The sequence below is a fragment of the Diuraphis noxia genome, unplaced genomic scaffold (assembly GCF_037042655.1).
Source record: "Diuraphis noxia isolate RWA-SAM2 unplaced genomic scaffold, SU_Dnox_SAM2 contig0002, whole genome shotgun sequence".
NCBI lineage: Eukaryota > Metazoa > Arthropoda > Insecta > Hemiptera > Aphididae > Diuraphis > Diuraphis noxia.
The window spans coordinates 62,938,272-63,004,502 of NW_028301712.1; the positions used below are offsets into that span (position 1 = coordinate 62,938,272).

Genomic DNA, 66,231 nt, shown 5'->3' on the forward strand with positions numbered 1-66,231 from the left:
TTACCATCTTCCCTCAGGCTAGCACCCCCTAAGTCAAAATTAACATCCTAAGAAATTGTTTAAAATGTTAGGTCCCATCAAGTCACAAAAAAACCTGAAGCTTATACACCCCTTGGTCAAATATCTAGTTGCGCCGAAGGTGCGCGCTTGCTCGTTTTCGTATATCAAATGTAAAATAATTGGGAAAAAACAACTTATTTTTTTGGAAAATTGTGTCTCCGTGTAAAATAATGTGAAAATTTCACGGTGAAATAGAATACAAATCGAAATACTCGAAACCCCCGTTAAAATATTTTAATATAGCAATAATAATTCTGGACCTTGCTCCAAAAAGGGCCAAACTCACTATTTACCACTTTTGGAAAATAAATAAAAGGCTTTAATCAGATTGGTCATTTTATATATAGAAATAGTATTTTTGTTCGCGACATTGGTCAATCTATTTCTTATAATTTTAGTGATCAAGATACGCCCTTCAAACACAAGAAAATACATATAAAATTATACATCATGTTAAGCCCTTTGATTTCATTTTCACCAAAAAGTGAGATTGGCCCTTCTTGACCCAAGGTCCAGAATGTTTACACTAATAAATGATTATGTGTTTGAAAAATAAACGCAACTGAATCTTATTTCGAAAATTGGTTGGCCAAAAGCTGTACCTAGGCCGAAAAAGTGGCGAATGTAATTTGACGGCTATTACCTATTATAAATAAATTACGTCGAATCCGTCATCTTAGTGATTTCTGAATTTATTGGTCTCCTTGCCGGAAGCTAAGTGAATTTAGTTCATTGGCAATAATTGTGAGTTACGCACCTTTATTACATATTACACACGAAGAATTTTTAAGACGTACGTAAACAATATAATATTATAAAAACGACCAAACAGAAATTGACACATCCCCGCTCGAAATAAATGGCTACACTGATCTATATATATATATGGCTATACCCTGGGAGACACTATTTGGGCGATTATGAGTACAACAACTATGACGACGAGACCCTGGATCAACGACTAGTGGTATCTTACCTGTATGCAATCGAAGATTCAAAAGACATTTTTGACACCATTCCGATTCCAGCATACGACAAAATAAACACAATGCTGCAAGAAGATGTCAAGAACGATTAACGCACCGATAACAGCCAACTCGTTTGGTTGGCCAACCACGATGCCATGATGACCAGTTTCGAGAGGCGATGCGCCGTCTCCGAAATCTGTAGAGTATATCGATACGTCACGTGTGTGGAGAGGATCCATCACTAAAAATTCGGGTGGTCACCCATCCGAAACTTAATGAAGACGGCCGATGTTCGACCTCAGCACTAGTTAGTGACTGCAGCCAACCACCATGCCATACCAGGCCTCAATTATAATTAGAATCAAGTTCAAAAGAAATTAGCATTTATATTTAATTTTTTATTTTATCATGCAAACATCTAAATCATAAATAAATCTTAAAAATATTATTTATTCAATATTCGATATTTTTACATAAACGTTATAAGAATTAATAAAACTTAAAAATTCCATTATGAAAAATTATATAAACTATTGAGTATATACTAGGAAATATTAATATAAATAATTCGAACGACATATATGAAAACATTATTTTTACAACACGAGAATTGACTCTGAAAATTAGTATGTCGGTAGTTAGTTAAATTTGATTCATGGTTGACATCGCGATCGTCAGTCCTTTCATTTTACTCTCTCGTTCTCTCTCTGTCAATCGACTCCTCAGCATACGTAAATTATATCTATAATATATAAAGTAGAGGGTGAGCTCGTCGAGGGGAATTTGCGGCTTTCACGTACACGTCGTATCATCGTCAAATAATAATATAATATTATATCCGTGCAATGGATGAGGAAGGAAGATTCTCGGGCTATTATAATAGCTGCTGCGTAAAGGGTCATCCGTTTATTTTGATCGTCAAATTATTATTATTATTATTACCATTATTGTTAACGTCATGTGCGCGTGCAGACATTATATTAAATTGCTGGGCCTTACATCATATACCGGTCCCTAGATAGGACGACTACAGCGAGCGATTATTAATTTCGTCGAGCAATAAATATTCGACGGCGATTGTGTTGGATAATAATATGTAAACGCACAAAAAAACGATTTACATAAACAATAAACGCATCATACCGTTTATTATAGTATATAGATTATGAGCATATTATTGTACGTGTGTGTGTGTATATAATACGATGCGATTCTACACATCATATGTTTATATGTGAAGTCTATATTATTATTATATCAAGTGTGTAGACTTTTAAAGTATATTTGAAAAATAGCGTTTTAGTGAATATGATTGAATTCTTTTTAAATTTTGTATTTAAAAATTAATTTTAACACTCGAGAAGTCTTGGACGTATTCTAAGATGTATTTGAAAATAAAATACCTTTCGAAATTCAAAAGAAATATTCACATATCAGCTTATTGCTTTTTTAATAATAAATAATGATCATTATTTTATTTATTTATTATTAAAATTGTATTATTAAACATTTATTTATCATATAGTTCAATATTTAATTAACAATCGAATATTGTTTTATTAATATAAATATAAATTATAATTATTTCAAAATTAAAATAAATAAATAAAATTTTTTTAATTTTTTTAATAAAAAATTAAATATAAAATGTACAGTTTTCTAATGATACTTAAATGTAACATTATAAATGTAAATAAGTGGTAACGAGTTATTAAAAAATGTATTTTCTTACGTTCTTATATTATAGACAATTAAATAAATAATATTAAAAAGAATTTCTAAATAGGTACTTGCCAAGTATTTCTATTTGTTCTTAAATATATAAGTACTTTCTTTTTCGCAGAAGTATTTTAAATGTATTCCTGAATTATTTGTATCTGTATTTAAATACAATTTTTTAAATCATTTTTTAGAAGGCTGATATTGAGTAGATATATTCATTAATTTATAAAATACTTGTTGACACAGTTTTCGCTGTATAACGTTAACAGCTTAACAGTTGTACATTTATTTGATCTTAAATCTCATAAACTAACTTCCTCGTATGTATAGGAGGTACCCTATTATTATCATGTTGTTCATTTTATTTAAAAATATTAGGTATGCAAAAATGTTTCCGTTATAGTAACTTAAATAGTCCAGTGGCGTGCTCAACTGCATTTTCAAATGCCATAGGTGAGCTGCTTTACATTATGATCTCAAAACGCCGGGAGTCATATACTTACATTCTATAATATAATATTATTTAAAGCAAAATGTAGAATAACGAAAAGTCATTAAAGGTTATCCCATACTAAAATTATTCATGAGGTACCTGCTTTTATCGCAAGCCCACCCTTTTGTCGAATACTTGAACTATACACGTAGCAATACAGTATTGTATGCTATACTTAAAAATGTATTCAAATTATGATTTTTGGAATTTTTGAGTAAATTCTATTTTGGAATAAGTACTATATATTTTTTTAGGCCGTATAAACAGTGTTCTATGACCAAACAAATTACTTTTTATTTAATTCATACCTATTTTTACTTTTTATTGAATATAATTATTTTTGGCAGATGATAAATTTGTTGTTTAAACGTTTAGTTTCTGTGATTATTGCATTTTTTGTAGCTGTAGGGAGGTGAAATTTGGAATTATAATAGGGTCAATAGGGATGAGCTAGACAAAAATTATACACTTTCATAAGTCATATAAAACAAACATTCATGCATTTAAAAATTGTTACCCTATATGGCTATATAAACGTATAAAATATTGTAAGTACCTGCATGACCAAAATATACTTTTAGAAGTTATAAAATATTGCTTATTTTTTGTTAAATTTACTTTTTAAACGAGTTAGGGAATCTTTGATGATGTGAATATAAATTAATATAATATTATGATGTGGTATAAACTGAGATGGTGTCTATGGGCTTAATCTCTTTTTCCCTTATATATCCACCCCTGCGAGTTTGTAGTAGCCAGTAGGACCAGTAGGTACATATAGTATTACAGTAAGGATCATTTATATTAAAATAGGCTTAGCAGTTGTCACTGGGTCTCAAAAATTCTATAAAACCATAATTTTAATAATTGCAAAGTATTTAACAGATACAAAATATGAAATGAGCAACAAGCTCTGCGAAAAAAATACATATAATATACGGTCGTTCGAAACAAATGTTTGCGAAATCATTGCCTATGTTATACGTGTATATACATATATGCAGCGTGTGTATAGTGTGTTATTATACTTATATATTATTATAATACTTTAGACACGCGTTGCTTAGTCGTGGATGCTGCACGTGCGTTTCCTGGTGACCGTGTGTACACAAACGCACAATGTGACAATTTATGTCATAAATATTGTGCGCGCATATATAAAGTATATGTAGAAGACGGATGATTAACTCTCTTATTATGCACACCATACATGTATTTTATATAATCTCGTCTCGGAACGCACTTCCGGTGCGTTTATATACGTGTGTGCACGCGAGTGTGTGTGTGTGTGTGTGTGTGTGTGTGTGTGTATGTTTGGACTCAAACTTTGGTTGGACGAATATCAAATTGTCGCGATGAGCGCGTGTTCTCATAACACTATTATAATAATACAAGGTATAAAGTTTTTACACACCACCAATTACACGGCCATTTTCCACCGTGTCCAATATAACAATATAATATAAGTCGTTTTTCATCGTCACCGCCCTCTTCAATTAATCGGCACATTAACGATGAGTGTGCGTGTCTGTGTGTGTGTAAGAGATAAAATAGTCGCCCTCTACGCGTATGTGTGTATATAATATATATATATATCGGCATCGTTGGCCCTGCTCGGCGACGGTCCATTTATCACGTGGACTGTAAGGAATTGACGAAATTTACAAACACGAGAAACTAAAATCCAATATATGTATAAATAAGGATGAGAGAATTATTCAACCGTCGACGGGGCCTGTGCGCTGAATTTTTGACATTGCTCCACGTAATAGCGTCTTGGTAGACTGCGTCTGACACGCGCGCCACGGATCGATGCATCATAATAATATAAAGCTTTATACATCGCAATCATTATTGAATATATAAATAGGTAGCACAATCAACCTTTCAATTACTGACAAAACAATAAATTGTAAGCTTTTGGCAGTCCTGAATCAACGAAAATATATAGGCGAGGTAGTGACTTTTTTTCAAGTAATAAGAACAGTAGTTAGAATATCAACAAAATTTTATTCGTTCTGCCAAAAAGCTTGAAAATATAATACAAAACACTCTATAAGTTGATATAATAACACTTGTCAGTTGGAAAATATTAAAAATACATACGAACTTTTTTTTTTACATAACAGTTTTAAGTTCAAATTTTAACAACATTTTTTAAATTGAAAATCTAATAATTATTTAATTAAAATACCCTACACTGACAAACCGTCTCCGCTTAGATAGTTTTTTCGTATACAATGATATTATTTCATTAAATTCAAATTTAATACAATCCATTACAGTGACCCACTTGTAACCTACCGTACAGCTGCAGAACGACATCCACTTACCAGCTTTTTTTACAACAGATTGATAAATTATTTAGCTATACAATGCTACAATAACTTAACATATCTACATGTGCTACCACATGTCTAATATAAGTTATACATGGGTTCAACAATGTTATATTGTATAATGTATATATTAAATATTTTTATTTTTCAACTTTTATTTCTGAACTACATAAAATGATATAGCAGGTAGTGTTAATTAAAAATGTTATTAACAGATGCGCAGTAGGTACCTATACGTATACCTGCGTGTTAATCAATTCAATTACTCTAGTTCATAACGCCCTATGAATATTTAAGTACAATTTTTTTAATGTAATTTATATGGCATATATATATATATTATCAGGAAAAAGGAAGGCCATTATTCATATAAAAAAAAACTGCACTAATATATTCCCATTATGGAACAGTCGTAACGATGCGGTGATATAAACTTTCCAGTTAGTTAATAATACCACAGTGTGGATACGGTTTCCGATATTTTGAGTCGAATGCATAAATAAAAAAGGGCTCTATTAGAAATAAAAGCTTTTAAAAAACTAAAAAACTGAGTAATAAAAATACCCCGATTTGTGATAATGAAACTATATTGATAGTTGATACGATATTTTATCCCGATTTCCAGAAGTTTATGAACGTTGTGAGTTCCACGTGTAATATTGCAGTCGTTGAAAAATAAATGCACGCAAAGAACATTATTTCACGAATTATCGGTGTGTTTTTTTCACTGCATATTTTATATTATACTTATCGATGGGATTTTCCTGTACATGAGTTTTCCACGAAACGTTTTGTATGGTTGATAACCATTGGTATATGGATCATAAAAATATCAAGCTATACCAATCCGGTGTCAATGATATATCATGTCTGTCACACGACATATGACCTGTAATAGGCACAGATTTCTATATACAGTAGGTATACTATGTATATTAGATAGCGAACTTCCGCCATCAGTTGAAGCCTAATTGTCTGATTGACATTGTGTGGTGTTTCATACAATCATACTATGGTAAATATTAATTATGTTATTTTATTACATATCAATTAGGTATTATATTTTATTATTTCTACATCTTTTGTTTAAAAAAACTAAAATATTATGCATAAATCCTTTCAGATTTATTATTTTATTTTACCATTAAAAACGACTATATTCCTAATATATTTTGTACAATGAATGATATGTTTTGCCAACCGAAAACATGCAGCCGAGCTTCATGGATAGTAATGTAAATTATATTGGAGTTCCTTATCTAGCTTAATATAGATAAATAGATATATGTGGTAATAAGATGATGTTTGATGATATGTGATACCGAAAATTGGAATTGTGATATGTCATTTGGTGAGGCTTTTCAAAACATGGAGGCTGCCCATCAAGGCAAGGGCTCGTCGAAGTCGGACACTACAGTAAAGGTAGATAAAGGTATTATAATAATGCTATGCGTATATGTACATGAAAATATGGTGGTAATAACAATATAGTATAATATCTATACAGCAGGTTGTTATAATTATATAATACCTATTTACTTTTACTGCAGACATTTGTTTAATATTAATTGTTATTTACGCAATTAAGTTTCTAGTAAAACCTGAAGAATGCATAGATACTATTATTGTTTGATATAGAGGTGTTTAATTTTTTTTATACAATAATATAAGACCGGGTGAAATCCGGAAATCAAAAACTTTTATATTTTATTGAAATCCTTTTTATATAAATACCTACACGATATTATAATATATATTATTATTATGATATTCTAATTTTAGCTATAAGACCTCATTATTATAAGTAGGTACTACATGTATAATAATAGAATAATGATGTTTTGTGTTAAGCAATTGGAATTTATATTCATATTTTGAGTCTAGTTGTGTACTTTGTGAAAGTATGTTGTAGGTAGGTACTTATTATATAGTGATTCAATACGTGTAATCTTATGAAAATCAAATAGAACAGGTACCTATCCTATACCTATACACTTTTACAACGGGCATATCATATTAAACTGCTTATATGTATATACATACAAATATATATAAAATGTAAAATTGTCTGTAGCATTTTGTATGAAAAAGAGGGCTGGACTTATATAAACCCACCCTATTTGTGCATAGATATGGGTTGTCAAAATGCATGCGATATTGAGGAAAATTCTTGAAATAGACTCCTGTAGGTAATAAGTTTATAGTATGTTATATGTCCATTATTATTATTATTATCATCAGCATCAATATTTAATGCACGTGTCTACGAATAACGCCGAAAAACAAAACACGATATCACGTTATTACTCGTATGCGACTTAAAAAAAAAATATCTGTATCCGAGAAACGAAAAAGCAAAAATTTATGACGGCGTCAACAGTAACCGCGGTTACCGGTCGTATAATAAGACACGGAATACGACCACGACCGGTGAAATACTAGCTACCACTGAGGCGTGCCCAGTAGCCAAGTAAAAATTAAAATATACAGGTATAGTTTTTAAATAATTAAAAAAAACATGTTTGACGTTTTAATGTGAACCGCTACCTTTTTATCCGTTGATTAATCGTCGAGCCTGTACAGAGACGTTATATCTGTCTTGAAATCTCCAGACATAACGAACCGTTGCATTACAAAATATATTATATTATAATTTTATCTACCCGTCGTCATCCCCACGCGCGTATAAAAATTAAAAGCGCATTATTGTCTGAAAGTATACAAATAAATAAGATAAAATATCGTAAGAAATACACGATTATTAAAGCTCGGGAGACACGATTTCTACAAGAATATTATAGAATATCGTGTAGGTACATAGTATAATATTTATACAGTTTTAACGCGTGTCTACAATCATAAGTTTTATATTACATATACACTTAAATGCTATAGTATTTATAAGGAAATGACAGATTGTAATATATTTTTAATAAAAAAAAAAAAGGAAATGGTAAACTGCGAAAAGACTTTCTGTTTTCTAAAAGTCGATATCTCTGTAAATCGCGACAATTAAAAATTTGATATAATAGTATCTGATACAAAATATATAAGATTATAGAGGTATATACGTCATATAATGAACTGTGGCAATCTATTTTAGTGAGTACTCACTCAGATACTAATTATTATTATCACAAGTAGAGGAACTGGTATCTAGCAGGTAAGTTGCGTTAAAACTTATTGGTAAACTTAACCAATTTTTTCATCAACACATACATAATTAGTTAAACGATATCGGTGCGTTACACAGTGTAACATTTACCTAATGTTAATGTTAATGCGTTTATAAATATTACAATCAACGGTATACCTCATGGTTCATTTTATCGTATCAATATGTGTATACAGTATACAAATATGTATAGTAGGTATATAAAATAAATTCTCGCAGATCGTAAAACTTCAATTTTTTTTGTGCCACAGATTACATAATATACTATATGGGCTCTTATAAAAAGTAAGGTTAATTAATATTAATAGGCCAACAACACTAAAAATGGGTTAAAAAAAACTAGGTTAAGCTATATGATAACTACCTATGATATATAACGTCATATGAAATATATGATGAGAGAAAGACGGAAAGTGGTTCTTCAGCGATGCTAGCCACTATTATTGATGCTGTCACGACGGCTGTAGCCTGTAAGTAAAGAGCACCACGCGGTGTCAATAAAGTGCAAAATATTATATTAATTTTTTATATGATGTGTGTTTCGATTTATTATTAAGTGCATTTACATCGGAAGTGATAATCGGCATGTACAACAATATATTACGTAAACACGTCTTTACAAAAAAAAAAATGTTTAATATCGTACGTCGTAGGTTAGGAATTTTGAGCAAAGTGATAACATTTCTTTCGTGTGGGTGGTAGATATAACTACAATAAATAATATTATGTTAGTTTTGCATATAACGTTCGAGTCACCACTATGTGTGTGTGTTAAACTGTTAATGTACATGTAAATAGCGTTATTGCGATATATAATACGCTGCTTGGACGTGACACCTGTAACACGTCATAACATATCTAATATAAAATGAGACAAAAGTCAAGAAGTTAGAAATAATTACGTACAAATAACAATAAAAATTGTTAGAAAATATGTGAACTGAAATATAATTAAATTATAAATGCGACGAGTGAAATTAATATATTGAGGTATGTTATTTCATACATATAATATCGTTATGATGTGCTATGGACTTAGTGAAAATAAACGTAAAAACGCACGTATAAAAAAATCACGTAAAAAAATGTTTTTTATTATTCATACTCGTAATGATTTGTGTACAGTAAATCATTTTGAAATGTTGATGAATATAATATAACAGGGATGTGCCATAAGAGGCTCGCGAGTTAAACCTTCATTTTCATTCCTGGAAAATCTATTTGCTGTTGATGTTGTGAGCGATGGCTGTCCTGTTTCATCACCAATAACAAAGGATACAGCAGCTATAGGGTTGGAGCTACTAGAGCTGCAAGAAGATGCAAGAAGGACTCGGACGAAATGCCGTTTCTACCATGGAATTTTGGAAAATGTTTCAGGTGAAAAATATCCACGAACAAAAGAGTGTGCTATAACGCTATAAGATTTATTTCAATCTTTGGCACTACTAATGTATGTGAATCGTTGTACTCTACTCTAAAATTCATTAAATCTAAACATCGACCTGAACTAAGTGATGAACATTTAAGTGGACTTGTCGAACTCCACTTACAAATTATCAACCAGATTTCAAAAAACTTATAGAAAAAATGAACACTCGAAAAAGCACTTCTCATAAGTATAAAACAACAATAATATCAATAATAATTTCAATATCCAATAATAATAATGTTTTTTGTAGTATAAAAAATAGATGTTCCTTCATTTTATTTAAAATGAAAAATGTATCTTCATTTTATAAGCATTACTTTACAATGTGGCTCATCTCGAATTAACTTTATACAAATTGCGGCTACCAATGTTAAGGTTAGTGGCCGCCCCTGTAATATATTATTATTATTATTATTAATATGGTGTCTCGGAATCAACCTAAAAAGGACTGCGCATATTGTACATGCAACAATTCGCAATCTGCCGCACTATTATATTTTATTAAAACCATTTTATTATATCATATTATCCATCCCCATTATGCATTATTACTGAGAATTTATGTATGAACTCTATCATATATTTTTCATATTTTCGGTATTGATGCGTTTATATATAACTATGATATTGCAGTTTTATGTTGAAACTCGAATAATATTTCCCATGAAATGGCGTGCTCGGGACTCCAGGCATACCGATACCGTAGTCGAATGACATAACTTGGAACGTTACAAACATAATAATATTGTAAAGTCGACGGTTGTTATATTTAATTTTCAACTGTTATAGCTACAGCGAAATATGAATTGAATTATATTAAAGAATAACAATATACTTACGTATTTTATTATTGGTACGCGTTTACCTACGCCTTTATACAAATACCTACATTGTTGGTAAACATCAACGGCAGACAAACTGCATCGTGTACGGTCTGTCGGTACATAATAATATTATTATAATAAGTCAATAACTTCAGTTTCTAGAAAAACAAAAAGATTACATTATTTTGGTGTGTATAAAATGTGCGTACTGCGTATGTGTGTGCCAGTGCTGCATAGAAAAAAAAGTGTGCTATAATATTTATATTATTGATGAATGTTGTAAAATTGTGTATTGAATACTTATCTGATGTGTTATCTTAGATAAAAAATTAACTTGGAACCCTCACATTTCTTCGAAACTTCAACAAGGCTACCAACGACTCAAAATTCTTTACCCCTTAATCAACCGTCAAACCGTCTTAAGCTGGAAGTGCTCCATGCTTCTTTATAAGCAAATTCTACGAACATTAATACTCTATGCTGCTCCCATCTGGGGTAACTGTGCCAAAACTCACATAAATAAAATTCAAGTCTTCCAGTCTAAGATTCTACGCATAATATCCAACGCGCCGTGGATCGTCAGAAACGAAGCACTTCATACAGACTTCAGACTCCCGATGGTTAAATTCTACATACAGTATCTCTCAATAAATTTTTTTAGCCAACTAAACAACGCCAAAAGTGCAAAATATTTCAAACTCAGCGATAAGCCTACCCTCCGGCGTCTCAAGCGTGGACGTCCTCGTGATGCCCTTTCTCAACACCAATAAGATTTACAAAAAAAAAAAAAAAAATACACTTAGATTAACTAATATTATGATGTCATATTTTATTATTTATTTATTCATCTTTGTAATTTACCGTATATATATTGTAATTAATTTACGCTTAAAAACTTAATGATGTTAAAAAATGTTTATTACAATAAGTTCGATATCCTTGTATGTCAGAAACACTTTAATTTAATAATAAAATAAAAAAGAATACTTATTTGATTATATACCTGATAGGTATATTAATATCATATACACACGGCCATGACTTACGTATATACATAAACGTAGTCAGAAGACAAGAATAGAAGCAACTGCCCCCTCAGATATCTAACTGACGATATAACTGAAAGTACAACTAATAGCTCCTTTTTAGCTTATAGATTTTTAGTTTTACACTTTTACCACAGACTGCCTCCAAAGAATTCAGCCTAGAAAGATGCCCTTTGACCGTATAGACTTAATAGACTTAGACAGTGAAAGCATAATATATATAAGTGGACGGAAAAGTGTATACCTATACGACACTGCATATTAGGTAGGCATATGTTATTAATTTATTATATATACCATATAACATGATATAGTGCGTAAAATGGTGGTGTCCTGCAGCAGCGGTAGAATATTATTATTATTATTTTTTTCGTATTGCAAAAATCGTCACACGGGCAGTAATAATACGCGGCGTATACAATTAACGAGTTTTAAATTGGTCGGACGGAGCGGCTGGACATGAAAGGGAACTTTTTATCGGAAGAATTTGCGGAATATCCTTTTGATGTGACCGCTTATTCTCCTCCGTCCGTTTCTCTCCTGCGTGTGTTTTTATTTTATTATTATTATTATTATTATTATTATTACTTCGTTTTTTTTTTCATTCTCCTCTCGCTTACACAAACATACACACATTTATATATTACGTACCCTCACTATATACCTTTCCTTCACTGTGGCGGCGTACACTTTTTACCCGCGACCTCAAAACTAGAATATATATATTATATTATATATACACACACACACAAGAGACGCATGCGTACATTATATATTATTTCGTCTCCGACAGATAGACAGATCGTTTGGCTCTCATCACCACCACACTATTGGCGACTATATAATCTTGTCCACGACCTTCTGAAATGTAGCAGGTAAAACCTGCACCAGGACACTGCATAAATGTCGATACTGCATGTACCTACCTATATATTGTCCATATTACAGTAGTCGACGCTCTATATAGTATAATGTACTTATAAGTATATAATCAGTTTGGAATAGACAAAAATGGTAAAGTGATGGCACTACATAGGTATAATATTATATTGTCAAAAATTTTATAAAAATTAACAAAGGCGCGTGACTGTTTAAAAAAAAAAATAAAATAAAATCATTTTCTAGCTTACTAGGTATAAGCTAAATAATAAATTACTTAGTTAGATTAGATTATAGTTAGGGTTGCTTAAGTTACATCTACCCTAGTTGCAATTATTAGGTAACCTACATTTTTCTCGTTTATGTCTTATTTTGGTTAAAATATAATACAAACACATTAATCATAAAGATTCATTTTATGATTTTTGACTTTTTAATTCTAGAAAAGTTTTTTATATGCTGCATACACGAAAAATTGGAGACAGGTTCAACGAAAGCTTGAAAGCCGACAAAAATCCCATATCGTTAATTAAGATAGGTAATTTACGTTTTAACATCAAAAATAAGTCCAGAATTAAGAAAGCAAATCATATAAGTAAGTGTTGTAATAATTGTGTCCATAAATATGATAATTGATTTTGAGATTTGTTTTAAAATATATAATATATGCTTATATTTGTGAACATTTTCAAATGTCATATTTGATATTTCTAATAATTATAATTACAGTAGTTTAATATGCAACGAATTGAAAAAATAAATAAACAAATACTCGTATTATTGTACACATGTATACAAACAATGCCTTTCTTTTAATATATATATAAATCATAGAGAAGTCTCTTTTCTATTTCAATTTTTTATTTCTGGCTGCAATCGGTTTCATACATGACAAGTAATAACTATTTCAAGTATTCAATTTTTGTGAGCCAAAATAAAATTTATATGACGTAACTACGCGAATGCTCCATATGACAACAATACAACATAAATGGGTTGTAAAACGAAACTATACAAAGTCTCGAAGAATATATTGTGTGAAAAATGTGGTGCCAATCGGCTCAGTAATTTTTATAAATCTAATTACGTCAAATTATAAAATACATAATATATAATATACAGATGAACATATCATGCTTGTATAATTCATATGGATATAATATATATATATTATATACGATATAGGCGATACGTGATAGTTACGCGATGATGTAACACTTAAAACTTTATTCATTTGTATACATCGATATATTATACTGTATCAGAGAATAAGACGATAACTGATGATATTAAAAGGTACCTATGTAGATATCATCGCGTGTAATATGTAAACCTACTTATATTATTTATTAGAAATATTGCGCATTTTAGTTATATTTAAAACAAAATGTGTTCTACAGACCGATTACTCAATCACCTAGGTATTCATTAACAACAAACATAATATTATATTGTGTTACAATAAAAATGTCATAAAATAGTATAGTATCAAAACATTTTTTTTCGCAGTTCTATAATGACGGCTGTGCAATCAATTTATACATTCGTAATATGCATATGGCATATTATCATTTATGCATGTTATATAATATTGTTTTTTTTTTTTTATAGATCTTAATTATTTTAAAATATCTCTCCGGCCGCCGTCGTCGACGCGTCATTGACGGAAACGTATATATCTATATTATATAGTGTTTATTCTATACACGCGTTCTGCTGGCACCAGACTATTTTTCCCGAAATTTATCGTCGGCCAAACGCAAGGTCCGTAAATCACAGGCGCGCGCTCGCGTTTCATTATAGCTACCCAAAGATTTAGTTAATGGCGAGGACATGCAAACACGACTATGTGTATATACTGTACTCGGTGTTTAGAGAAATGTGTTTAGCGTCTGCGAACGTGTACGAGCGTATATAATATTCCCCGTAGACACACTAATCATCGCGTGGTGTATATAATAATAATAACGCGTGACTAAACTCATCCGGCAGCCTATAGTAGCAGTCTTTTTCCTTATGCGATTGCTCCGATCGACAACGATGACGATGATGATGATGAAGAGGAGGAAGAAGACCTGACAACGAGGGGGATATATATAACGAGGGGGTATTTTCGGGGGCGAGAAAGGAAAAGAGAGAAAGAGAGAGAGAGTATGTGTGTGTGTGTGCGTGTGTTAAGATTAGTTATTTGTTTTTATTTTTGCCATATCATCGAAATAGAATTCGGATCCACACGATGGTCCGACGACGTATCGTCTCCAATAATATAATATATATTCACGCGTTCGTCGCGCCGGTTCAAGGGTTTGTCAATGAGACCGTGCAGTATCGATGCCAAACTATTCGATTTATTTTTACACCGTTTCTCCGTTTCCCGCCGCGCGGCGACAGAATCCAAAGCACGCGGAGCTCGCGTTGATCTTTCGAATATAATTACACGATGTCATGTATATAGAGAATCGCACGTGGACGGATTCTAGCGCTAGACTATACGGAACCAGCGAACTTCAGTACGACTTAACCGTGATGTTATGAATGTATGATATGAATACGTCTGTCGACCATTATACTATAATACTGCATTAATTATGTATAGATAGGTGCATATTGCATACAGCTGCAGAGTGCAATTATAGGCTAGAGAAACTCGACCAGCGCGATGATACTTGTATGTACTCGCTGCATCAGGTCGAATCCAAATGACACGCGAACACTGAATGGAATTCGATTGGATCCTAATCTTAAACATTCATTGTTCTATCATATTATTTTGTGAAGACCTCAGTCCTCAATAGACATGAATGGTGATCTTCAACTACCTCATCCTCAAATAATTAGAGATATACATATATTATATATTAAAACCACATATAATAAATTATGTGTAAAAATCTATATATAGCATGTATATGTTATATCTTATATACTAATAGGAAATAGTTTCAATAACGTTAATCTTAGAAAGTGCCGATCCGATAACAATAATAGATATATGAATAGATCCCTCGAAATGTGGGTGACATTTCTTCTTTTATCAACTACCATACTAGATTACTAATGTATTATTTACTTATTTACTCACACACGAATTACGCTTCAATTGAAAAATCGAAAAATCGAATATTTTCTTTTTACCTATAGTGCCATTGGTTACAGTTTTATAATTTATAAAACAAAATTGCATAGATAAGAACCATGCCACGTACTGTTATGTATTTTTTTTTAAATAAAATCATATTAAATGTATTGTTTGTTATTAAAATAATACAATAAAATACATTGTCCGAGTGTTTGAAGCTTACCTATATTATAGGTACACAAAAACTATTCGATCGAGTTTGACGAAAACTTCACATATTGTTCTCAGAGATGAGAAAAGTCCGAAAAAGAGTAATTCCAACTACGTTTGAATATAGAATATATACCAATAATTCTATGAATATTATAGGTACTTATATCCAATCCATCTGTTTCTCGTCTCGGTCGAATTAGTTCACAAATCGAGGTACTATACCGATGCCGATCTGTCGGTGGATTGAGATACATTGATGCTTTATTGTGTCGTATTTTATGTTTGTTTATTTTTTCCGAACGAAGTCGAGTTATACAGACAGTAGGTATATTATATGTTTTGTATGTTAAGTTATATAAATAATATGTAGAGTTTGTCATACCACGGTTCGGGTTCGTATACCTACCGCTGTGCATCGCGTCCTATCTCGGAATGACGATCCCCGTACCTACATATATATTTTTAATTGGTTTACGCGGGGTAGTGGATGCATTTATATCGGACCCGTCTATCCGTATCTCTCGTATACATAAATATACATTTATGTTTATTCATTATTATCTCGATTCGTTTGAATAATTATCGTAGATCGTGTTTTACAGCTCTGGGGAATGTTGTCGAATAGAAAGGTTAACTACAGAACGTTTGAAAGAAAAAAAAAACAATTCGATTTAAACAAACGAAGTTTCTGTTTTCGATGCCTAATATACACATAAGAATGCGTGTTGTCGACCTGTAGACGTCTAAAACCATTGAGTTACCTACCCATATTTTCGTTCTCGTTTAGATCGGCATGGAGCTTCAGGGATGGTCTATTTATTATACGTATGTTTTTAATACGAGTGCCAATGTTGCGGGAATGACCATCGCTGTGTACTGACAAGAAGTAAAAAAAACCCCACCACCGTTGTAAACATCATTTTTCGATGAGCGGATTCTGTTACTTGCAAGTGTAGCATATAGTTATCGAATCTGTTTTTATATGGGTATAGGTACATACATAATATATTTACATAATCTCATCCAACCTCCAAGACCACTTAACCCAACTACAAGAATGGTTCAGTTTATGGAAAATTAAAATTAACGAAAACAAATCCACTCACATCACCTTTACCCATAGGTCTAAAACAATTCTCCGTGTTTACATAATATATAACCAAATAATTCCGATGGACAATTCCGTTAAATACCTAGGTATCCTTCTTGACGAAAGACTAACTTGGGCTAATCACATCAAACCTAAAAAACTTCGCTTAACCTCAGGCTTTACAAATTAAGACCACTTATCCGATCCAAGGCCTCTCTTATTAATAAAACACTAATTTACAAACAAATATTACGTCCCGTAATGGCATACAGAATTCAACTGTGGGGTACCTCAAAATATTCAAACCTAATCAAATTTCAAGCGTTCCAATCAATATCTAACCTAATCTAACCAAGTTCTCTCTAATGCTCCCTAATTCGTCAGCAACTGCGCCCTACAACAATACTTCGACATACCATCAATATCCTCACTCGCCTCTCATTACTATAAACAATTTCATGAAAACACCTTTAACTATTCAAACCCACTCATATCTAAACTCCCTTCTTGCACAATCCCTGACAATCCCCTCAGTCGTCTCAAACATCAATGGCAGCGTCATTTATTAAATATTACCTGGTAGTTTGTACACTTTATATTAAAAAAGTTATAGCCCCCCCCCAAGTTAAAATTAGAAGTAGTGTCACTAGACGTATCATTCCCTCAAGTTTTCATATCATCACATTTACTTATTATATTAACATGTATATAAATTGTAAATTTCTTTAAAAAAAAAAAAGTATATACATTGATCATCCCTTCACTTTTAATAAAAATCACATAATAATTTTAAATAATGTTAGTGTTTGTAATAGACAATAGTTTTATTAATACCTATGCGAAAAAATAAATTTATTTTACTTCTTAAGTCAACAAGTATTTGTAGTGTATTTGTTTAATGCTTTAAAAGGATTTGATACCGTGATATTCTGAATTTGTCTAACACACGCGTGACAGGATTTTAAAAGTATTTTCTGTCAAACGTACGCCAATTTATAAGAATTCTAAAAACAAAATTGGAAATCGTCATTAGGATTTCTTGAGATTTACTTTCCCACATTTTTGATATTGATAAATCAAAATTCTTAAAAACATTCTATTAAAAAAAAGGGTAGTTAAAAAATTTTTAACATTTCAATTTTTGAAGAAATAAAAAAAATCAATAGCCCAACCTAATCTAACCAAACCAACCACTTTTATCCATACATGATATTATATAATCTTGGAGTGAGTTTAGAAGCATAAAAAAACAATAGAATTCTTCGGTTCTTTTTAAACACGCGCATCGTTGAGGATTTAAAGTAAACATATTAGTAACATAATTATTTTTATATATACGAGTACTCTTGTGTGTATTGCTGTAGCGCTCTGCCAAGTTACATCAATCGTATATTACGGTAAGTACATATAAAGCGAATTATAAATGTCACGCGATGAGTGTCGCACATATATATCTAATATACCACTGTTCTATATTACATTGTGTTATCATTATATTATGTGATATAAATATATAATGCAATCATGTAAAATATACTCAAGCTTCTCGTCACGTGATCACGTATACACTTGTACAATGTACGGCCACAAAATCATCGTAATATTATTGTACTATAACAATGTTAACGCTTCGTTTCCGTCGAGGTTTCTATGCTTAGTTTTTTCGAGATTTATATACACATTACACACGAAATTTCAATGGAAAAATGGAAAAATAATTCTTTTTGTCTTGTATAGGCACATAATAATATTATATAAGTGGCTTGGCGTGGTGCGGTTTCTGTAGCCTTCAATCATTCATGCGACGTGATTGAGTGTATGCATCACCCGCTGCCAATAGTACCCGGATGGGCGACCACCCGGGTTCTCATAGTGGCGAAAACCTTGTCACACAACGTGTTCTAAACCAATCGCACCCTCCATCACAATTATGAAAACCGACTAAAATAACCACCCAATGGCCTAAGTTCCCACGTGAAAATTAATATATATATATATATTATATTAATTTAATAATTGTATTGAAATATAGCAGGTAGTATAGGTAGTATATTAGTATATTATCTATCATCAATGTTACAACAAAAATCGTATAACATTTTTATTTTTATTTTCCAATACTGAAAATAAAAAAGTTAAGTGACTTTTTTGAAAAATTCAAAATAGCCAATTAGAAAATCCAGATTTTAGAAAAATGTACTTATTGAGAAAAATATTTATTTAAGTCATGTAATTTATATTTTAATTTTTTTTTTAAATCTCATTATTATATATATATATATATAGGTGTATATACAAATTTTAAAATATTGGTCAGAGCATAAGTTATTTTATAAGCCAGGTGTTTCTGTTACACACTGTATATATTGTTTTTAAGTATTTTCCAACAAAATATAGCGTCTTACCTTTCTATTTTAAGCCTAATAGAATATTCAGGTTTTAATACTTTTTTTTGTATGTGAAAGAAGAAAACTTAAGTTAGGTCACATTAGACACAGATTTAAACCCTTTAATTATATAATGGATACTAAGTTTATAGAAGATATAATTTGGTAATTTGAATATTACAGTTATTAATATTAATATCTCGAAATTGTTATAATTTATAAAACTTAACAGAGTATAATTCTTAAGTATTACGTATGTGGATATTTCATATTTGATATAATAAAATATTGAAAATTTAAACCTTAAATCGTTTTTAAGAACTACGTTCTATAATAATATTATGTATAGGTTACCCATATAATTTATAATTATTAAATTACTATGAAACTACTAGTTTGAATTTCTCTTATTTAAATGCGTCAAAATTATATTCAATAAAATCATACAACCATTGGCGCCGCCAGGAATTTGGCAGGGGGGGTGCACATCGTGCATAGTATACACTATACACTATACTTCGATTTCTAAATAATGTTTAAATTATTTTAGTTAAATACGTAGAAATATTTTTTCAAATTATATGACGTTACGAAGTTATTTTTGTTATTTCGTCAGATACAAAGTTTTTAATAGATAATTATGCAAAAAAAATCTTTTCAATACCATACATTTTTTTTAAAGTCAGGGGGGTGCAATTGCACCCCTTTGCACCCCCCCCCCACGCGTCGCCATTGCATACAACTAACAATTTACAATGAAAAAAGTATGATTCTCTTTGAAAAAAAATAGGTATAGAATTGTCACAGAATACATTTTGAATTATGTGAAAAGTCTAAGCGCTTATTTAAAACAAAGTCGTAAAAAGTAGGTAGGTACTCAATATGTCTCGACTACCAGAATTTGAATAAATGAACGCATTATTTAAAGATGAAAAGAGGAGGTCGAACAATACTCAGTATATACGCTTGGTGAATCACTCTATACATAAATACAGTATTCTCGATTCATATTTTCCTGCACTCTTTTTCTTCTTCGAATTGGTATCGTATTCATCTCTCACTCTATCTCGTAAGAAGTAACTAACCATCTAGAATTTTCTCCATATCATATAAAATTTTTGGCATATCGTTGGCAGTTCCGTCTCCCAATACTTCCACAATTCCACTGCAACTTTATTGGTTTACTGTACATAAGTGTTCACTGTTATACCTGCAAGATACCACCAAATTCTTGATATCTCAGGAGTGATTTTTCCAAACAGTTTGAAATGGATTTATTTAGATTTTCTAAAAGAGTTTAACTCTTGTACGTCCACTATGGACTATACTACATAGTAGCACATATTAAACCACTTTTTTTTTAGTATCCTCCTCTGCATACAATAACCTAATAGTATTTATAAATTATAATATAGATATATATTATATTATACTAACTATTCAATGTTAATCGGTTTATACGTTATGAAGATCCGGCTGTTTCATCCACGAAAAGCTCATCTTTACAGTTAACAATTTATTATTATTGCCAATTAATTCTCATCGGTCATCTATAATTATTATAGACTAATATTGAACAGAACAAGATTGGATATAGGTAAAAGAGAGATATTATATAATATCAAATAATATGCAGATTAGAACAAAGGTGTTGTTGTATTGCTTATGATGAATAAAATAAAAACACACAGTCAGTCATGACGTATTTTGCAGGTATTTCATACGGTTCAGTATTTTATTGATATCGTATCTACGTTTGGGATACATATTATATATTTGTTCAACATTTATATTATAAGTACAAGTCTTAATAATTATATTTATACAATTACGATAGTATACCTTTGGTAGGTTATCAATTATTATATATTAATATATATGATAATAATATTATTCAAGTAAATATCATATAAGATTTTCTATAAAATAATATAGGAATCTAATCTAAAATTGCACATCAACACACGGTTCTAACAGTTTACAAAGTATTATAATAATAATATTAATAGTATAATAATATAAAATGAAACATCTTATATAAATTAGGTATGAAATACATTGAAACGGATGCGTTAAAAAGTGTATACAAATAAAAAATAGCACTACTTAAATACTATATATATATATATAGTGAGTATTGTGAGTATAACTATTATATTAGAATTACTATAGTTATTATTTTACATAACACTGTTATATTATGAGTATAGATTATTAGGATACGAATATATATATTTTAATCTATATATTTGTTTACCTTTATACTGAGTGTCTCCTACAGTCATCAGTTTTGTGATTGCCCTCCTAATTTTGTAATTCTGTAAAATTATAAATATAATAGGTATTTATATATACCAAACATACTTCTATAACGTATTTTCGGAATAAAATAAAACTTGTAATTATTTATTTATCTATTTTTTTCCATTTAATTTTCAAATCATCCCAGAGGCTGAAGGTCATAAAAAATGTTTGACATGTCTAGTAAATATTATCATTGGACATACTAAAAAAACAAAAAGAGCGATTGAAAAGTTGTTGAGTTTTAGACCGAGATCGCAAAAGCGGCGAGACACATGTGCTAACTATGTATAATAAACTATTATTTATTACATAAGAGTTTGAAAAAATGATAGATCTTGTAAAATTCAGATATCCGTATTTTTGGATATAGTTTTTGGTAATTTAGTCAATTTTTATAATTATTCGATCAATATAATAGGTATCTTGTGTAATAAAATAAAAAAAATATTATAATTCAATATATTTAGGTAAACAATATAACTGCCAATGATCCATATTTTGGGATATCTGCTAAATTATAATCTGAGGATCATATTAATTTCCAGCACTACATAATTTATCTATACCTTATAATTTGTATATACCTTATAATTACGCTACATAAAATAATATAGTTGATATAATTGTAATCCACACGTTTTTCCAAACAAAATTATACAATTTTATGTTTATCGTTGTGATATTAATTTCATATTAATGATAACTATTATCATCATATTATCATAATACATCATATTGTCTGCTTTAAATTGTTCTGTATAATATAAAAACATACCAAACTAATAAATTATTGTAGGTGTTCAATAACATAGAATGGTGCTTCCACATTCGCTGAAGTGTTAACTGTTGAGTACCTAAGCTATTACTACATTATATATACGTAAAAACCACTTATTCAATATTAACAACGGAAGAATGATGTTTTACCGAAATTTAATAAACATTCTCGTCAAAACATTTAAAACCAATATAGATCTTTGGAAGTCTCTTGTACTTGAGCTTCTAGACCTGCAATCACAAAAAGTAAACAAAATTAAAAAAGCTGCGATTCATAAGTCATAAAAACGTCAGCTATAATATATAGTTATGATGAATTGGATATTATTTTATATGTATATATATTTTTTTTTAAACCAAAAAATTTAATCAACATCTACTTGACATAAAGTACATAAATTAGAAATATAATTAATACATATTATTTAATATAAACAATACATTTCTACAAGTCAAATAAAATGTAACAGTATTTTCCCATAAAGCATTTATAGACTTAATTTTTTTATGAAGTATTTTTTGAATGTTTTTTAAATTTATGTTCTACTACTGTCAGCAGAAAAAATATTTCTTACGGAGGAAATATTTCTAAATGCATATGTGGGTTCATTTTTTTCTTACATGTACAGTGTACATTGTACACGTACGAGGTAGGGAAAGATCGAGCCATACAATAAAATATAAGTAACAATAATAATATATATGCCTTCATCTTTGGCCTCTATAAATACTGTTGGATAATACGAGATGAAATGAAAATACATAAACGAATATTTAGAAAAAATCGTACTTATTATAAATGTGAATTATTTTTTGAAATAACTGACATTTGCTTCGATACATATCTGCTTATGTGAAATATCAGTTTTTCACTTTGTTCATAATATATTATACGAGGAATTTTATCGATTGATTTTTTTGCATCTAAATGGCTCATAGTTGTATATTATTCGTATTTATATATATAAAAAAAAAAAACTAAGAGTATTGAATAATATACAGTGTGCTGTCTAACTGTCATATAATTTTATGTATATATATATTTTTATTCTCAAAGTTATAAATTTGTATTTGCATCTAATAATTCAGTGTTTTTATTTTATTTTCATTATATTTTGTATTTCGTTTGCATTTTTCGACTTTGATTTATAGACTAGCGATTGGATTGTGTTTACATACATTTTAATGTGGAGAATAATTATAAATACACTTGTTATATAGCAAACACCGTTAGTATTGAAATTTGGCTGTAGGCACGGAATTTGATTACTATATAAACGAATGCCTGAAAAGTGCCAAGAGAATTAAAAGATACAGCGATTCACACATTATGCAGCGGTTCTGCCAACCAAATTTGTAAACTTATTTATTGGGACAGTAAAATTGAGCTGTGGAATTTTAATACGATTATGCCGATAGATTAAATCGATATTGAGCTGAAATATTATGATAATAAACCAGCTAGTTAACATACAATAAAACTTTATTCGGACACATACAATAATTTATTATAACTCAAAATAGATATATTATATAGGTACAATACAAATCACTGAATAATTGTTATTTGTATATTACTAATGTATATTTTTCTTTTTTTCTAGTCATATTTAAAGTTTTATTTTAATTTGTTTTTTATATATTGTGAATAACACTCGATGAAGTAATGTATGACTCCTATTAAAGATCGTTGTGAATATTTTTATGGTGTTTTTTTGTATCATTTTTAGTTATTAATTTATTATATATTATGTAATATGTATGTAATTAACATCAGCGATTATAACAGTTTTTTAATTTTTATTATTTGTTATAATATTGTATAATATATCATGGACATATTCATATTATAGATATATAAGTTTGTATACTTTCTTACAGTAAACACGAATATATACCTAGCTCAATGAGAAAACCTACTATATAATACATTATTTTTAAATTCGGCGTAGCAAAACCAATCTATATAGGTATTATTTATTTAGTTTGAATTAATTTTATTTATTATGTATTATGTTAAATAATTGTGTAACTATATGTAATTTTACACCAAGGTATAGTAAAAATGTTAACGAATTAACAAAATTCAATTAAGTTTAAACAAAACTATTATAGACGCATAAACCAACGACGTCGATGTCAAAATATTGGTAAAACACAATATACGTATATGATATTATTTATGGCAAGGTGCTCAGTTGCGCACGCGGCCAGCGTTGCTATAGCTCCCGGTTGCGTGACCATCTATAGGATTTTTAGCAACCAACCGTTTCCTCCTATACAAACAACTGATAGCTTAGGATCAATAAAAAAAAAATAAAAATATTATTTGTGATATTACATATATTATGATGTACCTATATCGTATATACGTACGTGTAATGTACTTGCAAATATTTAAGCTCGTCTGTGGTGTGGTGTGATGAAATTTATATAGCGATTTATGTATTATATTGTGTAACATTACGATTCATTAGATTATTAAGTATAGAAATACTAACAGCCGAATTCGTATAGTATATTATAATATATAATAAAACATAATATAGGTACATACACAATACACAATACACATACAATAAACCATTATATAAATAACACGGTCTTGTTTCGTTTTTCATTTGCAAAACGAAATTTGGCGCGTTAATAGAATACACATTTACTTGCCGTGCACAAGCACGTGCAGGAGTGATCGGGTGGCGAGGTGACAACGAGGGGAGTGTATTAGATATACAGAGATAAAGTCGTTATGTGTGGCGGGGAGGTATACCCGTATATAATAATATACGTTTCCGAGCGAAGTCTGCGACACAACGACGACGACGGTTTTGTGTATATATGTGTATAATATCTACTGACAAGAAAGTATATGATGATATATATATATATATACGTATATAGTAAGAACGCGCATGTATATATATATAGTGAGGTAGGAGAGTTGAAGGGTTTTATTAAAACGGGGGAAATAGAAGGAAAGAGAGACGGAATGAGTGAGCGGCGTCGGGAGTGAGAGGTTGAGTTATGGGAAGAATTTAAAGCCGCGTCGTTTCGTTCCACGCGTGACGAGGGTTACTATAATATATATATGCCTTTAGTAATATATAAGTGCAAGCTGAAACGTCCGGGAGGGTTGGGCACATGCGCACGCGCGAATGGCTATGACGATGTGGCAGGTCAAAGAACGGGCTGGGGAGGGACTATCCGAACCCGCGAGACGTAGTGGGCGAATGCGGAAAAACTTTGGTATACTACTGCGCCGCGCCACGTACGATTTCCCTTTTCCACGTGTTCGTAGCAGCGGCGTAATGGAGTAATCTGCATTTTTGCGCTTTCCAGAGTGAGAGACAGTGAAAAACACAGCATAACAACAATATTATAATAAAATATAATCCAGTATTAAAGAGTAAGGGCATAAAAAGTAGTACAAGTATGACGCGTAGTATGTCCCAATTTTACGTACCTAAAATATAATTATATACATAATATACAATCATATGTTAATTGTTATGGTGACTATAAAGTAGGTAAGTAAACGATTGTTGTAAGCTTAAACATATAAATCATGACTTAAGAGATATAATAACAATGTAGATTTACACAACTAAATAAATATAATAATATAATATATTAATATACAACAAAGAAACGTACGTTGTACATTATATATTTTTGGTTATTATTTTTTTTTTAAATTGTACTCAATTTAAATTCAACTTGATATCTTCACGCACCAATTCCTTTATAACGGAGTAAAACTGAACATTATTTTGTACGCACGGTTGAGGTAAAAAAAATTGGTTGTAGCTTGTAGGTAGAGCACCGTTAAGGTCATAGGTTACAGGTTACATATATAAAACTATAATTAGAATGTTGCACGATGGCAATGATGGAAAACGATTGATTGGTATTTTAACTGTACCGACGATAAGCCCACAGAGTGAATGCAATTATATACATTGTATATATATAAAGGTAAGTGTATATTCTTATATATATATATTATACAGCGTCCTAGCGTACTTTGGCGTTGGCAATATATTATAATCTACATAGCTGTTAGCTAGGCGGTATGCACACACTCTCACGTCCACTGCAGCTCTCCACTACAAATGGGTACCGGGTATATAGCATAACATGTATTGTATTATTAATATGTGAATGTGTGCGTGCACATTTTGGCATTTTATACATCACCGTGGTTGCCTTGGTAACGTTGCCCGACCGTGTAGGTGTGGTCATTCCGAACCAATGACACGGCTCGCTCGTGTACCGCATATACCCTTCATGAGATCGATATAATAATAATAATATAAATATATATACGCTATTCGCTTTCTGATGTGCGTGTGTACACGTATAGGTAACTTTCGGTTGTTGCAGCCGATGGATGGTCACGCGACGCATTTTTTAGTCGTGTTTTTTCGTTTCCCTTTTAAACATACATAATATAGGCACCTGCTACATAATATATATATATTATAGTCATATAGGGATACTGCGCGCCAACCCCCTTAAAGATTTTATCTAAAATGCTATTATAATTATTCAATACACTTCATATACTTTCAGCAGTAATTTATTTTTAAATTATCATAGAATTTTTTTTAATTGGTGGCCATAAATTATATCCACCTAAAAAATTGCAATATTTTTAATGTAATTAAGGAATAGGTATTCAAACAGTGAAACCTTTAAATATCGGACACTCTCGATCGCAGAAATCTTCTCTCCAACGTGAAAGCTTCCGCTATTTATAGTGTTATGATTGTATATTGTATATTATAATAAGTTTATAGTTTGCTCCCAAAATAAAACAACTATAAGGTGTCTACTATTTAGAGGTGTATGTTAGGGGAGGTTTCACTGTAATAAAGACTTCATTATATATACAATACACATTATGTAACCATATTTTCCCATTTATAACTTTTTTTTTATCTAGATCAATTAAGTTTTATGATGGTTAGATAATATGTATTATTGTTTGAAGTGTTTTTTTATGTTTTAGTAATAACTATAATTATTATTCAGGTATTAATGGTATTATTAAATGTTTCATTTTTTATGTTTGTGTGTGTTAATACCTGTAAGTATATCGTAAATAGCTTTTTTATTATTTTAATATAACATAACGCCTTAAGGTATAATGAAAGTTTAAATAAATAGTCTTGAATAGAAGTTTATATTTGTTGACTTTATACAAATGCGAACTAAATAAAGTTCTGACAATTAATAAATTCTCCTCAGGGTTAGGAAGGTGCATATCAAAATATAAACCAAACAAAGTAATATTTATTACTGTTATTAAACCTATCTATATAATAATTATTTATTTATTTAGCAAACAAAACAAAAGTTTAAAACAAAACATTAATAACAAGTATGCAAGCTCATTTGATAAGCATAGATATGCTTGAGAACGGATGAGCTGGGTTCATAATGTTCTTATCATAAGTGTACCTATATAAACAACATTTTATAAATTTGGAGTACTCAATAATAACAATTAACATAGGTAGTAATAGATATTTACAACCAGGATATACATAACAATTATTATGCATTTTTTAATAAGTAATAGGTAGGTAGGTACTTGGTAATCTCGGAAATCTCAAAAGTTATCTAAGCTTGTACACATATAATGTTCAGTTGAAGGTTCGATTGGTGCTTCAGTTTTCGCTTTAGTTAGATGTGACTAAAAAAATTATTTTCAGGCACTAAAAAGCGTTTGTGTACATAACATTAACGTAATGGATATATATCATATATTTAAATATATTCATGATTATTTTATAAGCATCTATTTTCAAGATATTTTCAAGAACATGATTCTCATATAGTATAAAGTATTTACTTGAGGATTTAAAGATCATACCAAAAATTATATCAAATTTTGAGAAAATATCTTTATTCTTAAAGTTTTTTGAAATATTCATAAAGTGCTAATATAATATATTAATATGAAATTATTATTTTTTAATTTGTTATTCAATTATTCATAAACAAAATCAAACTTATTGAGTCTATTTAACTCTTCGAACATATAAATATAAAATTTTCACGATATTTACTAGTATATATCTATTAATGGGAAAAGGTTGATTAGCAAGCCTAAAATAACATCGAAGTAAATTGATTCCATAAATTTGGTACAACTATACGAGCACAATATCAGTGTTCTATAATATTATACTACCAAAATAAATTATTATGTTCTCAGCCGAGTTTCTTTAGTAATTCTCGAAAGGCTATATTAAAGACTATGGTTCATTTTCCACCCCTATTTATCTGACATTTTGGACAACCGAGTGGTTAATTAATTATACTGAGAATTACCTGCGCTTTCGTATGCGTTAGATTTATATTGTACATTTGCACAACGATGAACGTGATAAATATATAGATATAGTCGTTAAACTTTAAAGAGAAATTAAATAAGAGTATATATCCGCTTTAAGTATTATACACAGAAAATAAGTGAAAGTGTAAAATTAAAAATAGTTTTTATTTTGCTATTTTCATTATTTCATTATAATTGCCATTATTTTTCCAATAAAAAATAATGATAGTTGCATCGTATATTAATTAAACCGAATAAAATATGTTATTAGTTTCTAGTAGGTATTTGTAATAATTGTATATTCACTTCATTTACAGATATAATGTGTACCCAGTATCCACTGTACCAATTGATATTTAAACGTATATCTATATTAATAGAATACCTAATACCTGCATCACTCACTGTAGATTTAAAATATTAAAATGCAACTTGAGGTATAGATAAATAATTTCATGAACAATTGATGCGCGAGTGGGCTAATGATGACTAATAGTTCAAAATACTATTACGATCGCGGGATGATTATCTAATTGATTTTAATAATTCTATGATAGCTGATTAATGCAGAAATAGTTGTAGTACCCAAAATAAATGATAATATACAAACAAGGTGAAAGGTTTTTTCGTTTACATAGCTATATAATGTTTAAATATAAACTAATATATTATTATTATATTATATGCAGATATTCTTATATTTCCACTCATTTACAGTCTATCCTTATTCATTCTATATAATATGCTAAGACGTAATAGTACCTATACTGCAGTATGATTTATGTGCAGGTTACAATAGTATATACATATGTAGGTCCATATAGTAAGTTAGTTAGGTACTGATTAACGCTCCCAGAGTACATCATTATTGTACATTTATAAATAATATATACATATTATATAGGTAGCAAACATCGCGCAGCAGTCTCTACATTTCTGCGTGCATTTCGCTCCGCTGCAGATCAAGACAACTGCAGTTGCATTTGCAGTAATGTGCGGCGAGCGAGCGCGCGCGTATGCGTGTTTATCAAAATGAGATTATTATACGTCTAGAGATGGCGGCCGCGATGTAGGTCTTTAGTTCAATTAACTTTATATGGATGATATGATGACGTGCCTGGCAGTTTCAAATCGGTCGTCAGCAATGCAGTTGGTCACGTGACCTGAAGTCCGTGAGCCGACTCGTTTTTTCACATATATATTATTATTATCTATATATATATATTATACGCGCTCACGCTTTATCATTATTCTTTTCGCATCGGTTCTTCGGTTTAACTGAAACCAAGGCAATTGCTAAATTATCGTCCATTGTGTCTGTGTATACCTATATAGTATATACTATAACCGCGGCCTTCTGTCCTATACCGCGCTGCAGTGGCGACGATACATACACGTTGGCTATATGGTTATAATAATATAACCTATCTATACGATATAATGTTATGTATATAAATATATATATATATATATATATATTTATATTATAGGTGTATGTACATAAAATCCTTAAGCAATTTTTTTTTCATATATTGTGTATACCTATTATATACTCATACGATTATATGTTTATTCGGTTTATTGTTTGTATTATATAGTTTATGACGCCGTTTTTCAAATTTCATAATATTTTTATAATGTCCATTCACCGACTATATGCATATAAAATATTTAGACATTAGGCAAACGTTTCTATTTTCTACATATAATGGCTGAGAAAAACACTACAAATACATAAGCGTGTATAGACACGCAAGTAACGATGCCGACAATTTCCTTTGTTGCCACTTGTATATAAATATATGCAATGCCGCGCATTGTGCACATTTATATATTTTGGTCTCGACACCTGCGAGGTTCTTTAGACAAACAAGAAAAAAAATATTATATTGTTTCTGGTCATCAATGCTCGGGTATATAATATGGAGGATGTGATAATTTTTTCAAACATTAATTATGGTGGTTGATTACGTTCTTTTTTTTTAGTCGAGACGTCAAACCTGCATACTGTTGGTTGAAGTTCAACTCTTGAATTATTGTTGTGGATATTGTATTTTTTTAATAAATGGCCGTTAAATAATATTGTTATTTCGATGGCAGTGGTTTCCTGCATATTATATAGGTAATACTACTCGGGACCGTATAATTCAATCATGTATATATACTATATCTAACATGTAAGTACTTATAGTTACTAATTACTAATAAGTAATATTTTAAAATATATCTAAGCACCTATATTTACTATTATCCATCATATACAAAGTTATATGCCTCAAAAACAATTCGTTGGAATTTTGATTCAGATACATTGAAATTCTCAAGAAAATATCTGTTGAATAATAATTAAAAGCGAAAGGGGAGGGAAACGGTTAAAATTTAAAAAAAAATAAGTTTGTATCGTCACAAGAATACAAGATCATGCTTCAGCAATACAAAAAAATCTCAAGTATTCAAGTCCTATGCAAGTGTATTAAAACATTCGAAAAACAAAATTTGAATAGTATTATGTATAATTTATGCATACAAATACGGCGAGCACGCTTATAAAAATCACCCTAGATATATATTATTTACTATATAATAAATCATTAGGTTGGACATTTTGCCTAGTTAGATTGGAATATCGGGATCGTTAAATACATTTTTTTCTTAAGCCTTCTGCAATGTTTTCGTATATTTAAATATCCACCATCGAACACGCTTGTAATCTTGACACATTTAACCGCGAAAACTGGATAAACTCTCAGTTACCTACATTACTCAGTATAGACTATACAGATTTTTTTTTTATTATTTTTTTTTTTTAAGGGGAACCCGCGGCAACATAGGACATTGGGTGTGGGGTGGTACGGTAGGGGTTATTTTGTATATTTGTCAGTAGGTTCTTAAGTGATGGGTAGGATTGTAACACGTGTTTGTGTATGTGTGGCAAGGACATGTTGCTAAAAATCCCAGGTGGTCACCCATCCGGGAGCTAGCAACTGCGGCCGGTACATACGCTCAGTGTGTTTCCGCAGATTGAGCGTACGACCGCGCCTCACCTAGCCACTATACAGATTTTATATCGATAGGAGATTAATGATCCAATAGACTAGTTTCATGTTCTGCAGAATTTAACAGAATTCAAAAATATGTATAGGCCATATAAGGTCCTGAGCAATATGGGTAATTCAAATATACTGCAGTGTACCCTGTTTTTTCGGACATACCTAATTGATATTGGTACAAGGTTAGTATTGCAATACAAAATCACATATATTATTAGATCTAAATATTATTATATCATAATAGGTATATTACATTATTTATGATTATTATTACCTGGAACAGTGGGATATGACGAGTAAGACGTGCCAGTATCCAAGGCCGGATGATGGGCGCTATTGGGCCACGGTTCCATGCCAGCTTTACCGTGATACTGGTGTGGATGTGGGTGACTAGATGGTGGAGGTGGCGGTGGCGGTGGTGGCGCCAGTCTCGAAGTCGGTGGCGGTAGTAGTAGGCTGCCGTACTGGGCGGCCATGTTATGGTGATGATGGTATTCGTGCACGGCCCTGTAGCAAAAATTTACATGATTTAATATTAGGTTCACTTGGCATAATGACTGTTATAAATTAAGTTCTCATGATAAAAATGTAAGCAGTGGAGTATCCTGCAGAGGGAATTTGAGTGTTTACTTCTTCCCCCATTGTCTATTTTCCCAATAAATGAGTTACTTATATTATTTAAATACGAAAACTTAGTTTAATTTATTCTTAACCCTCTCCCCTCACTGAGTATAAGTACATTACAACGTTTTGAGAAATTATTGGTACCTATAGTTTACATCATAAAAAAATGAATTAAAATCATTTATTTATGATTAATGTTAAAATAATATCTCATTAATCATTACCCTGTATGGCATATATATGTATAAATGTGTAATTTGTAAAAAAAACTAACAGTTACAAGTTTACTACAAAATTCCGGTACCTATACATATATACATATTATATAAGCCATAATATAAACATATATCAAGACAAATCGAAAAAAAAATATGCAATAATTTCATACTCGAGTGCACTCGATGGAAGTATTATACTTTTATTATTATATTATATTTTACTAAATATTTCGTCAACATATTTTAACCATTCACCAATTATTTCATGACGTTATTTATATATTCATTTTTACATTAATATTTAAAATCATATTGCTATAACTATATATGGCGAATCATATATATTTAGTAGGTATACTAAAGTTTAAGACTGTATTATATAGGTAATATTTTTAAAGTAAAGTTACATATCATACCTATATAAATTCAATTATATAAAACAATTGATTGTATAGTACCTAGGTACTGACTCTTAAATCAATAAGATTCAACTGATTGATAAAACATCACTTATCATAAAATTCTAAACTGTAATCTATAAAATATTGGCGATATTGGGTTAAAAAAAATTATATTCAAGGTGTGTACATAGAATCTCAAAAAATACCTGTGATGGTGATGAGCTGCAGCAGCTGTATATTGTTGGTAATGTGTCTGCCATGGATCTGCGGGGTTACCAGCAGTACCATGATGATGGTACATTGTGTCGGGATGGTACACTTGACTAGTGGAGTGATGTGAGTGATAATTACTATTCCAAAACGACGCTGGGAAGTTTCTGGAAGACATAGGGGAAGTATCTGAAATTATAAAATATAACATAATTAATACGAGACAAGAAAAACAAATAGCACAATTAATTTATTGGTAGTAATAGGTATTATGCGAGTAAAAAATACATCATCCAAGGTTAGAGAACTTAATATTATTAATAAACTTAGTTTATAATGGGTTAATTATTTTAATTAATTTATAAAGTTAAATTAAAAGTTACTTTTTAATTATTATTACCTTTTAATTATTTGTATCTTAAATTTTAATTTTATCAAATTGAAAGTTAGGTTAGCATTATTTTTCACTGTATATAAAACAGTTATTACAGAAAGATTATAATGATTATTATATGCGTTTTTGCAGTGTATAAGCATAGGTAGGTACTAATATAATTATTTATTTTAAGTTTAAAGTTTAACTATTTCGTTTTTTTTTAATTATATAAAAATATGAATATTAATATAGTAGGCATCTAAATCGTGTTTCATACATGTTTAGGTATCACTGTTTCTTATTGATTGTAAACAAAATACAATTCCAACATTTGATGAATTTATTATAATATATTTTTCTTAATAGGTACCTATTAAGTTTATAAAATGTAAAATAATAAAATAGCATAGAAAAGCAGATAATTGAATGATTGATACATTTTTTATTTAATTTATTCATTATGTAGATATAGATATTATTGTATTTCAAAATTGAAAATATAAAGTTTGTAACAAAAATAATTAAGCATCTTTTTAATTGACCTTAAACAAAATTTGTAATAGGTACAATGAGTAATAACCTAAAAACAGTATTCTATAATTTCTATCAGAACATATTTGCGAATGTTCGTTTTCTAAGTTCGAACTGTTTTAAGAGTTATAGAGATAAATCGAAATAGTTACCTATATTTTATAATTCTGCATTTAATCGTATTTGTCGTCCATGTAGCAATAAAGAGTTGGAAAACGCTAATTGTAAATCGCTTTCTATCTGCACGTACTTTAAAATCGAACGTGCTGTTCCGTGTTAATATTTTATCGCAGAAGAAAGATTTGTGAACCTTACAGGTACGTCTTACTGCAGATAGAAAACGATTTGCAAGTGATATAATCGAATAATCGCAGAAAACCCAACTATTTTTATTAGTCGGCCGGTAAAACAATTTGATGTTTTAATCGTTAAAAAATGCAATAATAATTACTCTAAGTTAGTGTTATATTCACATTTTACACCGTTGCATACGTTACGGGTTTGTTGAACTCGTGAAATGATTATAATATTAAAAACGCAATTTATCATTCAAAATGTGATCAGCGTACGGAAACATTTTTGGGTATCAACTGCAGCGGTATTATAAAACAGGTGATCTAACAGAAGTAAATTTTCCAAATAGTCATTGTATGTAATGATTTATATTATAAATTAATATATATATATCATAATTTATACACTAATATTTAGAGCTATCTGTTCTTTTTTAATGGTATATTAATAATGTTAAAACGTTTTAAAATGATCATCAAACCTATATATTATGCAAATTACATCTCGTATTGGCCTCTAGTATACATATATACATATAGGTACACAAAGTATTCATTGAAAAAATGCAATTATCTAATCAACGCGTGCGTATAAAAATGCGACGATTTTTGACGCGTGTCAAATTGTCATTGTATATAATTACACACTTATATATATTATATAGGTTAAAAGAGTTCGTATATGCGTGTAAATATTTCTTCTGGAACAAAAATCCTGTGAACGTTACAGGTACGATCAACCCACTGCTGTAAAATGTCATACCTATACACCTAGGTCTTACACATATATCGTGTAATATGATATCGTACAGACCTTCAAACACTCGTACGTTGTACGTATTGGGTTTTATTTGGTAACACATATAATATTATAATTTTATGTACTCGTATGATATGAAAATATATATTATTGTCGGGACTTGGAAGTTGGAGTGGTATATATTTGTAATCCGTGTAAATATTTTATTATCCCTCAATTAGAATTAATCAAAACGATTAGTCGAAGCATGATGAATTGATGATATTGTGTTATTATACTTATTAACCGTTGAAATCGACCGAGTTCCACGCCTGGGTCTTGAATATTATATAATATTACATTATATCTTAAAAGTCGTTTATGTACTTGAGTGTGTATGTGTATGTTTGTGTTCATACCGCCGATGCCGCCAATCCGATCTATTGTTTCCCAATCGAATTTGGAATAGGTATATGAACGTGTATATGTATGTATTTACTGCGGTGGTGGAAAATAAAAAGAGATACAGATCGAAGTCGGCGTTTGGACAAAAGACGTTCGGAGAAGTGCAAACGAATATATATGTATATAATATAACTATACATACATATATAATATATATATATATGTGTGTGTGTGTATATATAAACACGCGTGTGTATGTAAAAAACATATATACAATAATAAAAATGAAAAAAACAAAAAACAATGAGGAATTAAGAAGCGAATAAAACGTGTGTGTGTGTGTCTGTGTGTGAGTATAACAGGTTTGGTTGGGTCCAATATAATTTACAAATCTACTCGATCACACACACACACAACACAAGCGCGCGCGTATATGCGTCCTTCTACACCTGTAAAAATACAACAATAGCTCTTCCAAAGCGCAGCCGAAGAGAAAAATAAATAACTGAAACAGTGGACCCGTGGGAAAGCCCGAATACGACACATTTGTTACAGCCCGAACACCCGACTTACATTATAAATCTTCTTTTCGGATCGAATAGTCCGTGCCGCTTCGCCCCATACAAATTGTGAGCGTGAGCGACAAACCACATAATAATTGAGCTAAAATTGAGTCAAAAATTAGTTGTACTCAGTAGCGCAACAAATGGCGGAGGTTTAGTGGTTACAAAATATTTACAAAATATTTTATAAGATTTAAATTGTTGAAGTTTTAAGATAATACGATATAATGGTATAATATGACGATTGTACAATTTTTATCTATATAAATATTTAATTTATTATATGGGATGATCCACTTAACATAATATATTGATTATTTTTGAAAACACCTAACGTTTTTTAAAATAGTTCGTTAGCATATTTAAGTCAGTATAAAATAAATGTTTGGAAAAAACAATAATTTTCAGTATTTTTATCGTTATTATTTTTTAAAGTTTTTACACTCATTTGAATGTGTGCGACATACATTTTTGATTTCATGTTCCGATGCAAAATATTATTAGAAATATTTCAATCCATAAAAATATTCAAATTTAGAACAAACAGATTATTAGTTATAAGTTTTTTCCTTTTAAAGTTTTAAAGTTTAATTGAGTGGAGTATAGTTGACCAAATTTTGCGAGGTACAACACTTATAACTCATCTGATTACTACTCGTTAAGAATTCGATTTTTACATAAAAAGTAGATTACCCCAAAATATATTCTGATTTGGAATAATAAATTGAAAATGTACGATATCGTTAAAAATTATGATAAGCAAACATTGTTATCAATCAAAAAAGTGTTATTTAAATGACTATTAAAATTAGGTATGTAAAAAAATGTTTTCTAAAACGTTTATATCGTTTTTGAAATAAAGTGTGCATTATCGTTAAATAGATTACTGGTATCTTGATTAATAATTATTACATTATCGATTTAACAATTTGGACAAATATAGATATCATAAAAATGTTCATTTTTTCCTAACCATAATCCATCTCTAAACCAACCCCCACTCACTACTTAAAAAAATCTTATTATAGTTGCGTAACTGGCTGTATGTAAAATGTAATAATAATGTGGTGGTATTTCGTAGACGTCTTTGTTTAAGTTTTAACGAATATTAACTTATATAGGCACCCGACAAGTTCTATATAATAATAATAATGATACAGGCAGCGTATGTGAGCGTGATTTCCGTTTATTAAACTTTCGGAGGACCCTCGTCGTTGTTCAGAGGCACTGGTCTATATATGCTGCAAGTTTCTCGCAAATATTTCCTTGAGAATATTATTAGACTTCTACGAACTGTTTAATCGTGGCAAACTTCATTATATACTTAGAGATTGTATATATGTTTCAATGCGCGTCACTTTATATGTATATAATATATATACATATATTATATACTGTGTTTCCGTCCGCAGTACATAATAATATTATATATTTCTACAATTTATATGTACCTATATTATTATGCTCCATTTACTTAAACATTTTATTTTTCTTTAAACAAGTATAAATATTGCTTCGACAACACAAATTCTATGTTATTATAATACTATTATATTATTATGACTTATATACAACAATTATGATATAATATTATTAACATTTAAATTTTAGAAGTGAAATTATGATTTATGATATTATACGAGACTCTAAAAATCATCAAATTACAATATTTTTTAATTTAGATGTGTATGATAAAAAATTAAAAATAATAGTTAATAATAATTTTGCATTAAAAGTGTTTTGATTTATTGAATCGAGTGTGATCAATTTACGTTACAACAATTAATACCCTGGTCCCTGGACCTCACTCCACGCGCGTATTGGCCCAGTATTTCTCGATCTTTGTCATGAAACGTAAGAATAATAAATTAATATCATTAATTTTTTTAATTAGTTTAGTACTATGTGAATAAAATTATTACAACATGTTCACTTAATTTGAATGAAAAATCTATTTATTTTTTTTCGTTAGCCCGCGGCAACATAGGACATTGGGGGGGGGGGGGGGGGGGGTACTGTAGGTTTTTTTAACGGTGGTGGAAGGTAGACGTGAGTGCTTTTGGCAGAATTTCGAATAGACACAATAGGTTTCTGCTATACCTCGGTGGGGGGGGGGGGCGGCCTCTCTTTCCAGACAGCGTGAACTGCCCGGAAAGCGATGCCGTCCATGACCGAGATCCGAACCGGCGACGGTAAACGTCGCGACCGACGCCTTAATCCACCCGGCCACTACACCCACTTTTTCAGAAAAATCTATTATAGTTGTCTAGCAAAGTGCATCTTCTTTACTCTCTAATAGTATCATTATATTGATATACATTGTTATTAACTTATAAGTCTATATTAATACTACGTAAGTATACCATAGAATTGGTTCGTAGAACAGAATCAATACTATAATAGCTATGGACAGCTTAAGTTTAGTAGAAATATTTAGAAAATTATTCATTGTTTATAAAAAATAATATGCGTAATATCGAAAATTTTGTTTGGTGTTTTCCATAAACTATTATTGGTTTTTCACAATTATCTAGAAAGTAATTACTGTAATTTTCCATAAAATATCGACTAAATCCAATGTATTAGGTACCATGAACCACCATTATGGTTGGAAGTTGAATTTTTAGTGCTATAAAAGTTGATGACAGGCTCAAAAAACTTTTTTTATAGAACAGGATAATACATATCATTGTAAATGAAATATATAATAGGTAGGTATATATACTATATAGTATACATATGTACAATAATACACAGTGCGTCTTATAAGTTTTGTGACTAAGGTTACTGATGTTACAAAAAAAAACAGTTAAAAAATGTTTTAAGCAATTTTTTATTCAAAATATTCACCATTACATTCTATACACTTTCTTGCACAATCACTCAATTTTTCCATTGCCCGTAAAAAATCAGCTTCATGAATGTTCTTGAACTTTTGGGTCATCGCTTATTGAATCGTTTCCAATGGTGGCAAAATGGTGCCCCTTGAGCTCTATCTTCAACCTTAGGAACAAGAAATAGTCCGGAGAACTCAAATTTGGTTAACATGGAGCGTGGTGGGCGGGCGGGAACCATTTTTTTGGCCAAAAATTGAGTGACAATGTATGGGGTGTGTGCTGGAGCGTTATTGTGCAGCATGACAAAAGACCGATCTTTCCACCAAAGCGGGCCTAACGCGTACAATTCTTTTACAGAGGCGATCCAAAAGGTTTTTAGGTGTTATCGTAATAATTTACCAGAATTTCATAATTATCTAAATACTAGTATTAATTTTAGAATGGTTATCTCAAAACTTATGGAACGCACTATATACAATATGACATGCATGAACATTGCTCCGCTCAGAATCCTAAAATTTAACTAATTTTTCCAATAAAAACAAACACTTGATAATTATTTAATTATATCATCAATTTTAAAAAGGAAATAATAGAACTTTTATAATATTATACTGTAAATATTTTTAATTAATGAGCGTATATTATATGTCAAGATATTTTTAAAATATATACACACGCATAATAGCAAAAATTAATCGAACGTGACTTCAGGTTCTACTGATAAGGTTTATAGAAAAATTTAATTGACTGATATAGTGATATATTCGTAATTTAAACATTTTAAATGTTTATAGCTAAAAATGGGTAATAGGTACAAAAATGATTATAAGAATAGTTATTAAAGTCAAAGATTTCTTATTAGAGACATATCAACAGACATTGAGGTATACCGTATACCAACCTGAATCTATATATAAGATTTATTTTATTTATATATATATATAGATTTATTATACCTACATAAAATTATAATATGGAATCTCAGCGTCTGTGCTGTACTATTATTGTAAAGATATGAAGATCTAGAAATCCTTTGTTACTTATGAACGCGAATTTATTATTTATAAATTAAATGTAACGATTTAATTTATAAATAGTAATTACTAATTACAATAATTTTAATAATTACTTTTTGCTTCTCTGTTTCTCACAATATTTTTACTACGAAATGAGTGGATATATACAATATATATTATAATCTAAACGTTGTATCAGTAGGTATAGTGTTATATAGTGTGGTTTCCAATATTTCTTATTATTTTTTTTTTTTTATGGATTTACGACATATATTTTGATCTTACGACAGAGTGTGATTATATCTCTAACAGGATTTTGGGAGGTGACCCTAGGTTAAATTAATCACATTATTTCTTGTATTTTTTTTTTATGTGTTTTGATCAGTGGTGGATAAACAATGTATACTCGGTATACAAAAAACATTATACGGTGAACAATTTTAGCGGTACGTTACTAGCGTATTTATGTTTTAACAATATATATACAATCACAGTGTTCACAACATGAATAAAATATCTAAATAATAATAAGTGTAACATATTATTATATTTTAAACGATAATACGATAATTTGTTATCAGTGAAGTATAATCAGTCTGTGAGCATAGTATTCTATATAGCGTTATTAATTATTTTAAGTACCAGCTATAGATATTAATAACATTAAATAATCAAATTAAATAACTAGCCTATTATTATTAGAAATTATATTTTACTTAAACCTACACCCGACACCCCACACCAACTCGATTTTTATTGGTTTATATTTTAATTTATTTATGTTACAGTTTATTTATAAGGTTAAGATTTAATCAATAAAAAAATGTAAATTATACATTTCATATGCCAAAATAAGCCAAATTATGCATAAACAAATTTTTAGTATTACTAGAATTATTATTTTTTGTAACATGTTATTGTTGCATTAAATATTTGTTTATACTATTACAATCTTTCAAATTTTTAATTACAAGCGATCGGCGATTTGAATTTAGAATAGATTACTATTATTGACTAAAACTCATTTCACATAACACGACGTTATCAGAGAATATTTAAATGACACGATTTTTCTCGGAGCTTTAGTATTAACACCTTTTTCTCCAGTTTCATATTCACAGTTTATAATGCTACAAATTTTTAAAAGTGTTTCGAATCTCTTTTTCTTCTTTAGTACCAAGTCCATTGTAGTTTTTATAAATTCTACTACCCTCTCATCATTACATGTATACAGTTTATCTTGCACATTAAAATAATTTGTAAGCTCCCATCAAGAGATAGTGTGGTTTTTATTAAAATTTAAGTTTAAAAATTAGTAAAATAAACGAAATTCTCAAAAATCTATAAATATGCAAAATATGCAAAAACAATGGTTCTATTTAATTAAGAATAAGGCAAATTGTGACAAATCTGACAACCAATCAATTTGAACTTAAGGGAAAAAATATGTTAATGCGTATAAATTCTGGCCTTACTTATAAATATTTCATGCAGTTTTATTGATTTCAAATGGTTAATTATCGGAAATTATTTAAATATACCTATTACACTATTAAAGTCCAAATATATTTTTAAGGGTATTTTAATATTATAGGTATTTTCTAAAACCATGTTCAAAATGTAGGTATTAAATTAGGTCTTATAAGTCATAATAAATTGACCTAAAACAAATAAGTCTTGATAATCATATAATTATTTACATTTATTTAAGCAAAATATTTTGCCATAAAATGATACGCTTTTATCATAAAAGTGGGGGCGAGGCAGAAACCTTCACGTGGTGTCCCTGTTAATGCTGTATTCTCTCAGCTGACTAATTCTGCCAACACCAGAGCTAAAAAATGCCAAATAGCTCCTCAAAACGGTCCTTTTCAGGACCAACTTCTGTTAATGTCTCGGCATTTACAGTGCTAACGCAAAATATTGATGGTTTCTCAGCATATAAAAGTGAGCTTAGCTTAGCTCACTGATCTATACTTGCTACCTCATGCGCGGAAAGCCAATGTGATGTTTTGTGTTTGTAAGAGACGCACTGGGACGAAACTAGTACCCGTCTTTTCAGATACGGCATTAATAATCATAAAAGTTAGTTAAGATGGATACTATAAATTAAGGATAGCACCAATCAGAATCCATTCCTTAACATTTTACTGTGCAAAACACATATATCATTATATTTGGCTGTAATAAATAGTACTCGCAATTAGTGTCCCGGTACTTGACAATGTCTAACGATATCATAAAAAGTAAGTAACGTATCGCCGACGCGAGTTTGGCATGTGTTATACCATATACGCTCAAGCGCGCATTTGCTTGTATACGTAGTACTCGTGATGTGAGTGTGTGTATGCGTGAGTATATGATAGTTGTGCGGAGAACCAGTTTATTCGCGACGGAAGACACATTCTTGTAGGAGGTGTTTTACAAGTGAAAGAGTTTTCTTGTACTAATTAAAAACCTATTAAAATAATGCTAAATTCTCACGCGGTCAGTATATATAACAATAAATAATGTGTCACCGTGACTCGCGGGATGGAACAGAAGAACAATTTTTCGAGAGAAATACAAAAAAAAAAAAAAAACAGCTATACGGTCTAAGACGTTAAGTTTTTTCACTCCAAAGCGAAAACGCATTCTCAGTCATAAGGTCATTCTCGACGTCACCGGCGGTTTATGTGTTTAACGCGCGGCAGACTTAAAGAAAATAATATAACACTATATAGACTAGGTATATCTTATAGATTGAGGAGAGCGGGGAAAAGAAATTCCTACGATGTATCGCTATTATATACCTACTTCTCCTCTTAGTAAATCTTCTCAATGCCTTAGTTAAAAGTCACTAATCGATCTGAATATATAGGTGCAACTTTGTATACACTGTTGGTTTACACATTTGTAGGACGTCGCTACCCCTTGAATTCACCAATCGTCGAAAAGTAGTAAGAACATTTAGTATCAAGACATGTATGTTGTACATATAAACTATATTGTATTATGTTTTCATACTTTACTGATATATCTAACGTTAAAATTGAAATTAAAACTTTTGAGGGACTCACCTTTGGTCGACGTTTGATGGGCGTTGTTGAGTTTTTGATCGCTGTTCAACGCCCTGGAAAAGTGTTCATCTACCACGTTGGCAACGTCACCGGTATAGTGGGTGAACACCACGCAATTTACAGACACGTATTGCGCGTGTGCGGCGGCACGCCTATCCCCACGCGTTCTTGAGTCGTCCTGCACGTTGTCCTCGTCCTCATCCATTTCAGTGCGAACATCTACAAAAAAAACAATACCAAGCACCAAAAAACATAAATAAAAACTGTCTTTGAGAGTAAAAAAAAATAAAACTTTTTAAATCCATCATCATAATCTGTTCATTATGTCTCATTTTCCGTTTTCGTCTTAATTCCGTTAACGACATAAACAACAAGGAAAAAACTGTTTAAAACTATCCCTCTTTTGAATACATTACCACCTCGTTAAGTCACCGTGGACTGAATTACAATTCGGTATAAAACTTCTGAAAAAGGAGGATTTATGTACCACAATTATGCATTGTATATTATAAAATAATGTTTATTAAGACGCCTCTGTGTTTTGCAAGACAACAGAGCAGATTAATCTCAATATCACGATGATAAAGCATCCTTGGGCACTTTAATTGAAGAGGATGCTTTAGGGCGATGAATATTGTCTTTGTGAACGCTTCTAAGTGTTTTAAGGATATTTACGTATACATCATGCTTTGTTTAAGAGCTGAATTATATAGCTTAAATATTTTTTTTAAACTACAAAACATCCTACTACTTTAAAACATTTTCAAAAATAAACACCTACCTAATTAGTTATAGGTGAACATTTATAAATTCTAAAGTATAATTTTTTTTTTAAATTAAATTTAGTTTAGTTGTATAGTACTTAGATGGTTGGTTATAAATACATGAATTACATGAATGAAAATATGAATTCACAAATGCATACCTATTAATAAGATAGATCATATGATATTACGTAATACAAGCTAATCACTAATATCAGTGTCTAAAATAATATTAAATATTAAAGTTATATCTTCAAGTAGGTATGCATGTATATTTAAATATATAATTAAGTTAGAAGTTACATTATTTTTATAAACCTTAAGAATACGAGTTTTATGAAAATATAAATTACATTTACTTGAAGCCTAATATTATCTTTTATGTAATATGTTATATATTATGAAACGGGGCTGCAAGTATTATATACTTACTAAAGCGATGTATAGCGAATTAGCGACTGCTAAAACAATCGATATGCATGACTTGTTGGGATATCGGAGTAGTGTACAAGGTATGTTTAATCGCAAACGCATACATCATTCTTTTACAGTCTGCATGAACTGTTTGATAAGAAAATAGTTTTTTTTAATTGTTTTAACAGTTATGAAAAATACAAACAGCTCGTACACCGTAATATAGTAATTGATTTCACGGGATATAATAAATTTATATATATATATACATTTTAGATTTCTTTATTGAGTCGTTATAAATCGATAAACATTTTATTATCAATAGCTATACCTAGTCTATAATAGAGTGATATTAAGAGAGAACATATTGTTAATACAGTGCATTAATTATTTTGATCAGTAGCTTTTAACTTAAACAATGGATTGTTTAGCTGAAAAACTTAAAATATAGTTATACATATCCAAAACGTGTAATAAATGTGCATAATAGTTATACTTATTTTATTTTTTACTCTTACATTGGCCTTATAAGTTTGTTGATGAACTGACCATCAACTTTTAATCATTTTATCACAGCTTATATATTTTGCTTTTATGAATCTTTTTATACAAATTATAGGATTATAATATTATAACCAATTTATAAATAAATACCTAACGATTTTTACTTTGTAGTTTGTACACAGCAATGCCACTTTATCCGTGTATTTCGAGACTTCCAACATTGCACAAAAGTTAATTATTATAATGCAGTTTTATCATATCATTACCGTCTCTGGATGTGTCTTCTTCTTTGTGTACCACCGAAACACTATTGGCAGTGGCCGGAGAGGATGCAGGGCTGGCAATGCCACCAACAGGGCCCACACTGGATGCTCCGGATCCGACGCTGCTGTGATGTGAGTCGGTATGATCTGCAATGGTTGTCCATCTGTTCGCCGGTGAATCTCCGCCGCCAATCGGTGAAGATGTGGACGCTTGTTGGTGAGTTTCCAATGCTCTTAACTGTAAACAAATGCGTAATTTTAATAATGCAATATTATATATTATATTTATCATTATACAGGTAGGTAATTTATATGATTATTAAAATATACTGTATATTCTTGACAATCAGAAGTAACGCTAAATATTATAGCTGTATATGACCTTGGTCGTCAGTATGGTGAAATTATTTTTTAACTATGTGTTACAGTGCTAAGAACAGATAGTAAAGCAATATTAGATCGAGATATAATCATATTTATCATTTAACGATATGTAATAATATAGGTAATAAGTAATAATAATTATTGTTTTTAAATCTACTATTATAAAATCAATACTATTGACTACGTATATACGTGTTGATTGGATAAAGTATTCGATTATCCACCTCTGCGGCTTAGTCTTTTAGACTAATGATGGCCAATTAATATTAGTTATTATTATTACACAACGCAAATCGAACGAGTGCTAAGAAACCGGTTGAGTGTAAAGGACACGAGGATTAAAAAAAGTGGTAGCCCGAACTTTTTTCTTCCGAAAAACATCAATTGTCTTATCATCATATTACCTTTCGTATAATATAACAGTCTATTGTAGAAAGAATATATAAAATAAAAAGGAAAAAACAATAATAAAAGAATGAAAAAACCTAAACAAGAATAAATTGTAAGATGGACCAGATACAGTATAGGAATGCAGAGTCGGGTCGGACTTAAAAGAGCATTCCTCGTGTCCCGCGGCACACACCGGCTGCCTCTGATGACCATAAATCAACATGGATACATACCTGTATATACTTATAACACAGTATTTGTACGTACACTAAACTTTACAGCGAGTAGTAATTTTTTATACTTTTTTTGTACAAATAGTATATTTTTTTTTCATCTCTCCTATACACCGGATCCCGTTACATGGTAACACATACACAACAATATTGTTGATTTAAATATAAGATTTAAAATACGATTTTCCACGTTTTATAAGGGAACAGGCGAGAATTTCCACGAATATGGTATTATTATTATGACAACGAGTATAATATTATTATGTCTCGGTTTGGTTTTTCTTTTTAATAAGGGCGCCGCTACGACACGGTAGCACGGAGATATGGAATCCCACTCATCTCAGCCATTCCAATTTGTTCATTACAACTTGGTCCATATAAAAATATTTCAAATGTTTCTTTCGTGTACATCACGTTATAATATGCACTTGAATATTTATTTCACGTCCACTCGTTGTGTTCTCCCTACAATATGAGCCTGAAGAAATATTTTCACACGACCTTTAGAACTATATCGAACTCCCAAAATAGAATCAAAGGTATAAACTTTGTTATTCTTTGTAATAAAACACAGTATTATACTGCGATAACTTTATATTAATGATTTAATTGTAACTAAAAGAGTTATTTTTTCATGTGCTGTATGCATAGGTACTAAATAAATAATATTATCCCATACAGGGTGATTGATTTATCAAAGAACACTCATTATTTAAAAAAGTTTTGATTTCATATTCCAAAGCAGAATATTTTTCTAAGTATTTTGATTCATAAAAATCGAATTTAGGACGAGTAGTTTATGAGTTATAACGTTATAAGTATTTAAAGTTTAGACAAGCGGAGTAGTAGACAAATATTTTGAGGGGTAACCCCGTACCACTCCACTCTGCCAATTTAAACTTTAAATACTTATAACTCATAAATTACTCGTCCTAAATTCGATTTTTATGAATCAAAATACTTAGAAAAATATTCTGCTTTGGAATATGAAATCAAAACTCTATGATGTCATTCAAAAAAGTAAAAAACATAAAAAATGCTAAGGATAAAAAATATTTAAAAATATAATTTTTTTAATAAAAACGTTGGTTTTTTAACAACTCGAAACTATGTAAAAAAATATTTTGAAAAAAGTAAATACTATTTTAAATAATGAGTGTTCTTTGATAAATCAATCACCCTGTATGACCAACATATAGTAATATTATAATAATTAATATATATCTACTTAATAAATAGTATCTATTATTACATAATAGATATACCATATGATATTATATTAAACTAAATCATCTATAAAATTGTATTAGATATTGTTGAGAGCATTTACCATTCAACAACGAGACTAGGGATATCCTGGGTGTATAGCAAATCAGAACTTACCATATTTTCATTAACATATTTTGTATATAATCGTAAGTTAAAATCTTAAATTATAATTACTGATAACACTTTCTATCTCAAGTAACAATATATTGAAACAGAGCATTATTACTCAATACAATCACGTATCAAGAAGGTTGTCAACGGCAAATAATACGCCGATACCTGCGCGTGTCGTATAAATTTTCCCTTAGCAATAATATTATCCTATTTATTCAACATGCTACAAATAATTCACAACCGTCACAGACAAATTTTAACGTAAATATTTTATTGAATAAACTTGTTTTTATTTCCACCCTAAATGTATTCTTATCATCACATTATGATATTATTAATTAATTAATTATTAAAACTCGTTTTAATATTTATTGATATATAGGTACGTCTAAATAAATTATGAAAACGCGTCTCTGTCTATAATATATATATATATTGTCTGTGCCTTATAAATTAATAACGTACAAACTTACATTCAGTAAATTGCATTGAGATTTGTCAGTTTTCATATTAGAGTGAATGACTTACCTATTCGTTGTTATATATATGTAAACTTAATTAAGTAAAAAAAAACATTTTAGGATAGGCCAATGTTTTATGCTTAGTATAACCATTCTATATACATTACGATTAAAATGTAAATACAGAATTTAAAATTGATATAAATTCAGAAATATTTCTACATATTTAAGTTATTATCACGGTCATTATAGTATTGCAAATTTTAATCTACTCACCTAGATACCTATACCTATATATAATTCCTCACAATTAATAATTTTTGTTCTTTCCACATCTTTAAATTCTAGTAGGTATCTATGTCAAATTTCTAATCTATACATATTAAGGGGAAATTATGAAAAACTTTTCATTACAAGACCAGCTATAATAATACAAAATGTATCTGCAGTAGGTATAGATATCCACTGTGCTCATGAAGTCATGAGCAGAATCTTAAGTAAAAAAAACAACTTAATAAATTTGACTTAGTGAATTAGTAGGTAGTAAGTACCTATACCTACTTCCTAATAGTGATGTAAATAACTGGGTACCTTATTATTCTATGTCATATTCAATGTAATTGCTAAGTAGTAATTACTTATAAAGAAGAGTACAAGCTGTATTTGAATGATAAATAATATAATATATATAATTATATATTATGCTTTACTGATGTTAACGAACCCAAATCGGTATATAATATTTATTATATTAGTTAGGTTTCCATCTCTAATTAAATACTGATTTTAAACATCTTTTATAATGCTACTTTAAACATTCATTGCATAAAATACTTTTTTTTAAATGTATGTTTTAAATTAAAATTTTACTGAAAAAAATACTGCTAAAAAAACTCATTTAAGTATAATATTAATTTGTCTAGCGATACTTGGTGATACGGAACTTATATGACATAATACTGCATAATATACGAATATATTGTATAATGATAAATTCGATAAATTAGGTTTGTAAATATTATTAAATAAATAAGAGTTCTAATAAACATTCTATTTACTTATACTTACCTATGTTGTACAATAGCATTTGGATTTTGTTAATAATTGTCAATAGCACGTATTTTTGTTGAAGGATAATAGCACTTGTTAACATGTATCAAATTTAATCGACAGACATTAACTAGCATCTTTCTCTCTCTATCTGTGTTGGATTTAAAAAGACAAGTTTTCCAAAACAACCGGTTCCCAGTTTATATGCTATACAGTATATGAATACCTACATCAAAAATAGGTAATGATCAACCAAGAAAACGATTTTATAAAGCGTGCTCAACTAAACCCATAAAGAAGTAGAAATCATGTACATACAATATATATATTTAATTATTATTATATCGCGTTTGATTAGATCTGTGTGTTTACTGTCAGGACGTGTTTGAAATATAATAATAATGTATCTATACCACTTCATACTATACTGAGTAGCTGCAGCGGGAACACGTGCTACAATGATCCACGTTATTATTGAGAATAATTTTAAAAGTTCAACAGTATAAATTACTTCTCTGTCAAAGTCTTGTACAATAAAATATTTTTCAAGCATTATGAGGTCGTTAGTTTATGAATATAAAAACAAACATGTTTATTCATTTTTAACTCACAGGGGCAAATACCAATAAATGTATACTATACCTAAGTAGGTAGTATATTGTGCTTGATTGTCCTTGTATAAATGTATGTTAAATTTTAAATTGTTAAATGTTGATAATTTTCGAGTAATCAAATTATAAATATGTTGTGCAGCATACCTTAAATAGGTTTCTTATTTTTATTTGTTACGATGCATTCAAAAGCAATTATGTAGAAATCATTAAGGTAAATAAATTATTAAAGAAATACTACAAAATTAAAAATTATTCTGAAATAAAAGTTATGTAATTTTAAAAAACCAAGGCAAAATAAAAAAGGATGAAAAAAATTTCATAGTTCTAAATAAAATTATGATTTAATTATACCTCTTGATTAAGTATATATTATATTATATATAATTAAGTAATAAAAGATCCAAACGTTACACCAAGCCGTATTTGTTACTATAGAACATTTCGCTGTTGTAAAATTAAAAATGTATTATGAGAATGTAACAGTATTGTTATTCGTGTTAGATATATACCTATCTGTTTATTTGTGAGACTTACAAAAATATTGAAACCCATGGATTGGATCTTAGATAAATTCAACCAAAAATAACCAAAATATTTAATGCCTAAAGCCCTAAACAAATCAAATAATAATTTAAACAATCGATTTTTATTGCTATCTAAACCAAAATTGTCTAAAATTAATACACAATAGCTATTGTTTTCGCAATAATAAAATGTATAGTATCTTTCATAAAACATCGTGGATGAATTGAAAATATTCCTATTTTGATAACGATAGAATGTCAATGAATTGTCCACAAATCACAAATAAAAATTTTACAGTGCATATTTTAAATTTTAAATGCATATAAATCGTTTTTCCCTGCAACTTAAATTACCTATACTACCTTATTTTTTCCGGGACTCAACTTACCTACTATCTATTTTTCTCCGGGACTCAATTTACCGAGTTAGGGTCATTTGGGACTCAATTTACCAACCCTGGTCAATATAACAAGGCGAGTAGTCAATTTTCAAAAGTCGATTGATGGAAGTAATATCAAAATATTTTTTATTTTATTATTTGCAATGGTTAATGAAAATTATTTATATGTATTTATCAGTTGAATACAATGAATGCTTTAAAAAAATAACAAAATGAAAAATGTATTTTTACTAGATATACAACTGTGCATGCATATATAAAAAGCTATCCAAATACGATGTAAATTAATTACTCCTAATAATAAATGGAAAATAATCAACTTGTAAAGCTGGAGTTCGGTACAGGTAAAACTATCAGGATGAGCATAATATAGATTAAATAAAAATGTATATTATTAAATGGTATAATGCAAATTATTAAAGAACTTATAATCAATATAGTTCATTCACTAAAACTGTATTATGATATTTATTATTTAATGGAAGTGGTTAAATTTTTACCGTAACACGGTAATAAATAATACACACTGTATAGTGTATACAGTTATGAGGTTAAAACTTAAGACTCAATTTTACAAATAATACTAAATATCCTAAAAATTGAAATATCGTATTATATAGACTGTGATCCAAATTAAATTATATCAATTAACATATTATTCCTAACAAATACTGAAATACCTATGATGATTGTTTAAACATTATTTGATTGATTAAGGAAACAATATTTTTTATTTATTTTATTTTATTTATTTCTAAAAATTAAAATAGTAAATATCAGAGTACAATAAAAAATATTGTATTGTTTTATGTATTTATACTGCAATATAAACTTATCCACCTTTTTTCACAACTGATACCTACTAACATTTACCTACTTGCGAATTTGACTCAATGTTTAGTATTTTACACATTATATACAGACCCCCCGGATAGTGCAATACAAATTTAAACAATTGAAACAAACATTTTTATCTACATAATTACAATATCATAGAAAATACTTATGGTAATAAATTATTTTATTTTACCCATTAATAGTTATTTCTTATTTGATTAAAATTTCAGCATGTAATGTAGTCTTTCATTTGAAGAAATGGATATTAAATAGCAAATAGCATACATAACTTATATTATATCTCCATAAAAGTTGTATAGCTAAAAATATGTATAATTCTTTAAATGCAATATTAGGTACTATATATAGTAATATAAATTACAATAGCTTAGACGAAGGTATTTACATTTTGTTTTAAAATTGTCTAACCGTCTAATATAAAATATATTCTACTATAATGCCTATTATCTAAACTATATATTTTTCGTGAGAATTTACGATTTTAAAAACAGAATTATGTTTCAAAAATAAATTTGGATTATTTATATTTATTGAGTGAGTAACAGGCACGTACACAGGGGGATGTTTTGGGTGGTAAAACAACCCCCGAAATATTTGGTTTTTGTATGGTTATTTACTTATTCTATTTCAATTTTGATTGTCTTATTATATTTTGATAAACAGGTATAATATTACATCGTGTTTGTGAAAAACTAGCTAGAGCAGAATTGAAATGTAATACTAAGAAATTAAAATAATTTATTTAATATAGAAGTTAATTGTAAGGATATTCTTAAAATAGTGTCTAAAAATACACGAATATTAGATTTTTTTTATTGAATTGTTTATGCACTATCAATGTTTGTATTTAAAATAATATCATAGATAATTTTCATGGAAAAAAATCGTATGTTTATTAAAAAAAAAGATCTACTTATCAACAACTAATTTTCAAAGAACCCCCCAAAATTTTTTTCTGAGTACGTCACTGGTGAGTAAGTACCTCAAAATACGAATTCGGAATTTATATAAATTATAAAGTTCAATAAACTTTTGTGAAATATTGATAAATAACAATTTTTATATTTGTTGTGGCCTTAGAATTGATAAAACTTGTAAATTGTAATTTTTTTTTATACTTACCTACATTAATCAATAAAAACAATTTTAGTATTCGGTGAAAATTAAAAAAAAAAAATTAAGGTAACCACATAGAGATAATAAAATTTAAATTTAAATATGCAGGGCTTGTGCTAATTACAATATAAACACAATACAAAATACAAATATACATACTACCTATATCTGAAATAGTATTGCCATTTATTAGTTATTATTCATCAAATTCTTGGTTATTAGTTATTAACTACCAGCAGCTATTACTTAGATATTATTACTACATTAGTAGGAACCATTCAATTACATATTTTTATTCGTTTTAGTTAGGTATAGACCGAACAGTACGATTTTTAAAATGAACCGAACAGCTAATTCGTTATTAAATTAGGTTCGAACAAACTGAAAGTTGAGAAAATAATCGAACCGAACCAATGCCTAATATATATAACTATAATTTATTTTATTTAATAGCAATATTTATTTATACCTGATTTATTTTTCATTTTGATGACTAAATATTAACTTTGCATAATAAGATGCAGTTATGTGAAACAAATGAAAACAATAAAAATAAATTACGTTTATAGAATAAGTTAGAATACGTAAGAGGATGCCACATGCTGTGTTGTCTTAGTTTTACAAACATTTAATGTAGTTATTTATATTAAAAGATCAATTTGACTTATTATCGAAACTAAAAGTAAAAATTTAAAATAGGTATTATCTATTTAATAATTTTAGTATTTTTTTTCTATATTGTGATTTTTAAGCAAGATATGAGTATGTGAAATATAACGATTTGAAAATGCTCATATTTTCCTTTGAAACTTAAATATAGAAACAAAATCTGACATAAGACAACTGCAGATACAATTCTTACCTATATGTATATAATAGGTAATAGATCAATTCAATATAACACATCGAATTAAAACATGCACTTGGAATTACTTAACGTAAATTTTCCACCTATATGGTGTGTATAGTTTTATAAGATAGTGACAATACATTATTCTTCTTAAAAACATTTTTGATTTTTCGATTTGATTACCTATGAATATAAATAGGTATCCATATTTATGAATGATTCAATTCAATGCTGGTTCAAAATGCAGGTTCTATTTAGATTCGATTTGCTCTAATCAACGTTCAGGACATCACTATAATTTTAGGTATGATTGAATTTCACCACGATTCTTATAAAATATAAAAGTTAAATTAAAATTCCAATACCGGATTGTCGTCATCAAATGTAATAAAATAAAATATGGATTTAGAGCTATTTTTCCTTGTATTACTTTAATATACCTATATGTTTATATGATTATGTGTAATAAAGAACGAGATAAACTATTGAATAATTTATTTGATTAAACTTTGATTTGAAAAGTAGATTATAGTTATTATTTGTAAATGAAAATAAAAGGTTGGATCTTAAATATAATTGACCTACCTATGAATAATAATTTATTGATAAACGACTGAAAAACATCACCCACCCCGCCCCTTTGGTATATGGTAAGACCCGTCCTTGGGCTTAAACAACCTAACTATATTACTAACTATATTTAGGGTGGTAGTAGGTACCTATATAAATATTCATTAGTCAGCGATACCTATATGCATATACAATATAATATTACATTAACATTAACATTTTACTATTGCAGTTCCTAGTTTCCTATATCTATACTTACTCAAACACAAAAAAAAGTATTGATTGGTGTCAGATGAACATAATTCTATCATGGTGGGTGAGGTATACTTTTAAAATCTAAAGGTATGATCTTTAGTTATACTATGGCGGTATTTTAGAAATACATGATAGTAAAGTCTTGGTAGTTGGTACTTAAACTTTATTAAGTTAACTATACATAAATATTAAATCAAGCGACGTTCCGCGAATATTTGACTCATATACACAATACCTTAAAAACTTAACCAATTTACATGTACCTATTATTTTTGTTGTATTTTCTCCTGTATACATTTACAAAATTACACTTTAACATAAAATAAAAATCCTAATTTGTATTATCTACCTACATCAAAAATGCCAAGATGAAACAGGCTTAAATTAGGAAATAAACGGTGGCGACGCTGTCGGCGTAATGCGCAAGCAGTTCCGACAGCGTCGTCGATATCACGAAAAAAAGAAAAAGACTTAAATTAGGAAAATTATAGCTACAATGATTTTATCAACAACCTATGTGTATAACGAATAGAAATGGGATGTCCACATATGTGCATGAGTCACGGATACGATAGAACTATAGGAACTTACTTCACCAAATAGATATTCTAAAAATACCTGACTTTTTTTACACATTGATTGTATTGTTCAATGGTAAAGGCAGCAGAAATGTAGGATAATATTAAATCTTTAATTCTGTTAGTAACCATAATAATTAATATATGCATTTAAAAAATAAATACACATATATGCTAATGAACAATTTATTGATTAGTAAGTAAAATATAGAAAAATATAGTGTAGGATGTGAGTAGGTAATGAGTACTATGCTAATAAGTAATAACTAACGAGCATTGGCATAGGTGTAGTGTGATGAATTTATCAGAGTAAGTATGGTAAAGCCTATTATATGTTTTTGATACTCAGCAACATATATATTTCAAAAATGTAAGGAATGAAAGGCTAAACAAAATTCCAAGAGATCTAGTCTTATAGACACACTAGACACCTCAATTCTACGCCTATAAGTATTGGTAGTATTTGGAGGTTTGGTCCCTAACACAAAATTGTCTTAGTCCTAGACGTCCTAGTTTATCATTTCCATGAAAATGATGATCCCTAAGTATTATATTGAAGGCGCCTGCAGATATAATCTAATTGTATGTTACCAGATTTCCTGGTGTATATTATAGTTAGGTGAGTGACAATATTATGAGTTATGACTTACCCGATCATATTGGTGAGTGAACGGCGCGAAGTGATGATGCGGCGCCCTAGTAGGCGGAGCGGTCGTGCTCGAAGACCTCTGGTACAGATACGGATAATACGCCTGATACATAACCTCTGTGCAGCTCATAGTCCGCACTCGACGCGCGCCCGACACATTTATTTATAATATCGCGTATAGATCAAAAACAGTTCCAACAAGCACGCACAACAACCACTGCGTACCTATAATATATTACAGTAATACGAAGATAAACTCGCGATTTAAATATCAAAACCAAAAAACCGCTGGAACGTTGTACCTTCGTAACTTAAAAAATTATATATTTTATACTGGTATATTCATGCTGTATATTATGTTTGACAAAGGTAGCGGCAGCGACGACGATGTGAAATCAGCGCAATCACTGTAGATACAGTAAATCCGTAAAAAATCACTCACTTCGATGAATTGGAAAAACAGGACAAATAAACAATACGGCGATTGTTAAAAACGATTTTGTACAACACAAAAATATGTAATAATATTAATACTTAAAAAAATCACAACGACGACTCGATATAGTATGATATACGCGGTGCACAGATGCGTATATGTGAGCGTGAGCGCGGGGACTGCGGTCTTCGGTGACGGTCGACGTCGAGGAGAGTTCCGTCGCCTCGTGCGGCGCCCGCGTACCGTCGCCACTGTCGTCGGAAAGGCTTGGTTATTCAGCGCCCCCTCGACACGCCCACCACGCCGACCAATCGCTGTCGGCGGTCCATCCGTCGGTTCGTCCGTTTGTCGGTGAGTCCGGTCGGCCGGACCCGTAGGGTACAGACAAGGTCGCTGCGCAACCCTCCGCCATGCAACCGTGCCGCACCACCACTATACGATCGTCACGGATTAAATATTATGATATTGTTGCATTATAATATTAAAGCACTCCGTGTTATAATTTATTATATCCCGAAACCATAGAAAATCACAACATTTTCCTGATCTCAAATAATAAAAAGGTTCTTGGTTATTAAAGTTACTATAAATTACTTATTTAATATGTACCTACCTTATTTTTATGATCAATAAAATGTTGACTGTTTTTATTATTAAAATTTCAAAAAATTCTCAATAGCTTCAGCCGTCTGAAGATTTTCATTTGAAAACCTAAACTTTAGATTATTTATAATTGTATCAGTATAATTAGAAAATAAATATAGTACAACAGTATTATAGATAGGTACGCCTCAAATTCCAATATGCTTCAATTGATATTTGATTCTGACATATAGGTAGGTATATCTTGTTTATATTGGTACTATTATCTCTAGAACTGACGTACTTAGACAGTTAGACCTAAACTTTGGTTGGGGGGGGGGGGTTAATTTTTTAATTAACATTTTGGATAACGTGACATCTGAATATAACAAAACATATCTTACATTTTGATAGATTACAATTTTTTATTTGTGATATTATTTTTAATTGACAAAATGACATGATGTGATAATAAATAAATATGTAATTATTACTAAACCATACGTATAAAACAATAAAATTATAAATCAAAAATAAATAATAATATAATAATTAAGATATTTTTTTTTAAACATTAAACAACCTTTTAAAAACTTTTTAATGGTGTTGTCGAAGCGAAAATGATAAAAACACTTCGTATATACATAACGATTGAAAAATATGATGCATTATTAAATGGAGTCAAAGAATCAAAGTCTGTCAATGATTACCTAATAATTATCATTATCGGCAACTTTAACAGTTTAATATTGCAGGTGGAAAAGAAAAATGATTTCCGATGAAATGCGTTACTAGGTATATATAATATTATGTTCGCTTTACTGATTTGTATCAAATTATTCATTACAAGCTCCAAATATTTCAATAGGTCACGCTCACAGAGGTAGATATTGTATCACGTGTTATATTTTCAACAGCAACTATACAAAAATGTTAATACTGAGATCTGAGGCTATAAATATTTATTTAAAATTATGTAACCCATGTATCGAAAAAAAAAAAGAAAAACACAGTGTGCCAAAAAAAGGTCTAACCTTTCGTAAACGGTATTCGAACAGTTGACACTTGATAGGTACCTAGCGATTACGATTTTAAAATTAAACACTGGGGGCCTATTCTCAAAGGCATCGAAAGCAGTGGTCGAATAAAACTGTTCGATTGTGAATATTCGATCATTAATATTTATTCGACACATTATATTCGATCAATCGTATTCTGAAACAACTATCGAATATTGAATGTCGAATATTATTTTATTCGATATACTTTTCGATTATCGAATAAAACCATTGTTTTGTCCATGTAATTTTCAGTTGTTATCACAAATTGATTGCTGATAAAAAATTTAATTTAAAATTTAAAATTTGTTTGACACTGTGACGTGCTTACTAGTTACTTAGTGTTTACTATTACTATTTAGTTTTTTATTTGTCTACTGCAAGTATATTAAGTATAACCATAATATAACTATGAGTACTGAGAAAAAAGTTAAAGGCAAGTCCGTCACTCTGGCGCAGAAGGAATGTCTTGTGGATTTTATAGAGATGCATCGAGAGTTAACAAAAGGGAAGTTTAGCACAAATTTCACCCACAAGAATGCCCAACATCTTTGGCAAAAAATAACGTTAGATTTAAATTCAATGATAGGTGCAACAAAAACTCCAGAAAAATGAAGAAAAGTAACTTTCATTTCAATTGTGACAAATTTTTAGATATACTAATTACTAATACTAAATACTTTTTTTAACATCCATTAGACTTGGACTGATATGAAATGTAATGCCAAGACTAAAAGTGTTGGACTTAAAAAAAGTATTTCTAAAACTGGTGGAGGTAGTTATGAGCAAGAAAACACACTAGCACCGATAGAGGAAAAGATTACTGAAATAATAGGAGAAGTACCCATTTTTGGACAACCACATACAATTGAACCGACTGTTAATTTTGACGGTTATGAATTTTTAGTTGATTCTGAAAATAGCAGTATTTTACAGTAAGAATTAAAAATGATAAATTATTGTTATTAGATTTTTCTTATTGAAAAAATAATATCTCATCAATACATAATGACTTCTTGTTTACAAATACAATATTAATTATAAAATCATAAGATCTAAAAGGTATATATATATTATATATATTGTATAGGCCATTAGTAAAATCTGCTTATGATAATGTACATGGAGAAGAATTATTCACTGATGATTTACCATCACCAATTGAGTCATCATCATCTAAAATACTGGAAAATTTACAGCCATCATTAAATGCGTTTGCATCTAAGCCCATAGAAATGTAATATCTATAAAATTTTTTTAGGTTCAATATTTATTTTTTTAAATCTTTACATTTAGATCCAAAAATATTGTTATTGACAACACTAGCAATTTTATTAATCAAGACAAAATAATTATTGAAGAACCTGTTAAATTATCTGTTAAAAAAAGGTAAGCATACCCCATTTATAAGAAAACTTCCTTGAAAAGTTTATTTATTTCATACAAAATTGTTTTGTTGATATCCATGTTAAATGACTCGAATATTTCTAAATTTGTTGTTAGTTTTGCATACAATTAATTATTTAACTGGTACACAATTCAACTTCTTTCTAGTAAGCTTGATATATTTCAAAAATCTGCTGATGCTTCTATGCAATTGCATTATGCCAGTGAAGAGAGAAATGGAATTCTTAAATCATATTATACAGCAAAGTTAAATCTCTTAGAAAGAATCGTTATAGCAAAAGAAAAGAAAGTTGCTTTAATGGAGGCTAATAGTAAATTTAAAGAATGATTAATATTGAAAAAAAAATGTTATTTGCCATATTATTAATTGTACCTACCTAAGTATTATTTTTATTTTGTTTTTAAAATTTTATATAGCTGGTTATTGCTTATTTATAATTAATATGTTACTTGATTTTTAGTATTTCAGTTAAATATTATAAAATATTATTCCATGTTAGTTTGAATGTAAAAGTAAAAAAGTAATTTGTTACTAACTTTTATAAAAATTAGTTACCTAATACTCAATTATATTTTTAGGATACAAATAAATGAACAAAGATTTAATTTTTTATGTTTATGTTTATTTTTATTTTTATTTTGTGATACAATAAAAAATAATATTTTGTTGAAGTTTGAGTTATTCATTTTTATAATAACAATTAGGTAATTGATAATTGGTAATTGAATAATTCTCTAAATGTAAAAATATGAATCTATCATTAGCTGTTGCATACGTTTTCCTGCCATAAGTTCTGAATTAATACGATTTGTATTTGGATCATTTGGAGCTGCATAATTATTTAAAAGTCCTAAATCATTTTCACAATACTCATCATTATTATCGATTTGAGGTAGATTGTTGATTATGCAAATATTGTGTAATATAGTGCAAGCATTAATTATACTAGAAGCTTTTTCTGGTTTGTAGTGGAGTACTCTATGTTTAAGTAAACATCTAAAAAAATATAATATGTATTAAAAGTTTATAGGTAGGCAGGTAGTTCTAGAGTAAATATAGAGTAATACTTAAATCTCATTTTAAGAACACCATTACACCGTTCTATAATTGATCTCGTTCTACAAAACCAAGTATTATATCTAGCTTCCGTGCTATTTGGTAGATATTCACTTAACGGTGTCAATAGCCACGGTCTCAAACCATATCCAGAGTCCCCTATTTTAAAAAGTAAATCAACAATTACTAATAATTACATTTATAGTACTTATGTAATCAATAATTTAAATTAAATGTACCCAATAAAAAACAAGATGTATGTCCGATGGAATGCAAATGTTTCAACAATCCTAACACAGGACTAAGACGCCAAATATGGCTATCATGAGTACTTCCCGGAAATTTTGCACATACATTTAAGATTTTCAGGTTTGAATCGCAAATCTTATTAAACATAGTATAAATTGTATACTATATAATATTATTTATTCAAACTTATAAGATTAAAAATATTCATTTATTCTTTTTAATTTTGTATGAATAAAATTGAAATGGGTATTTATTAAATTTCAAAATGTATAATATTATATATTTAAAATTACCAGTTGTGTATTAATGCTGTGGTAGCCTTTTCGATTAACGTATACATGTTCAGGATAAACGGGATCATTTAAATTGGGCGGTACAATAGCAATATGAGTTCCATCAATGACACCAATTACTCCTGGTATTCCAAATTTTTCATAGAAACTTAACAAAAAAAATAAATGTACCTACTTCAGTTAAATATTACACAGTTGAGATTTTAGTGAAATATATTACCCTAAACGAACTTCTTTAAGTTCACTAACAGAACTTGGAAAATGTATATATTTGTTGAGTATTTCTGGAACATTCAAGGCATTAGCTACTTCAGTAATGCATCTACTTACAGAAGCTTGACTCACAGAAGCACCTCTATGTTCCCCAATATCTTGCTGGTAGCTTCCGCTTGCAAAAAATCTTAGTGCTGTCAATATCTAACAATGTAATAATAGTATTGGTATAAAAACAGAAAATACTATGATATACCTATCAAAAATAACAGTGCTTAAAATAGTGCGCAGTAGGCAGTAGCAAAATCTAAGTATAATGATTTTTATTATTTAATAATACCATAAGTTTACTGACTCAAGCTTTTTAGTCTTTAATTTTAAATTTCTTATCATATACCAAGGACTATTAATAAAAATGTTAAGCACTGAACAATACATCTTATTTTTGTGTGTATTATAATTTTCTATGGCTAACCTTTCTTTCGATACTTAGTCCAGCAATTGTATTCGGATTTTTCATAAAAGGAGTCAGAAGATTTGTTAACTCTTGCACTAGAACTTTACTTAATCGATAGGTTCCAATGAATTGTCGGTCAGAGAGTACTTAAAAATTTAAATATGTTTATTATATGATAGCTGATTTTTATAAAGCAATTATATTGATATATGAATAAATACATTTATCAATTTATAATATGTAGGTATTACACTTCAAAATGTATGAAGCGATTTTAACTGAATATTTACCGGCAAGTAAAGAATCATATTACTTGATTAATAATTAAAATGATGTATATAATTACCGACGAAAAGATCTTCTTGTATTAAAACTCGCCTTCCTTCATTTTCGAAGTTCATATCGTTAAATATTTCCATATTCATTGCATTTAACTGCATATTATATACTTCAAAATCGTCATCAATTAATGCCATATTGCTTAAATTATCTTGTTTACAGGTATTATTAATACAAAGTTAACGAATATCTTTACAGTTCGTGGAGGTAGATTAAATATAAATAGTATACTAAATTAAAATATACTAATATTAAATGATGACGTGAAAACCGTTGTGTCGAAAACCGTTTTCGTCACCTAATTCACTATCGTAGAAAATTATCGAATAGTAATATCGGATTTGTAGTCGAAAACCGTTTGAGAATAGTGTTTTTTTTTACAATCGAAACCAGAGTTCTTTTCGACCAATTTTTGATCGAAAGCCGGTTTCGATACCTTTGAGAATAGGCCCCCTGGTATTCAAATAAATTTTAAAATGTGAAGCAGTATGCATCTTCTTCAACGCGTTTAATCTATCTTCCAATTTTCCATAAGAAATCACTCTAAATGTAAATTTAGAGCATATTTTCAACTATACTAATAGTTTATTCGGATACCCATCATTGTAAAATCAAATTCATCGCTTATAGCTTAGAATCTAAAATCTTGTTTAGCCAAGCAAACTATAATATGTTAAAATTTATATATTATTATTAGGGCCCTGAAGTTTATACACTAAAAACTAACGAAATATGTATGCACTTATGCGCTTAAAAATCCTGATATATGCGCTTAAATATACTCTTATTTTTTTTTTAACTTATAAATATGAGGAAAAAAAAATATTAGTTATGAATTTATGAGATACTACTCACGATTTTTAATTCAATTTCTTTGACTGGTAATTAAAAACATTATTTTATTAATTAATATACATTTTTACACATTACAATTCACAATCAACGATTTTGAAAAATTCTCAAATTTGAACGACCGCCTGTTATCTGCCAACATATTTTTGTACACCGAAAAGCTCCTCTCCACACATCAACCGTAGAAATTGGTGCGTTGGCCGCGGTCTTGCGGTTATTTTATAATAGAATATTATATTGAGCAAGTTAACCACATTAAATTCAGCACGGGCGCACTCGTCGATCGACGTAATAAGATAAAGCCGATAAAGCTAGCTGTAGTTAAAATTTATAAATATATATATATATATATATATATATATATATATATATATATGTATTTATATATTAATATATTATAAAACCAATTGGGGAAAAATATTGTTTTTAATGTCAAATGGAAATTTGAAAAATACGATATAAGGATATCTAGTAAGTTCTCTCAATATAAATGTATTTATTTATTTACGAGTTATTATACTGTATCTTTATAAATTATAAAATATGCTCTAAAAATTGTAAACTTAAGAAATATGCTCTAAAATTCAAAAATCACTAAATATGCAAAAATATGCACTATAAACTTTTGATATGTTTTTCGTATTGTCTTGGAATGCATTTCTAGCTCACTTAGCAATAAATCTAATGGTTCAAAAAAAAAAAAACATGCAAATGCATGAACTTCCGGGCCCTAATTATTATATTAGATTATATTATATAAAGAAACTTCCTTTCCCTCCCCCTTAGACAAACGGCAAGGAGAACAGGCCTCTCACTTTATAGTAATCATATTATACGAGTATTAATATATTACATATTACATATCTACACAAAACATAACATTTTCAACTATTGAATTTAAACTAATTATGATTATGGGTATTAACATATTTTACGTATTTTACAAAATTATAAACATCGTTAAATTATTTGGTGTTCAAATATTATTTTCAATTTTGTTTATTGCGTTGACAATAATTTGCGAAAATTCGTAATCTTTATATGCACAAGTTATACTAGGTAGACGGACACAAATATATAAATAATAATGCATAACTACAGAATATATGATATTATATTTATTATAATTATAATTATACTTCAAAAATATGCAGACAATCTGCAAAAAACTATAACCTATGTTCTATGACCTATTAAACTAATGAATTTAAAATAAATTTTTCGTTGACAACGTAAGTGCATAACATAAATCTAAAATAATAGCAGACTTTGGGCTCAACGCGATCTAGTGGTAATTTGTGTAGTATTTTCAATTGACACAAAAATAATAACCATATAGGTTAGATTTTGACCCTGGTAGATGTTAGAACATCTTTGAAATTTAACAGCCGATTGTACACTATCATTATTTCCATGATAAATTTTCTTATCTTTTTATTCATAAATCACGACTGGACGACAGAGGTCATTTTCTGATTTTTGTGAAGCAACGCTAGCATTTATCCCATTATTTTTGATTTCTTCTGTTATAGAACACATCATTCACCAAAACTGTTAGTAATATTATTTCAACTGGTTACATTTTCTTGATAATTATAAATGTTGTGTTTAAATTCTAGGAAAATGGCTTCATTCCTACGATCCACCAAATTAGTTGCTAAGCTCACACAAGGACCGACTAAATGCTTTTCAAGAAATTATGCTGATCAAATGAACTTCACATTTGCTGCCGCCAATCAAGTATGTTCAATAGTAATCTAGTTTATGTTAAACTTTTAATATCTATTCAATATTGAAATGTTTATATGTTTGATTATCATAATATTGTTTGAAAGCAGTTCATCATTAAATTACAAATATATATTGAATTATTCATTAGATTTTTTACGCCAACAAAAATATCAAGCAAGTTGATGTACCATCTTTTAGTGGTTCATTTGGTATCTTACCAAATCATGTACCTACATTGGCTGTTCTCCGCCCTGGAGTTGTAACGGTATATGAAGATGAAGGAACATCAAAAAAAATATTTGTTTCAAGTGGAACGGTAATTAAATACCTTATTTTAATATTTAACCTAATTCTTATCTAATAATTAAATTAATTGATTTTTAGATAACAGTAAATGAAGATTCTAGTGTTCAAGTATTGGCTGAAGAAGCTCACCCAATTGAAGATATTGATGGATCAGCCGCACGTCAAGTATTACAAGAGGCTCAAAGTCAACTATCGACTGCATCTAGTGATGTTGCTAAGGCAGAAGCTGCAATTGCCGTTGAAGTCGCTGAAGCACTTGTTTTAGCAGCAGGAAACTAATACTGAACCTAAACTATGTATTTTATTAGTATGGAAATTTGTTTAAGAATTTTCTCATACACAATTAGGTTTATCAAATTAAATTGAATTTCTACAGTTTCTGTTTTGTTTACTGGTATTTGAAATTTAGCATTATAATTTTTCTCATCAGTATACAATAAAAAATCTGAGTTTTAGTTTTGGCAATAGTAATATTCCATTAAGTATTATTATACATACAATAGATATTCTGTTTACATAATAAAATATTGAAATATATTATTGTTTAAACAATCATTTTTACATTTTAATTAATTTTAAAAATCTATGAATTATCAGTAACTCATTCTAAGGGTAAAATAAAAATAATAAAATATGGCAATATGTGAAGCAAAATTAAATTATTACTGATGTGTATACACGTTTACAGTAATCAAAGTCATAGGCAACTAATTAAATTAAAATCATATTATCCATATTTTTAAATATTGTAAATGACACTGATTAGTTAAATAATTTTATAAATTTGGATTATGATCGTTTAATTTTAAATTTATTTTGATCGTAAATTAACTTATTCAAGAATTTAAAATGTAATGTTTAATTTTCAAAGTTCTTTCAATATAGTATATTTTACAATAATATTGAAATAAAAAAAAGTGTTTATAAGCTGACGTATCTTAATACACTAACACCAGGTGGCTAGCACATACCCGTTGTACCTTGATTAACACCAATAGATTTTTCCCTCTTGTCATTAGGAATTATTATGCATTGTGAAGCACAAAATTGTTCTGATTCCGTTTTTATTACGATTTACTAGATTCATCGGTTTTATTGCCATCATTTTCATAACTTTGTACATAATACAAGATTTGAATTGAATTTAAAAATAACAAAAATTAAGGTGGCAAGTTATGATAAAATGAAAGGGAGAAGAGTTTGAATTTTTGCCTCCTCTATCATCTTCTCTATATATAAATATCACATTGTTAATAATTTTTTTTTAAATTTATTTACAATAAGACATTCCTAGCCTATAAGGCTATTTACATAGTTAATTATTAAAATATATTATTGCGATATTTATAATAATTACCAAGACTAATTAGGACTGGACTACTAGGCACATTTTATTGTTACATGATAAAATTGCTAAATCTACTGTTATAGATTTACATGTCTAAATTTAGCCTTATTTAGTTGGCTAAATATATTTTGAGAATTAAAATGAATAATAATCAATATTTTAAAATTAATGTTGGCGTTGATAAATTTC

At 29.2% G+C, this 66,231-nt stretch overlaps 3 protein-coding genes across 4 annotated transcripts; 2 read left to right on the forward strand and 1 right to left on the reverse strand.

Annotated features, from left to right (window-relative positions):
• Positions 1–21,341: 21,341 nt before the first annotated feature.
• Positions 21,342–56,354, reverse strand: vg (transcription factor vestigial). Of its 2 annotated transcripts, XM_089220570.1 has the most exons (7): positions 55,716–56,354; positions 45,402–45,636; positions 43,454–43,672; positions 33,628–33,820; positions 32,453–32,685; positions 22,936–23,016; positions 21,342–22,022 (listed from the first exon to the last, which is right to left on the reverse strand). In XM_089220570.1, exons 1-6 carry the CDS (start codon positions 55,842–55,844, stop codon positions 22,967–22,969), a joined length of 1,059 nt encoding a protein of 352 aa, XP_089076696.1. In that variant the 5' UTR covers positions 55,845–56,354; the 3' UTR covers positions 21,342–22,022; positions 22,936–22,966. The 2 variants fall into 2 exon arrangements, with proteins under 2 accessions (XP_089076696.1, XP_015367189.1); XM_015511703.2 differs by having other exon boundaries at positions 21,342–23,016; positions 55,716–56,353.
• A 1,636-nt stretch (positions 56,355–57,990) lies between these two features.
• Positions 57,991–59,869, forward strand: LOC149058766 (uncharacterized). Its single transcript, XM_089220703.1, has 5 exons — positions 57,991–58,411; positions 58,490–58,725; positions 58,881–59,027; positions 59,087–59,179; positions 59,345–59,869. The coding sequence occupies exons 2-5, from the start codon at positions 58,502–58,504 to the stop codon at positions 59,523–59,525; spliced, it is 645 nt and encodes a 214-aa protein (XP_089076829.1). The 5' UTR covers positions 57,991–58,411; positions 58,490–58,501; the 3' UTR covers positions 59,526–59,869.
• Positions 59,870–64,060: 4,191 nt separating this feature from the next.
• On the forward strand, positions 64,061–65,249 carry ATPsyndelta (ATP synthase, delta subunit). The gene is made up of 4 exons (XM_015511711.2): positions 64,061–64,210; positions 64,277–64,397; positions 64,537–64,704; positions 64,773–65,249. The coding sequence occupies exons 2-4, from the start codon at positions 64,281–64,283 to the stop codon at positions 64,971–64,973; spliced, it is 486 nt and encodes a 161-aa protein (XP_015367197.1). The 5' UTR covers positions 64,061–64,210; positions 64,277–64,280; the 3' UTR covers positions 64,974–65,249.
• The last annotated feature ends 982 nt before the right edge of the window (positions 65,250–66,231 follow it).

Coding starts and splice junctions, on each gene's coding strand:
- LOC149058766 (XM_089220703.1), top strand. CDS start 58,502: ATGAAATGTAATGCCAAGACTAAAAGTGTTGGACTTAAAAAAAGTATT. Junction 58,726..58,880: donor GAAAATAGCAGTATTTTACA/GTAAGAATTAAA, acceptor TATATTGTATAG/GCCATTAGTAAAATCTGCTT. Junction 59,180..59,344: donor AAATTATCTGTTAAAAAAAG/GTAAGCATACCC, acceptor ACTTCTTTCTAG/TAAGCTTGATATATTTCAAA.
- ATPsyndelta (XM_015511711.2), top strand. CDS start 64,281: ATGGCTTCATTCCTACGATCCACCAAATTAGTTGCTAAGCTCACACAA. Junction 64,398..64,536: donor CATTTGCTGCCGCCAATCAA/GTATGTTCAATA, acceptor ATTATTCATTAG/ATTTTTTACGCCAACAAAAA. Junction 64,705..64,772: donor TATTTGTTTCAAGTGGAACG/GTAATTAAATAC, acceptor ATTGATTTTTAG/ATAACAGTAAATGAAGATTC.
- vg (XM_089220570.1), bottom strand. CDS start 55,844: ATGAGCTGCACAGAGGTTATGTATCAGGCGTATTATCCGTATCTGTAC. Junction 45,637..55,715: donor TCACTCACCAATATGATCGG/GTAAGTCATAAC, acceptor ATTTGTTTACAG/TTAAGAGCATTGGAAACTCA. Junction 33,821..43,453: donor CCATCAAACGTCGACCAAAG/GTGAGTCCCTCA, acceptor TTATAATTTCAG/ATACTTCCCCTATGTCTTCC.